We start from the raw sequence: 72,089 nt of genomic DNA on the forward strand, positions 1-72,089 counted from the left end.
TTTCACTTATACACTTCATTTTAAAGATGGAAAACTAATACGTGACTCCTAATTTAAATTCTTTCAGTCTAATAATCTTTTTTAAAAGTGGCCTCAGTTGAAGAAACTAAAGACCAGCGAGTCTTGCATAAGAATGTCCATTTGAAGGACTGGAGAAGGCTAGTCGTCTCCATGGACCAGGTGCGGAGGACTTTCCAGGTGTGGAGCACTTTCCTAAGTGCAGGGGTAACCTCAAGGCTTGGCTGGACTATAAGAGTGGGTTGTGTTATGTAATCTACACATAAGCAGTTTTGAGATCACATACCATGACAACCTATGAACCACATGTTAAAGTAGAAGCATTTTAAAATTTGTGATATAATCAAGACCAAGGGCATCCTGCTCACGCTTTGTGCACACAGGCTTATGGAGTACAGAGTCCTCGGGGAGTCCCGGGGACTGCCGGAGTTTGAGGTTGGTTTCACAGTGGTGAGTAAGTGTGGCAGTACAATGACCTCATGGTCTCCAGAGGAGGCCAGATAACAGAGAACTGCCTATAAATCAGCATCCCATGGCTAGAGACAAACGGCCCTGTCTCTCAGACACACTATCTCTCTCTCTTCAGTTACATAATGAGCCATTTCTTTCTCATTAATGACTTACATCTCTGGGTCAGACTTTGCAGCCCTGAAAAGTCAGACTTCATTTTCATGATTTCCGTCATCTTCCCAACTGGTAGGAAAATTGCAGGGTGCAGTAGGGTCAGCATAGTTTCTCAGAGCATAAGAGAAAGGGCCCTGTGTGGAGACTGACTTTTGACGAGAGCCCCGGAAGAGAGTGTGTCCTTCCGTGGATTTTTCTCCAGTCTCTTCCATAACTTGGGCTAATTTCCATTCTCAGTTTCAAAATTGCCTTCCTTTTCTCAGCTGTTCCCAAACTGGCTCAGAGCCGATCTTAATAGCTTTTGGACTTTCTCCCAACAATTAACATACAGCATCACTCTTCTGTCCTGGCCTCTGTTTCTCAAGTATTCTGATTTCTTCATCTTTACCTAAAATCTCTGCTCTTCTTCTCTGGATTTATGGGTGGTACATGTGTCTCTGGCTCTTGTTTGGAAGACCCTCCCTGATGTCATTACTGATCTTAATTGGTAAATATTTTTGAGGGCTTAGCATTTGTTTACTTCCATGGGAGTTTGGTTAAGTCTCAAACATGATGCTCAGAGTGGAAAGATTTCAGATTTCTATTACTGGAAACTGTAAAAGGGGGGCTTCAGAATGCCTTTCTGTCATATGAAAATTAGCTTTGCCTTGTGCTAATAAGTAAATGCCGGTTACTTGTTAGAATATCACAGTAACCTCATCAATAAATGATGGTACATAAACATTCTAACAGCCAGTTGATTGATATCAGATAGACCTTAAATGCATGAGATAGGGCTGCCTTTTCATTACGCAGTTACTGACAGCCCACCATTTGTACAAAGAGTAGCAAAAGCTATTTACAAAGCAAATAAGAAAAAAAACAGTTAAAGTTAGAATAGTTTCATTTAGATAAATATAAAAAAGAGATTAGAGTTTCTATCACGCAAGTACCCTGGAAGAAACATAGTTTACTTTCCATGATATCTCCAGAGATAGTTTTGTACATTTTTAATCCTTTAATACCAAAATTTCAGAAGTGACAGAGGCCTCTGACTCATCTTCAGACTGTGTTGTTTGACTGTGTACTTAATAAATTAGCTGTTAGTTGCAGGATTATTTTAACACTGAAAGGCAATTCCCACAGGAAGCTTACACATCTCTCCAGATAAGGAATTCTCTCTGGCCTAATGTGGCCTCCCCTTAAGCTTTTCCAACTGTAAAACATAGAGAATCCAGCCATGGTGTCTTTGCCTTGTCAGTGGGAAAACAATACTGATACTCATAACAGAGGGAGAACTTCACAACACAGCACAGGAAAACATCCCCCCTCTAGGGATGCTTTAAAATTTGTGCATTCACAGAGACTGATGGCTGTTTCCATTCCCTGCCTACTGAACCTTCTGATCTTCTCAGCTCCTTCATCAGAAGGACTCGCCACATCTGACCTGTCATGTGTGAAGAGCTAATAAAAAATTTGCCTTCCCTCAGCTACGGACGATGAAGTTGAACACCAAGAGAGTGCAGTTGTTCTTCTAAAAATCAGAAGGATCTTCTTGGCAGCAGCCCTGTTTCTTAATATGCATTTAATTGCCACATTATTTCTGGATTAGTAATACTTGTTTCTAGGGCTTATCAGAATATATATATATATATATATATATATATATATATATATATATATATGAATTCAACCAAAGTAGATCTTTGTTACTTAACCCTCTGTACTCATTATGAGTTGAAAAGACATGGCCCAAGTTTCATAGGACTTCAAGGGACATGTGCCTCTCCCACGTTAGCCGTGGAACTCGTACTTTATATGCATTGTAATTCTATCCAGGATTTAGTTTAAATCCCCTTTGTGATTTCTCTTCTGGTGAAAAATAACCATAGTGCTCTGTTGTGGAGTGATTTTTAAGTGTGATAAGATCAAACCAGGAAAGTAACTGAGCTCAGAGACAGAGAGTGCCCGAGGCAGATGGCAGAGAGGCCCCCTAAACTCAAATACAGTTGTTTTCACAAAGTAAACCTATAGAAGCGAAAAACAGGCTCATTATGATTGAAAACAAATAGGAGACAAAGTTCACACTGCTCAGAACCCAGGAGACTCCCATGGACAGCCCAGGGCGGCTGGTGCTTCTGCAAGGCAGCTGCAAGTTTCAGGTTGGCCCAGCGCCCCCTCCCACAGCCGTGCTCCCTCCCACAGCCCAGAGCTATATAAATTCAGCTCTCCAGAGCACAGGCCAGATCTCTTCCTGGACGGAGCTCAGGGCTGAAGATGGTTCCTCTCCTGCCCTTATCTGCTCTGCTGCTGCTGTTCCTGTGTGATGTTAATCCTGCCAACGCCAACAGTTACTATGACAAGGTCCTGGCTCACAGCCGCATCAGGGGTCGGGATCAGGGGTAAGTCCCTGGCTTGTTTTATCTTTCTTTTTTGTCCCACTTAGCTTGTTCTAGAAAAATGCATGAAGTTCCTTGTAAATGCACCCCAGGGTAGCTGTCATTGTTTTGCTTATTGCAAGGTAATAGGAAAAGAAACAATAATGAGTCTTCTGTAAATATACATATATATAGATGTAGATAGATATACAGTTACTATGACATATACATATATATACACATACACACATATATGTGTGTGTGCCTTAAACTCATAATACATAATACTTGCTATCAACATAGCAAGCATTATTAATTGATGTAGATTATCAATTTTAATGTAATTAACAAAATACAGTTGGGTAATCCTTAGTAATTCAGTTTACTTGGCTTTTTCTTTCCATTACTGCAGAATGTGGTTTTAAAAATCAGAATGTCTTCTCTTTGATGGTATCATGTCAAAGGCTTTGAGATGTCTCACAGGATATCAGTGCGAATTTCCTTTGTTTTGTGTATGAAAATTAAACTCTGGGCTGAATATCTGCTTCTCTGAATTTCTTGAATTATTTTTTTTTATCTTCTAGGATAAATGTAGGATTTAAAAAAGTTATTAGAAACATGTTAGTAACTCAAGCAAACATCTGCACTCTTTGCATGGGACTCTTGGCATTCCTCCCTACGCCTTCAGGGGAATTTCATTTTCTGAGTTCTCAGAACAGTCTTCTTAGCAATGGAGTTGAATTTCCATCCATTTAAGAGAGAGCACACTTAAAATCGCAATAGAAAAGGATACTTTTACTTGTTCTCTTTAAATAAACAAATTTCCTTTGTGTAAAGGCATTGTTCAAAAGTTTTTAACACTAATATACTTCTGTAAGCACTGAGTCACACAGCAGTGTGAGTAAGACCTGTGTCCTTTGCCATCAATCCCCCTGTTCAGAAAAATCCTAAAGCTGCCCATCCTCCAAATGAATAGATGCTTAGTTTTAAAACAATGTTTTTTTTTTCACTATTAACAGTAGTTTGTACGTAAAATTCAAACTCTGCTAAGTCTAATTCTGTTTAATATCTCTGCCAAGTTAACTTTTTGAAATACTGTTATTAGTCTCAAGTATACAGTGGTCTTCCTTGCCTTCCCTTTCCTTCTCTCTTTCTTTTTCCCCTCCTCCTCAACCCTCCCCTCCCTACAATCTCTCCTCCCTCCTGTACTCCCTCCCCTTTTTCTCTCTTCTCCCTCCTCTTTCTATCTCCTTTAGACTTCTGCTTTTTTCAGCAACTTAGTAGACCTGGGGCAGAAGTTAGCTTTGTACAAAGTTAAAATTCCATCTTAGAATATCAGGACTTCATCCAAGCATTTCTTTCAGCCACCTGACCTGTAAGTGGGAAGAGGAAGGCGCCATAGCGATTAACTCTTTTTCCCTCTCCTCTATCTCCAGCCCAAATGTCTGTGCCCTCCAGCAGATTCTGGGCACCAAAAAGAAATACTTCAGCTCCTGTAAGAACTGGTATCAAGGTGCTATCTGCGGGAAGAAAACGTGAGTCTTTCACCCTTCTCTTTATTGACAGTTTGAAGATCCTACAGGATGGTACTCGCCTCTTCTTGGGCACATGCCCCAGTCTAAAGACACCGTCCAAACTCATGTGGTTTTAAAGAGAGGCTCATGCACACAGAGAGAAGCTCCCTCTCAACACCACTGTTACAAGAGTAGATTTCTCTCTAAGTCCATAGGCTGGAGAGGGCCAAAGCAGGCCCTGTGACAATGTGGTATGTCCTGAATTCATGTGAAAATGTGGTCTCTACTCATTGTACATTCTCTGTTGTTTTGTCTTCTTCTATCTTAAGACAGCCTATTACACTCTGTGTTTCATTTACTCTTCTCATATCTACACACACACACACACACACACACACACACACACACACACACACAAAGGATCAAGAAGAACAAATTGTTCTAAAATGTCAAATTGTAAAGGCCCAAATCAATGTTTCTTCAGTCATTTAGACATCATGATAAAGATTCCACTTCACCCCTGTGTTTTCACTGAAGTATAAAGTTAGGAAGAAGTTGCACTTTCCACAGGCTGCCCAATCCCCCAGGGAACCATTACAGTGGCCCATCACTTGGTCGAATATCCCTGTAGCTAAAAAATGATTCTTCTAAGGCTCTACTATATATTTCAATGATCAACTTAAAGCTGAAAAACATTACTGCCCATGTAGTAGGCACGCTATTGATTTATTTCATGATAGCTATTGGTAGGAAAAAATAAAAACCCTGTAACTATAAAGGTTAAGAATCACTTATCCAATTTATCATTTTATAGTGAAGGAGCTGTCTCAAAGGTAGGGTAACTCAGTAAATCAGAAAGGGTTTCCATGTCATTCTAATGATGAAAATAATAGAAGGGCCCCCTTGCTGCCATCAACCTGAACTGTATCCTCTATGATGTAGTTTTGAGGATTGAAGGATCTGAATATCTACTTAATATACCATGGTGACCTTCAGGTACCCTCCAAAGAAGCTGAGGCAAGAAGACTGCCCCAACCTCTAGGATACATTGAACTCCAAAGTGAGACACCCTAAAAAATAAAAATAATAAATAAATAAATAAATGCATAGAGAGATAGAGAGATAGATAGATAGATAGATAGATAGATAGATAGATAGATAGATGATAGATAGATGATAGATAGATGAATAGATAGATTATTTCTATCCTTGTGCTATTGGGACAAATAGTCAACACAGAACTATTTAACCTTGGGAAGTCAGACTTTCCCATGTTGAATGTTTAAGGAAAGTGTTTTTCATGTTCTTTCTGAAAGTTAAGAACATCTTATTTTCATAACGTAATTGTCAAAGTTGTCACACAACCAAAGTCGAGTCTCTTGCTTTCCATTAAGCAAAAGTTGTGCTTGTAGCCAGGCTTTTTACCAAAACTTTAACAATGTACCCTTAGCTAAATTTCTTCCCGTATCTTTCATTTCAAGACCACATTTACATCTCTTCACTGCGGCAAGTGCAAGTGCTAATCTCAACTAAGCAAAGAAACCAATGGTATGGACAGGGAGGAAGCCTGGCTGGCCCTCCACTCTCTTCTGCCCAAGTCACCAATGTCTTCTGTGTCATGCAGATTTTCAAGTTGGCTTCTGGCTAAACATTGACATTGGGAATTTACTAGAAAGAAACAGGCCAGGTCTCAAGAAAATACTAGCATCCCTAGGCTTAAGGTTTAAGATACTGTCTACAAGAATGTAGAATCCCATCCAAAAATCATTTCAAAGGCTCCCTATTGGTGCAAGTGACATTTTTAGCTGGCTTTCTATGACATTTTGTTACTACTCAGATAGTGAGGACAAATTCCCCATCCTCCAAGCTGTGCCAAGCAATTATTATGCCATGTTCTTGCTTTATTTGACTTTCTGGCCATATAGGAAAAAATCTGTGTGTTGCATACATGCTTTCTGGGAACAAAACCAAAATGTTTTTGTTGTATTTGAAACATTCTCTCAGATAAATACGTTGTCCACTTATCAGTTGAGATTGCAGGCCACTGGTCTACAAGCTTAGCCCTTCTGCAGTGTGGCTTTTCTGCTTCAGAGCTGATTAAAAGATTGTATTAGTGTTTAGTAAAGACATTTGTCTCAGAATGACAATGTCCTGTTTTCACTCCATTGATCTTCAGGTCTCTTACTATAGACATGTCTCAATTTTATTGTTTATGATGTGCATAAATCAAAATCACAAGAATATTCAATTAATTTCTACCTAGTCTACTTATTTCCGTGAAGATCACAGAAGTATAATTGTCACAAGAGGGCAAATAAAGATTTGAATCAGGGTCACATGCAGTTCCCTTATTTCAGGTTCAGACAACTCTTGAAACTTCAAATAAAGTTAAAATAAAATAGGAAAATTTAAATTTGTATAGCACAGTTAAATTAATAATGATAATTGATAAATTAATAAATAATATATACCGATAATTTTTTAAAAAGTAACTCTGTGTCTTAATTATAAATGCAGCTTACATGGTTGACTGCTTTCCCCAAATGCACAAAGTCTTGGGTTCGATCTTCAATACCACATAAAACCCCTATGATGGTTTTCAGCCCAAAGAATCAGAAATTCAGGGTCATCCTCAACTTCATAGGGAGCTCAAGACCAGTCTTGTCTCATAATATACTATCTTATGGGGGAAAAATGGAATGGTAAGACTAAAGAGGGTAACAATGAATAAATTTGAACAAATTATATCATGTATATGTATGAAAACACCAAAGAAATCTCTTATTTTGTATAATTCATACTAACAATTTTACCTGAGATAGGGTTTCATATATTAGAGTGGGTTAATGTATTTCTATTGTTTCAAGGTAGCATATACTAATGAGCATTTCGCTGACACAGCTAACACAGTTATCCTAAAAGCATTCTTTCGGTATTCATAACTATTTGTATTTTGATATTATCACTGCTCTTCCCACATTATTTTGTTGGAAGACTGGATTCTGCTATATCAGGGATGTTGTTTAAGGACATCTGTCTAGTGCACAGAGAAAAAAACACAATAATTTCCATCCTTCAGTACCGAGATCCAGGACTTTTCCCCCTACTGCATCAGGGATGCAGAGAAAAATCAAACTTGCATAAATATCTGGCATCCGAAGGGCAGAAACAAAAGCTGGCATTCTACAATCTTAGCACATTGTAGGAATAATTAATATTCTGTTCATCTTATGTGAAAGTGCATCGTTTGCAGTTCTCTCTTTTAATATTGAGATTTCCCCCTCTGTGCAGCACTGTGCTATATGAATGCTGTCCTGGTTATATGAAAATGGAAGGGATGAAAGGCTGCCCGGCAGGTAAAAATCTACATTTCTGGATTATACATGGGAGCTTTTCCTCTGTGAGGAATGAGTACAACACACAGTGCAACATGCAGGTGTGTGCATGTGCATGAGTTCACAGGTGTGTGTATGTGCATGCTTGGAGCAATCATAAGTCCAAGCAAATTCTCCACGATTTTGTGTTAAACACGTGCTTACCATATGCTCTTCTCATGCACTGGAAGCTGACAGTACTAGACAGTGATGTGAAGCCTAATTGGAATTAGCTCAGATCCTCCTCTTGGAGCTCGTCTAGAAGGGTGGCATCCACGTACGAAGGCAATATCTCTAGCTGACCAGCTCTAAGTTTGTAATGGCCCTCGATTTGAAATGTGGCTGCCCATAATTGTGCCAATAAAAGAAGTTGCTTTTCATTTTCTCTGGATGTACAATGCCAACCATCACCCTTCCCCAGACTCCTGTTCCTCAACAGAAGGATCTCCTCCTGAGCACAGGTCCCCCAGGCCTCAAATTGCACATAAACTCCAAAGCACTTGCTGTCACAGACACCAACCCATAGACAGTTCCTGGCATAGTACCATGTTCAGAATGAGGGGCTAAGCTGGTGTCCTCAATGCACACAGGTCTGAGCAGCTGAGAGACTCTCAAGTACCTCACTTGCTGAGACCCAGCGCTTGGTTAATGCTGTCGGTGATGAGGTCATGTTATGTTACAGGCTTTTTCCCATGGAAACTGGTGTGCTCAGTTTACTCTAGGATGTGTTTTGTTCAATCTAGGCATGGACTTTACCATGAAACCTTGCTAAATTTAACCTTATTGGTGTTGTTTTGCAGACTTTATGATTTAGTTTAGTAATGGTCTCGGGGAAATCAATAGTCATTTACTTTATGACTATTTCCAAATGACACGAATTTTTAAATCAACAGTGTCAGAAAAACAGGCAGCCTGCAGTGTGCTTGATCTAGCTTTTCAGGTTGGCATCAGTTTGGTTCCAGGAGAACCTTCTAAAAGTAGTACATATGTTTTCCTTAAATCAAAATGAAGAGAACCATGTCCATATATTGCTTTAGGGACCTAGAACCGTAACAACTATAGGTATAAAAATAACCTGATGCTCGGAGATTCCACTCAGCATTGTGGCACACACGTTATCCTTGCCAGTCTCGATGAAGGCAAGAAACACCTTGTCTTTTGGTAAAACAATCAGTTATAGTTTCTAAAAATTCTAACTGAACTACTAGTGATGTAGCAGGATTTCCCAAATGTTACTTTATTTGATATTTTAAAAACTTGCTTCCTTAAAGCCAAGAATATAAGAAATACTGGGATGAGTGGTATTTTATGATCTAATGCTCAAAATGCAAATTTTGTGTAAAGTGGGTGATCCCGGGATTTTATTGCTTAAACTGAGCAGTCCAATACATTGGGAGATAGGTAAAGTTTGAATGATTGCGAAAGCGTATTCTGGAAATCAGCTTCTCAGCATCTGCTCGTTTCTGACTACTTCAGTGATGCCCATTGACCACGTTTATGGCACGCTGGGCATTGTGGGAGCCACTACCACTCAGCACTACTCCGATGTCTCGAAGCTGAGGGAAGAGATTGAAGGAAAGGGGTCGTACACTTACTTCGCTCCGAGTAACGAGGCTTGGGACAACCTGGATACGGTAATTCAGCCTTTTCATTCTCTGAGACACTTACTGTGCACCACTGCCATTTTCACTTTAATTGATCAACTTAAATATAAATCCAAGAACATTTAATATTTCTCTATTGTACACTTGAAAATATTTTAAAATGAATCATTGGGACAGGCATGTGTTCACCCTCTCATAGTGAAATTCCTCAGGAAATAATCTCTTTAATGGGAAGATGAATGAGCTGAAAGAATATTTATTATTATTACTACTATTGGTATTACTATATTTTATTCCTCTCCTCTTACTTTCTTTGTTGGAAGAAAATACATGTCATCTCAGATAATATACCTATTAGAAAAGTAAGTTAAAATTCCTAGCTATATTTAAAAATCCATTAGGAGCTATATTACACAGCTGCATTTTATTATCGTTTATAAACAACATAGCTACAGTTACATTGCCTGAGAAGCTATAATAAATAGTTTATGCTTATTTATACATGCACGATTGCATGCCACATAGATTGCTGTTCCAAGACTGTTGGAATAGTCAATGTCTATGGATATTTAAACCAAGTGTTATAAACACTATTTGATTTTATGAACAGACCAATTCATGACAGATTCACTCATAAACGCTTCCTTAATTTAAAATGTTATGTAACTAGTAGAGAAAAGCAGTTCTACATTCTGCTCATGTGGAGATGAACTCACAGTTTCTAGGGTGACTCAAAGCTGCCTCTCAGGCAGTGTCCTGTAGCTTTGCTGTGTTAACGCTTAGTCATGGACTCTTGTCTTCCCTGCACCTCAGCCCTTCAGGTTCCTTCAGATCATACCTGGGTATTCTTCCCTTAGCGGTAGAAGTTAGATATTTCCTCCTGGAACTGACGCCTGCTCTTTGCCTACACCTTGACAACTTTGGTTCTTACCTTAGTGTGTGAGGCTACGAAATCCCTAGGAAGCCCAGTGATTCTAATCTTCACGTTAATATTACTTCTTCATATGATATGGCTACATGAATGAAGGAAACTGGAAATGCAAGGCATTTCTTATACTTTAAATAATTGCTTTCTTTTAACACTTTCCCTCATAATAGGCAGAATCCACATCAATATTCAGACTTAAACACTGTAAGTGACCCTGGCTCCCCCAGTGTTTAAAACTTAGCTAGTCAGTCTACTACCGTATTCATCTCTGGATAGCCTCCTTGTGCTATCATTTCTGAATAATTTTACCCCTGACTGACTTTCTAAAAGCCACGCCCTATCACAGAGTTCCAGCCCCATACACTCATTAGTTTACTTGCTTGTTTAACTTTGTTTTCTCAGCATTGTACCATTTAGAACACATTTCAAACATTACCGAGAAACAGAAAAGTACACAATAAAGGAACAGATATGAGTCGCTTGCCCAACAGCCACTCTATGTTAGCATCCAGAGGGACGTCACACTGCCCCCACCCATTTTAGTCTTATCTGCTCCCTCACATGGACCTCTGAACCACTCTAGTAAAAATAGCTACATCCCTCACTGAACCTCTTTAAGCATGCTGTCCTTTCATCCTCTTCCTCTCTGAACTTTATCTACTGGGACGTAACAAGTACCATGAAGTTCTCCTTGTTTATCTTTGTATAGACTGTAGCACCGAGTAAAGCAAGATGTGAAGTACAGCCTTGGGAAGGTACAGGATGATCAACGCATGCGAGCACATGTGTGTGCGCACGCGCGCGTGTGCACAGACACACACACACACGAACATAGATCATTTTTAAAGGTTGGGAGACAGAACAAATAAACGGGACATGTGAGAGAACTTCAATAGCAAACCACAACAAATGAACTTTTATTTAATTCTTCCAGGACATTCGCAGAGGACTGGAGAACAATGTCAATGTTGAGTTACTGAATGCTTTACACAGCCACATGGTTAATAAGAGAATGTTAACCAAGGACCTGAAACACGGCATGGTTATTCCTTCAATGTACAACAATCTGGGGCTTTTTATTAACCATTATCCCAATGGGGTAAGTTTAATTTATTGAAGACTTTTTATTTATTTATTTATTTATTTATTCATAAAATTTATTTTTCCAAGTCATGTCTTTCTTAATTTTATCTGTTCCCTTGATAGAATATTTACAGAAAGAATAAAATGTTTGTCAGTGTGATGTCAATGCTTGTACTAAAGAATTAAAAAAAAAAACCTGGCCATGTAAAATTTCAATCCAACTTATTCCTCTTAAAGACTTCCTGATTGGCAGTTAGAGGTATTGTGTATTGAGCAGTGAAATGCACGGTCAAGAGGGTGACGGCTGCCCTCTAGTCACTCTCTGGATATTATGCTCGTTGACATTCGTGAGTCTTCGTATTAGCTAGACTATGGCAAGTTACCAGTAAGGCCTTAGGGTTTTTCTTTTTTTTTTTTTCAACATTAAAATTTCCAGAGATGGAAAAAAAATTTTTTAGAGAGGAGGCAGTACTATTTATTGTCCAGTAGACCTTATGACAGTGTTGCAGTAGTGATTCTTATTCCTCTCTCAGAATTCATTTCAGAGCTAATTTGAATTCTTTACACAATACTCTGCTCTATATCAGAAGTAGTCTGTAACCATCTATATTAAAGAATAAAAGTAAAAATAAATAACTCAAATGAAGGAAATTAGTTGCCTTGGATCTCCAGAAATGCTTTTGATTGACTGGGGTTCTAAATAGTTCTGCTTTCTCTTTGACAATATTCAAGTCTTAATCCATAGCATCAGCACTCAGCATGTAGGCTTCTTACATTATACACACTAGATCCCCAGCCTAGGCTCTCAGCATGTAGTGCCTTAAATCATATCTATAGTTCAAATGGGAAGGTGGTAATCGCCTTACTGTCTTAGCAGTCAATGACTAGATGTGATTTCTTTCAAATGATTGCAGGTCGTTACTGTGAATTGTGCTCGGGTCATCCACGGGAACCAGATTGCAACCAATGGTGTTGTCCACGTCATTGACCGTGTCCTGACACAAATTGGTACCTCCATCCAAGACTTCCTTGAAGCAGAAGATGACCTTTCATCGTTCAGAGTAAGAATCCTGAGTCACTGAAACCCTTCCTTCCCCTAGTGAGATCTGTCGACTGCTAAAAGAATGCTATTCAACAAATCTGGCAAACTGCATCAATATATTCAATGAAATGGTCATTTCCGTTTTACGAAGGAGAGACCACCCATATATAGTAATAATACATGTTTGAACACAATTGATAAAGAAAGGCCCTTTGTGTGACTGTACTATGATTGGAATCTTTAGAACATGTTGATTCAGTGACTATGCATGCTGTTGGATTCTGCTATAGTCAGATAAACACTGGCAGACGTTCCATTCTAGCCAATGGTTTGAGAAAAAAATTGGAAAAGCTTAATTAGTTGGGCCAAAAAAGTATTATTTTAACCATCTAACAAGAACAGTCTCTGCCGAAGCTGTGAACTCCCTCCCAACACACTAGGCCAAGTGTGTGACAAGTTTCCTTAGGATTTGCCACAACATCCTCTGAAAGTCCTTTGTGTTTCAGGCGGCTGCCATCACCTCTGACCTTTTGGAGTCCCTTGGAAGAGACGGTCACTTCACACTCTTTGCTCCCACCAACGAGGCTTTCGAGAAACTCCCACGGGGAGTGCTAGAAAGGATCATGGGAGACAAGGTGGCTTCTGAAGGTAAGGAAATGTTTTCTTCTCCCAGAATTCTCCCAGAGACCTAGGATACAGGCAATGGACAAAGGCCAGTCATTGCCAGTGATGGGAGCTGTGATAGGCAAGACCAGACGCATTCAATGTGAGGTGATCTAGAAATCATCACGTAAAGAATTGGAAGAATAGGCAAGCATCATTGTTAATAAAAACAGCTGTGAGGCTGAGGCCATTTGTGTTGTTTCTAAGCAAATAAGTTACAGATGTTATGATAGAAGCCAGAGGGATGGCTCAGCAGTGAAGAGTGATGGCTGCTCGTGCTGAGGACCTGAAATCTATTCCCAGCACCCCACAGGATTCCAGGGAATAGGATTTCCTCTTCTAGCTTCTGTAGGCACTAGGCATACATATGGTGCATGAACATATATTCAGGCAAATGCCCACACTTCTAAAACAAAATAAATAAATCTCTTTAAAAATCAAGAAGAAAAATTAACCAAGTGTAGGAGAGTAATTTTAGGAGTGATTTTAATATGGAATGCATATTATACAATACTTCCAACTCTAAATTTATGCTGAACTGAGAAAGTTACATGTTTTTTAGCCGCTACCTATAGATTCTCAAATGTACTTGGATCCTTTCCAGCCTCCCTTTCAATGGCCAAATTGTCTTTGCCTTGTACTAACTAATTTTATATACTCCAAATTTATCTCCAAATTAACCTGACAAATGTTGAAGAGGTAAGTCTTGATATAACATCAAGGGTCAGATAGATCCCCCAGATGCTTTTCATGAAACTGTCCCAATTTTCTAAGAGTTGTCTGGGGGATATGGCTTGCCTTGCCCTCAGGTTCTAGGACTACATTATCCAATCATGAATAGTCTTTTGGAAGTTATTAATGCAACATTCTGTTTGAGTATTTTAAAACAGTCATGGCTAACAGGTAATTTCATAAACTGTCTAAAGGCTTTTTTTTTTTCTCTTTTTGTTCTTTGTTTCTTCTGGTGTTGCAAAACATAATTTGGAGAGTTAATATTCTCTTTTCTTTCTTGCTTCCAAGCTAAGCTCTTTTTGCTGAAGCATTGATTTAAAACACCCACTTTCCTAGAACATGTATATTAAGGTTTTGATATCTCAATGTGTGTCATTGTTCCCTGGTGAATTTAGTTCTACCATGAAATGTGTAACGTAAGTGATTTCCCTTGACTTGAAGATTGATTTTTCTGCCCATTTCTCTCCCCAGCTCTCCTGAAGTACCACATCCTAAATACCCTCCAGTGCTCTGAGGCTATCACAGGAGGAGCCGTTTTTGAGACCATGGAAGGAAACACCATTGAGATAGGGTGTGAGGGGGACAGCATCTCCATTAATGGAATCAAAATGGTGAACAAGAAAGACATTGTGACTAAGAATGGCGTCATCCACCTGATTGATGAAGTCCTCATCCCTGACTCTGGTGAGCAGAGACCCACCACCATTTCCTTTACCAGTTAAGATACCTGGAGAGCAAGTCCATGAACAGCTAACACGTAACCCCCAAGAAGCACAAACATCGAACTGTCTGTGTGCTCACTGAGTGCTGACGCCAAAGCCTGTACAGTTATGCACAGCCCATGCAGGACCTTGGCCCAGCATCTAGTATTTATAAAGGATTTTCACATTGCTAGTGTGTTACTTGGCAACAGAAAGATACATACTGATAGTAAATGTTCAATAAAAAAAAAAGGGTTTGTCACTCACAGTATAGACTGGGCTGAAAGTTGAGTAATGTTCAAGAAAAGTACACTAGGACAACAGAGAGAGAAATTTCCTCTAAAATGATTTGTACTCGTCAAACACCTCACGTGGAAACTAGAACCTTCACACTCAGGAAGGGTGGGATGTTTTACTGGGTTGACACTTAAGTGAATAGCTTACAAAAGTAGAAAAAAGCCAGGTACTGATTTATGAACCCTGGAATAGGAATCATAACAATGAGGACATTGTTGAGATGGAAATTGTTTATTTTACAGCTAAACAAGTTATTGAGCTGGCTGGAAAACAGCAAACCACTTTCACAGATCTGGTAGCCCAATTAGGCTTGGCATCTTCTCTGAAGCCAGATGGAGAATACACCTTGTTAGCACCTGTGAACAATGCGTTCTCTGGTACGTGCTGGGTTCCGTTCCCAACTCCTCCTCCCTTTCTTCCCCATGATTATTCTCAATAAGAAATAATAGATGTTTTAGAAAATATTGACTAGATTTGGCAATCTAGAAGATACCGGTGTCAAGTTATAAATATAGAACATCAAGAGACAGTTCGTTTGAATCATAATGTGAAGTATGTTTGTGTCATCTAGTTATTGGTACTCACTGACAATATTTAGGATATATGCTGAGATTTGGTTCTAAAAACTTATTTCACAGGGAGATGATGAGGAAAAGTTTAGTGAGCAAAAATTAATTTTTTAAGGTTTTTAAATACTAAGTTGTAATATATAAAATTATTCATTAGAGAAATTAGACCTTCTAGAAATACAGTATTTCCCTTAGAATAATAGTGAGCATATGTTCTGGTACTACGCCACATTACAAATGACTTACCAGCAGTCACCTATGTGACTATTGAACACCTAATTGTTAGAAAAACAAAATTGGTCCACTATAAAGGTTTAGATTTTGCCAATGATCATCATGAAAATAAATGGTCCTTATGTAGATGAAGTCACTGTTTGCCCAATAAGAACTTGATGGACATAGGTTGGGGTGTTAGGTCAGTTTGTATTGGCAGATAGCCTTTCTAGCTTTGGTGTTTAGCTGACTCTTTTATGATGTGAGTGAGCAGGTGCATTTGAATAGCATTAGAGACATCCAGGCTTTTTCTCCTGCCATATTGTTCATAGGAGATAATGTTCCTCCCTAATAAATTTATTCACAGATGACACTCTGAGCATGGACCAGCGCCTTCTTAAACTAATTCTGCAAAATCACATATTGAAAGTAAAAGTTGGCCTTAGTGACCTCTACAATGGGCAGATACTGGAGACCATTGGAGGCAAACAACTCCGTGTCTTCGTGTATCGGACGGTAGGTGAATCAGACTCGAATCTAACACCCATCTACACTGGCCTGAATGTTACATAGTACATGCTGGTCAAACAATTGTCACTGCAAATGTTCTTCACACACATGCAAATGTGACTGTAAAATTAATTGTTCATATGATCAGAGATGAAGACAGTTTGGCAGAAGGAACTTAAGAGAAGATACCAATGGGCTGTGAATCACAGATAACTAGCATTTGTTCCAATTCACAAGTAACTATGTCTTGAAATACTCATGTAAATCCCAGAAGATTGCCCATAACATAAGCATTTGCCTTTAGAATAAATACATTGTACTTTACAGGACATATTTTATGTTGACTCAAACATGCAGGGTTTTTCCTGTGGTATCCACCCCCTCTCATTCAGCAATGGAATTTCTTTTGAGTGATTTTCAAGGTAAATTTGTAAAGGCCCATACAAATTTCTGGATCCTATGAAATGACTCTAAGGTATTATTTCCTACAGGAAATTTCCTAGAAACATTAACAGTCTTCATGGGGAGGGAAGCGTTACCTACAAATGGAAGTGACATGTACGGACTCTTTACTAAGGCTTCACAATGGCAAAGATCACGTTTCAAATAATTCAGAAAGTTAGCTTCACTTTCAATTATACATGTACAGATATTAAATTATACATGTACATATATTAAATTATACATGTACACATATTAAATTATACATATACATACATTAAATTATACATGTATATATTAAACAACACATGTACACACACTGAATTATACATATAAATACAGTAACATATACATGTACTTCATTATACATTATATTATATATCTGAATTCATTAAATTACACATGTGCACATATTAAATAAAGCATATGCATACATCAATTTTTTAAAGTAGAATTAAATTAAGGATTAGACATATAACTGATTAGTCTTACAGCCAAGAAAATTTAGTCAATGTGAATATTACATGACTCACTGAATTCTGGAATATTTATAGCTACTATTAACATAAAGAGTAGCTAAACATGGAACAGGATGGCGGGAGAGGGGGAGAAACAGAATTAGAATTCTATGCACAGTCTGCAGTCTGCTGACAGAATGCAGAAGCCTGAAGCATAATGTGTCTGGACTGGTGGCAGGAAAAGATGAGAAATGCACAGTCAAATGTACAAGACATTACAAACAAGAGAGAAACTGCCTTCTCCAGCCTTGTCACTCTAGTGACCTCCTGGAAGGGCTACCTCCCATCAAACACACAAAAGGGCATCATGGGTCTTTCCTCCCACTGCCAGGCTATCTGCATAGAAAACTCCTGCATGGTGAGAGGGAGCAAGCAGGGAAGGAATGGCGCCATTCACATATTCCGAGAGATCATCCAACCAGCAGAGAAATCCCTGCATGACAAGCTGCGGCAAGACAAGCGCTTTAGGTAAGTCTACCACTTGTACCTGCACAAAAGAAGTGCCACTGTTGCTATCCCAAGAAGCATCCAATGTATTGCATTGCTAACTCCAATAATACACCCACAACACAACCCTGACACCGAAGAACCCTGAAGGGTACATTATGGAAGGGTGAAGGAAAGACTGTAAGAGGTGGACCCAGATGTTGGCTGTGAAACAATGTCTTCTATATATGACAGGGAAACACACCCATAATAACAATGCGGTCCCTAAATAAGACCTTCACAGTGGCAACAACACTGGTTGACACATCAGGGTTAATGAGAAAAACAGTTCACAAGACAGCATTCCTATACTGGGAACTACAGGCAATTAATGGCTGGTGAGAGAGGAAGAATTAGTCTCCTCCAGTGAGGAGATCCCTATCAGGATATCTAACCCCATGCCAGCCCTAAACACATACAAATATCAGAGTAAATGAACTCATTAGGCTGTGTGTGTGTGTGTGTGTGTGTGTGTGTGTGTCACAGCAATTAAAGAACAGGAGGTCATGAATTTGAAGAGTGGGGATGGAAACAGGGGAGGAGTGAGAGGGGAAATGAGGGGTTGAAAATGATGTAAATACAGTACTCATTAATGTAATTCTAAATAAATATTTAAAATTAAATTGAAAAGAATCATACAAATATTTTTAAATTAACACACATTTTCAGTGCTATTCAGTTTGTACCCGATGTATCATAGTATGATTTGGCAGGTGAAAAAAAAAAATCTAATAGTCTGATTTACTCCTTGAGATTTTTTTCTTATAATTGCGTACATGGTAATATAAAAAAGACTTTTCAATAAAATATGAAATGAAACAAATGTTTTGTGTCACACAAAATGTAACTTTGATGCTTTTATAAGAAAAGTGGAGGTAGAGAAATTTATAAATTATATATTTCAATCCTTTCTCCATTATAAATCTTTCTTAACAGGGAAATTGCCCTTACACAAAAATGTGTCAGGTGGTTTCTCACTGTTTCAATAATACATGGATTCCACCCTGCTCTGTACATGAACCAAAATCTAACTCTTATGTCAAACTAAATGTACATTCTCTGTGTTTAGCATCTTCCTCAGCCTTCTTGAGGCTGCAGATTTGAAAGATCTCCTGACACAGCCTGGAGACTGGACGTTGTTTGCACCAACCAATGATGCCTTCAAGGGAATGACTAATGAAGAAAGGGAGATTCTGATTGGTGAGTGCCAGTGAATGGCAGATTCTGATTGGTGTGGGGCAGTGAATGACAACGGTTTCCTTAACTGACTTAGGTTTACTTTATCCTACTTGGGATGTGAGGAGAGCATTCATTAATATTTATTCAAAAACTGCTTACTGTCATATTAATTTATTGAAACACACAATTCTATAGTATAAAAGGGAACTGTCATAATTTTAAGACTAATTGGCATAGTTTGAACTGATAGACTAATGTTTTGATAAAGCATTGGCATCAGTAAAAAAATGTTGTGAAAAAACAAAAGAGAAAAAGAGAGGGTGTAATGTTTTATTCCTTAGATCTTGTATCAAAATGTCAGAGAAGCAACGTATTATTAAACCATTATCTGTCTTTTCTGCAGGTGATAAAAATGCTCTCCAAAACATCATTCTTTATCACCTGACCCCAGGGGTTTATATTGGAAAGGGATTTGAACCCGGAGTCACTAATATCCTGAAGACCACACAGGGAAGCAAAATCTATCTGAAAGGAGTAAGTTGCTAGAAAGAATTTATAAAGTACTTAAGATCGTTAAATAGTCTACATACAGTTTCTCCTTACCATCACCCCTTATTTTGAAAGGTAAATGAGACACTTCTGGTGAATGAGTTGAAGTCCAAAGAATCTGACATCATGACCACAAACGGTGTTATTCACGTCGTGGACAAACTCCTCTATCCAGCAGGTCTGTAAAGATTAAACACATGGGTGGACTCAGACTGCTCAAAATGAACTTGGGTTTTTTTTTTCAATCACACATTTTCTTATCATATTCACTGAATATTTATCTCCATAGACATCCCGGTTGGAAACGATCAGCTCTTGGAATTACTGAACAAACTGATAAAATACATCCAAATCAAGGTACAGAATGCTATCAGATTTTATTTCTAATTATCAAAAAGGTATTGTAGGGTTAATATAAAAGACTGAAAATTAGTATAGTGTATTCCTAGTATAGCATTGGTATGAAGTAGAAAATAGGAAAAATATAGGATATTACATATACTTAACAGCGGGTTAATTATTTTATAATCTTAAAACTCTTAGTAATAGACCTGGTGGTTTTTATGGCACCTAATCTGGTCACCTTAACTATTTTTATTTTACTTAGAATTACAGTTGTTCTTGGTATACAATACACTTTGCATTACTAAATGTAAACATTTATTTTCAGTTTGTCCGTGGCAGCACCTTCAAAGAAATTCCCATGACTGTCTATAGTAAGTATATGAACAGTTTTGGCTACAAATAGGGATGATATGCAAATAACTTCTCTTTGCTATAGGAAATCTGCTGATAATCTGGTATTTAGAATTCCAAATTCCCTGAAACTCATTGTCCTTCAAACAGGGACTGCGATCTGAAAGAAGCCTTAAAGGCTTAGCCACACCACCCTCCAAGTCCAACTGAACCACTTCTCGATTCTCTTCTCCTCATTGGAAACAAGAGTGACACATTATCAGAGAGTAAAAACATGCACTAGAGTGAGGGGAAGTCAATTAAAAGGGCATACACAAAAGGGCAGGATACTAGAAGACACCCCAGAGCAATCTGGAGATGTTAATGAGTGGGCACAAAGACAGAAGCACAGCAGAGGGCTGTCATTCATCCTGCCTTGGACCTGAACTGTACATAGGAAGATGTGCAGAAGAATCCTAATTCTCTTTTTCCATTAATTAATTTATATCCCCATTACATCCCATCACCTCCCAGTCCCCGTCTCACATGACCCCTCCCTCCCCCTCCTCCTTCACCTCTGAGAACCTGGGAGGTCCCTCCTGGGAAATCAACCCACCCTGGCACTTCAAGTCACTGAAGGACTAGGTACATCTCCTCCTAATTCTTATGAGATGCTGGTTCAAAAATTATCACATCCAAAACTGGGCAGAGAAACCCCAAATCTGCTAAGCAATTGTTTTAAGCCTCTATGCTACCAGATTATCAAGATCAAAATTCAACTACTTAACCATGGCAAAGAACATTTCTCTCATCATAAATGCTTCTGTCAATCATCAAATAGCTTCCTTCTAATGGTTTCTCGTTCCTACCTCCCACCCCACCCCACTTCTTTTACTGTAGCTTTTAAAGCTGAAGTTCTTTTCATTTTGTTTTGGTTCTACCACAAAACAGTCAAATATGCTAAAATGTTACATTACTCCCCTTTATTCTAACTAGAAAACTATTCTGCTCAATATCATGAAGATCCAGATATTTAATTATGAGCATTTTCCCTCAAATTAATGCTGGACATGAAAAGGAGAAAAGCCTATGTATGGAGCAAAACAAAATGTCTGCTTCTCTACTTGATATAACCTCTGCAATCCTGGTGCCAGGCCCCCAGAGCTGTCTTAGGGATTCCACGGGAATCATGATGATTTAGCATTTTTCTAAATTCCAGCCATGGAAAAGTATATCTTGTAATAAATTAAAAAGTCCTCATGACCTCCATTCATCAGATACATATGACACCATCCTTCTCCCTCTTCCCATAAATCTTTATGAAAATATTATTTATCATTCTCATCTTTTCCACATCAGTTCTACTATTGGCTGTACATGGCAACTTTGCTTGTAATAAACCAAAATACTATTGTAGTATTACATAAATTATGTTTGCAAAATTATGCAAATCTAGTAACTTGCCAGCCTACTCAGAGGCCTTAAGGAACTCTGGGGTTTATGCCTGTGCTGGCTGTTTCAAATAGAGGTACGGGCCAAATAAAGAAAAGATTCCATTTGCAGAATCACTTGTTAATTTGTCTCTAATATTTCTTCTGTTTTGTTGGTGCCTATTTTTCTTGTCCCCCACAAATTACCACACATTTTTAATTTTTATTGGGAGCACACTTTGTTATAAGTTGTCAAATACAAAATATTTTACATAGAGGACAAAGGTCAGGAAATCTTTAGAGCTGTTCAAATGACTTAAGCCTTCACAAAAGCAAAACTGCCAATCGAGACCCTGGAGTTCAAACTCTGCAGCATGTAAAACTTTAAAAGTGATTAATTATTCCACTTGAACAATATCAACAGGTCTCTGTGTTGCTCCAGGGGCAGAGTCCTCTGTGGCAGAACCACTGTGGGATCAAGAATTGAAAATGCAAATTTGACCCATTTTAGAGCTTTATAATCTGACTTTTCAAGAGATGCTCCCTGGTTGAGAGGTAGTTCCCATGAAGGCATAGCCTATACACATTCAAAAGGTTGACACAGCTCAGTGTTGTGTAAGAGCAGGGAAAGAGACTGGCAGAAAGCCACAGTGTGCTACTGACTCTTTGTCACATGTGGGACTAAAGTTGACACCTTTTCTACTGGAATCATTGTTTAAGGCTTCTACTTAGGTGTGAAGAGGCCTAAGTAGATCTGGTGACCTAGTTCTTAAACAGTTAAAAAAATAAAAACAAGCAACAACAAACTATCTGCCCAGCATAAACCCATGATAACGTTACTGGAGAGGTGATATACACTCATCATAAAAACCTTTACTTGGAAAAGTACCTTAAAATTATCATAACAAGGCTGAAAATTAAATGTTGACCACCTCACATCTATTGCAAAAAGCTCATGACTTCCTGGCTGAAATTTATCCTCATCTCAAATTGTGAATTCGTTTCCATATTCTCTTTTCTGTACCAAATGCATGGGAGTTTTCCATGGGTCTTTTCTTCCCATATCCTTCTTTTAATTGAGAAAGAAGCTGACAAAGCAATTTAAGATATTATGAACTGCATGAAATTAATCATGTTTATTTGTCTTCTGTTGCTATGCAGCCAGTGTTCTCAAGAAGCACAAAGGGAAGTCAGAGCATTAGTGATGCAGTTGAGAGTGGTAGATTTCTAGATGGGATGCGGCATTTAGTTAGTATTTCTTCCCCTCTGGAAATAGCCAAGTCACTGGCCTGCAGGATTGAGCATCCGGACACAAGAAGACATTAATTTCCTGTGACTGCCTGACCCTAGCACCATAGCTGATAAATTAACAGCCTATAGAGACCAAAAGGGACAACTTCATCCTTGTTGGTTCTAGTTAAGCTTCGTTCATGCTCCACTTTCTATGTTTTCAGCAACTAAAATTATAACCAAATTCGTGGAACCAAAAATTAAAGTCGTTCAAGGCAGTCTTCAGCCTTTTATCAAAACAGAAGGTAAAACCAACATTCTCCATGGTTCCTTACATTCTGGAAAAACATATCATGTAATCAACTCATCTCTCTGAATGTACCTACATTCTTTTTGAAACTAATGTGCTAAAAGTTTCTTTACAAAAGGCATGCTTGTGTAATTGCAGAGTGTGGAGTGCATTTTTTTTTTTTTTTTAGCAAAGTAGATGGTGCATCCCCAATATTTTCAGTACATTTGCTTGTATTTATTTTAATCTAATTGAGGTTGTTTCAACACTGGTACCCAGATAATCACCTAACAAATTAATGGTGAATGTTTTTACTGTAGATTCCTTCAGAAAACATACTCTTTCTGTAACTTTATTTCTACCCCCTTGTCACCATCACACATTCTCTTTATACCACCGAAAGAACATTGTTTAAAATTACACAGGCATCCTTTCCAGTGAGCATTCTAAAAGGGTATAGAAAGCATATATTAATGAAAGCTTTAAAAATTACAATTAATGAATACTTTAAAACTTAGATAAAAAGCAGAAAATAGTGTTGTTTATTAGGTCAAACTCTAGATCCTACATTTCATCTCTGAACATACTTTATATACCTCTCATATTTCAAATGTGAAATATTTTCTTTCTAGACTTACTGTGTTAACTGATGTCAACCTCTTGGATAGCACCATGATTTCATGCATTTTTATTATCTCTAAGATCAAATTTTAGCAACAATGTCCACGTTCATGCTTGTTGCAGTGATAATTTGCCCAGAAAACATATCTGTTGTCATCTTTCTTCCATGAAGAAGATGCAGTCTTTCTTTCTTTTTCCTGTATATATTTTTTTAATCCTCATTATGTCCCAATTGCAGCACAGTCTTTCAAAAGAGGAACCGATTATGGTTTATTGAATCTGAGGGACACTGTTATCCTAATTATCCTTGGATTTGGATTTCCTTGTGTTTGTTTTTCATTCTGTGGCATGAGATGCCAACTCAAAATACATGTGTCTCTTCTCTTTAGGCAACATTAACTTAAACTCATTGAAAACATAAGGTTGATTCTCTGCCTGGCTAGCTATGGGTATCATTCATTCTTGAGTCTCCAGTTGAGTTATCCTTTAAAATTTATGCTTAGCTTTTTTTTTAAAAAAAAAAAGAATTTTAATCATTCCATTGCTTTTTATTTATTGATGAATAAAAAACTTGGGGTTTTAAGTAGAAATTAAATTTAAAGTGGATTTTTTTTTGCTGACAATATATATATTTGATTATGTTAGTGAAAAACAATCAACAAATTTTAGACATAAATATTGGATGTTTTCAAAATCATACTCAATAAAATTTGCTATAACTGATACACACCTTCCAAAACTAAAGCCATCCACAAGTGCCATGTTCCCATTTTCAAAGACTTTTCTCCTTCCATGCTTCTTCATTTAACTCATGTCTTCCCAGTCTGTCAACAGAAGTCTGTGAGTCACTCTTCAGTTGGGCACATTCTTGAGTATCAGCCTTCCTGGGGTTCTTCCTCATCATGATCTAGAGGGAGCTGGGGTCATCTCATCTGTAACCGTTCTTCAGTGTAGGAGAAGAAAGCACCACCTCTGTGTTGTACCATGTCAAGAGAGAGAAATACACATCCACAGATTATACTCACGATTCTCATTCCCCTTTTAGAGTTCGAACTTTGTGAATTCACTGATGATTTTGGGGTTCTTACTAAATGTGTCAGAGCCCATGATGTAATTTTATAATTTTTGGTCAAAAAGATACAATTATTTTTTTGTCAAAAAATATACTAAATTGAAATTCAGAATTAAAACGAAGTCAGCTAGAACTTAACAAATTAAATGTATATTTCATATATACATATATGAAATGTTTACTAAAATTTCTTTTTTTGTAATATTTGATGATAATAGGTGGTTCCAGAATTTTAACATGGCTTTTCTAAAGGAAAAAAAAAACACCTTAGTCATAGTGCTAACTCATTTCCTTGTCTTGAGTCATTGGGCATGCATTCTTCCCTTTGAGGGTTATCACATGTTAAGAACTATCCATACCTTTAGGTTAACCATCCCTATTGGGATCACATAGAAAATATCATGTACTCAAATACTTAAGGGTTTAAAGAACAGTTCTTTGTCTTACATTATTTATCATTTATTACCTAATTCTGGGTAATAGTGTACTTCGATGATTTCTCAACAAACAAATTAATCCTCTCAAGATGATCAATTATAACTCCATTCAGCTATTGAAAAGTACAAGTTAAATGTACTGAACTGAATAATTCCCACTCCTCCATAAAACATTCCTGATCAACTAATGTAGCAAGAAGCTTTCTAACATTCAAACTCATTTTCTCTGGGAACAAAATCACTTCTCAAGTCAAATGCAACCTACTGTGCATTTGAAAGGTTGTGTGACTGTTAGTGAGCTGATGCTGAAACTTACATCCTGCTAGTCCAGGTAAGTAGGCAAGTCAGTTTTCCTCTAAGGCTTAAAATGTAGCACCTTCAAGGTAAGTATATTAGATTTCTTTATGTCCAGTGCTATGCTCATCGATAAGAATATAAGATCATGAACAATAAAAAGCATTAAATAAGAATATGTTTGCAAAGATTGCCAGGTGATGTCCTCTGGCAAAGTGTGAATTGAACCAGTGCCACTTGAGCATCTCCAATTTGTAAATGTTGATTCCCAGAGAAAGCCGCATAAAATGCTTTCTGTAATCATACCTTACAGCCACTAACGAGGGATGACGGTGTACACGGCTTGCTCGTGATTCACTGTAAATGCTAAAGCAGGGGATGGGGAAGCTGCAGCATATCTGAATCCTTTGTCTTCCCAAATATTGTCTAATCTGACAACAGCAGGAAATGTTTAAAACTGGTTTCATAAAACCAGAAACACTGAAGTCTGATAACAAGAAATGTGGAATAAATTTCTTGTTTGGGAAATTTTAAGGGGCTGCTTCAATGCACTAATCTGTCTCCTAAAATAATGTCTCAGGACCTGCAATGACGAAGATCCAAATTGAAGGTGAACCTGACTTCAGACTGATTAAAGAAGGTGAAACAGTGACAGAAGTGATTCATGGAGGTACTTTATGCTTTGTGCCCTTTCTCATGCTGGAGTAGCATCCCTGGAATATTTTTAAAATACTGTTGATTTAGAATTATTAAAGAACAAATTTTATCTTGATTTTAATTTTACACAAGTTGAGAGATTTTGTTTACCATGTGTGAGTTTTTTCTAGCTATATCAAGGATATAGTGTAGCTTGTTTTTAAGTGTGTTCAATAATAAAGGATTAAGCTCCTGGACCATTTCTTATGAATGTGCAAAAATGGCAGTCATGAAGTATAATGATCACAATGATGTCAACACACAAAGACATACTGTTCTCAGAAGAGTTGATGGTTTTTGTGTAAGACTCTGGTAATACAGCCAGTGATATGGGTCAGTAGAAAAAGACACCTTCTTCCACGCCTGTGTTAGATCCCTGGTCCCAAATGGCAAAAGGATTAAGTTGTCTTTTGACCTCCACAGGTACACCATAGCTTATACACAAACACACACACACACACACACACACACACACAATACACACACATACATACCCATGCACACATATTCACATATGTATACATGCACACATGTACATATACACATACATATACATACACACACATATGAACACACATACACACATACTCATATATACACATACACTCACAAACATGCATACACTCACACATGCATATACACTTACATATGCACACATAAGCATACATACACCTACACACACACACACACAAACACCTCTAAGTAAAATAACATTGCAATAGACCTTTTAGAGAGTGTACTAACAAACCAGCACTGGGTTTTATAGGAAGGTTTCCTGTCCATTGACAACTCAGCTTGCCAGTTAATACTCCTGTTCACCTGACACACAAGAGTTACTCAGACTGCTGGAATTTATTCATAGTCTGTTCCAGCTCTGGAGGTATAGACACTGTGAGAGGGTAAATCACATGTGGTAATCTTTCTCTTCTTATAGAGCCAGTCATTAAAAAGTACACCAAAATCATAGATGGGGTTCCTGTTGAAATAACTGAAAAACAGACCCGGGAAGAACGAATCATTACAGGTAATTTTTAATTCCATATATGAGCTGTACTCAGACTGTAAACACGTTATAGTAACCCTAAGATGTGTGCATTAGTCTTTGTCATGGTGACTATTAAAGCTTCTCCATTTCTCACTTTGCTTTTGCAAAAAACCAAAAAGATAATATACAAAATATGTTACCCCTGTCTTACTCTAAGACTTTTTTCGTAGACCTGTCTGTAAACACGTATTTTTACTCTGTATACATATACATGCTTTATGATATTCTGCCTTTCATTTACATCTTGCTGAGTTACTGAATACTAAGAGAAACTTCCTTTGGGGTTCTATTAATGTTAAAATCTATACATCTATATAGCAAAGTGTATATGAGTCTATATAAAACAGCTGAGTGAACTTTGTATTGTAGACTTACATCTATGAATTAATCTAAAATTCTAAATTCAATATTCTATATATCTAATTTAAAGAAGGCTGCAAATACAGCCTGTGCCTCATATTTTGCAGTAAGTTTTTCTGGGGCACAGAAGTGCCCATCACTGGTACAGAGCCTGCAGCTACATTTACTCTGAGGAACTGAATGGTGGCAGCACAGACGTGTGGCCCACACAGTCTAAAACCCTCTTTCCTTTAGGTCCTGAGATAAAATATACCAGGATCTCCACCGGAGGGGGAGAAACAGAAGAGACCTTGCAGAAATTCTTGCAAGAAGGTCAGTATGCCTGGAGAAGGAACAGTGTGGCATGGAGCCACCTGACCCATATCTGACATCAGCTTGGAGGCCTAGAACATGTCTTATGCCACCTTGCTCCAGTATTCATATTCCACACCAGCATAAGGGGTCGTCCAAAAATAGGGACAAGGCCAGATGTGGTACCCACACACAGATTGTTTGCTGGTATAGCAATGGCAGCTGCCTTATATTGCCTGTATACTGATTAACAGCTGATGAAACCAGTGTACCAAACACCAGCACTAAACACTTAGGAGGAGCTGAGAAGTGGCTGGAATTCTTTACTGAGCAGGTGGCAGTATGCATTGTGTTCAATTCCTTTTTATTGTGTGACCCAATGTGAACATGTGTCCTCTCAGAGGTCTCCAAGGTCACAAAGTTCATTGAAGGTGGCGATGGTCACTTATTTGAAGATGAGGAGATTAAAAGACTGCTTCAGGGAGGTTAGTAAACATTGAAAACTAACCCCCTTAACAGGTGTTGGAAGAGTGCTTCAGCTTTTTAAAGACTGGACATGTAGGCTGTCCCTTTAATTAGATTAAAAAGACAGCACTGTCTGCTGTCTTCGGCAAATTGACTGGTGTGTGTAAGTGGTCAATCCAGAAAGCAATTACTGTTTAAACAGTCTTTAAAAAGTTTTATGATATAAAACCGGGAAGCAGTGAATATTTTTTTGCCTTGACTCAGAAAATGGAGCAGATATTTTGAATATATAAAAGAGAAAATGACTTTGCTATCTGGGAGATAAGTTTAAATTTAAAAAAGTTTTTCATATTTCCAAAATAAAAAAAAAGTATTCACTGTCCCCATTACAAAGGCAGGCATGTTTGGGAGTTTGTAGGTGCATACAAAAGTGCTTTTAGCAACTTGCATTTAAAAACTACATTCTTACAAGTGAGTATGTGTTCCTTCTTACTGTTTGAGTGACAATCTATACTCAGGATTACAAAATCTTTAGCATATAAAATTAATCTTTGAAATATGAAATGTTCTCTGTCTGTGGCATTAAATTGACTTACTTTCAAAAGAAAAAAAAGGATTCAAAATACATAAGCTCTCAGTGATAGTTATTCAAAAACAGGAAATGTTTTAAAATTATTTGGATCATTGACAGCTAATAAATGTATTTTTAGTTCAATTTACTAACAACAAAATGCCAGACTAAAAGGTATTCAGAGTACAAGCAAGTAGATATCTACAACAAATATGTTCTTTACAGTATATTATGAATCAAGAAAGACGGCTGAAATCTGATGTTTATATAAAATCCAGTTCAGATGGCTTTTGGTTTATAATTTTAAAAATTGTATAACTATGTCTAAGAAAATATAACTTCTTTTACATCTTAAATCTTTTATATTTCTGGAAGCATGCTTCTGGATTTGTGAAGTAATTTTTCATTCAGCCATCACTGTATTTTTTTTTAGTAAGTAATCTCATATATGAAGAAAACATTAGACTTCCTTTCAGACTGCAGGGAGTTTATGGCACATCCTCAGCTGTAATGAAACCAGTGGCTTCTTGACAATGCAGCAAGGAACCTACCAAGTTCCTCCCTGCCATAAAAACATAGCAGACCTTAAAGGAAGAGTGAACACATTGTGGAATTTAATTTGAATCCTTGGTTTTTCTTTTTAACCCTTGCCATAGTCAGCAGCTTTGTGGAATGGCTGTGCTTCTTAGAGAATTAGAGCTTGTCCCTATTTATATTGTTTCGTCCCTGTAGGCTTAAACGATGGGTAAGTATGTTTTCCCTCTTTAATTAAGAAGACTCTGAAAGTCTTCTTTGGAATGGCACTTAAATATTAAAGAACTGATTCCCCATCCCAGAATATATATACATTTAAAAAATTGTGTTTTCTCTTTAATTAATGGGATTATTTTAATTTTTGTTGTTCTCAGTTCCCTTTACTTCTGTGGATGTGATTTGTCCATAGATCTAGGAGAAATGGGTTTCAAGAGTGCCACTTTAGAAAGTTTAGCAAACTATTTCTAAGAATTTTTCTTTTCTTAAAAAGGAGGGTGTAGGCTGTAGAGATGGCTCTGAGGTCAAAAAACGCTAACTGCTCTTTCAGAGTTAGGGGCTTTGTTTTTCACAGAGCAGCCTTGACTGCCTATAACTCCAGTTCCAGGGCTTCTGACACCCTTTTCTAGTCTCCACAGGTACTGCACACACATGATGCATATAAACTCACACATATGCACCCACACATACACACACATAATAAATAAAGGAAGTCTTTTAAAAGATGCACTATATTTACTAGTGTGTACAATATAGTTACTAGCATCTGGGCCTGAGCTAGACACTTAGCTTTCTCTTTCTAGCTCTCAAAACATTTCTTCTCCCACATCTACTAAAGAGTCACTTCCTAATGCTCTTTCATTTTGAGATATCTGAGAGTCAGGAGAGTAAACTCAGACTCTGAGTTTTATTAGAATTTTATTCTGAGATGTTTCTGAGCTTCATTGAACATTTCTAACTTGGATGCTTTCATAGCAGAATAATAATAGTTGGTAAATCCTCATTTTCAGACTCTACCAAATTTATGTAAGGGAATCTGAAAGCAGTTGTTCATTTGAAAGGAAGAATTTAGAAGATTCTTTTTGAACATGATATCAATTTTGCAATTAAATAGAATTTAATAAGCTCACTATAAAACCATAGCCTTATTCAATATTTAAGGTTACATCATCTATCTCATTGTGATGATACTTTATAAACCATTATTTTATTATCAAATAAACTTGTAGATGAAGAAAATGTTTATTTGATATGTTTTAACTTAGACTTTCTAATTCAAGGGCATTTTCCTCTTATTAGCCAATCTCAAAGGGGTTTCTATGGTTCTGTGTCTAACTACAGTGATTACATGAATGGCAAATAGTTACACACCTTATGGAGAATTGACAGGTTGAAAATGTGTTAAGACTGGAACAAAGCTTATAAATCCTTTAAAATGTAGTGGTTTTTTTTTCATTTGCTTTCTTTTGTACATCTTACACTATGCTTAGGTTTCAAATGTACAAAATTGAAAAAAAAATACCAATGAAGAAAAGTGGTTTTCTTGTTGAGTACTGGTGATATACACCAATCAAGTAAAGTTTAAAGGAAAATAAAATGGAGGCAATCTGAAAATGAAACCAGCATAAGAACCAATCAATCTTTAATCCCAAATATCCTCAAAGTAAAGATAAAGCGTGATCTTAGGCTTACTAGGCGGTCATGTCAGGAGTCAGAGTAGAAATTTTAGAAAAGTGAAGAGTTCCATTATTTATATTGCTAGTTAAATTGTCAATGATTTTATGGGATAGGCAGTGGAATTAGGGGAATGGACACAGACATACTTCTAAATTACTCATGGTCTATAATGTGAATTTTACAGAGACACACATAATGCATACAATAACTGAAATATGGGTAGCTCTCTTGGAATGTAGTATTACATTTTACCAAAACATCAAAAATAGGAAAGCCATTTATCCCATTGAAAAACAGCACAAATTAAGGGACTCCAAAAGACACAATGAAACATGGTATTTTGGTGAACATTCACTATGATGTGTGGGAAGTAGATGGCTTGTCAGTAAGTGAAAATCTAAGGACCAGTAAGTTTACTACTCACACAACTACACATTGAAGCAATTCTTACATAGACTTTATACTTTTTGCTTGGCAATGGCCTCCTGATTTTACCTGGAATCCCAAAGCACTTCTAACTACACATTTTTAATTTTAGACACACCTGCAAGGAAGATACAAGCCAACAGAAGAGTTCAAGGTAGGTGAACCAACTATATCAATGTGTGTTTGACATATTTTCTATGATATAAGTTACAGAGAGGGGTGTTTAATGCAGTTTGTTGAGTTTTGGTTTTGGACAGACAGAAGATTTAGTAAGATTTGATGCAAAGTTTGCTCTGAGAAGTGTCAAGAAGTAAACTGCATATGTTCTCCTTCATTACTTGACTTAAGTTGAACAACTTTTAAAAGGATGGCAGATAGACTTTTACATCTGGTTAAATGTATTGAACTACTGAGTTAAATCAGAAAGAAATGCTGGGGCTGCATTTGAGACAGAAGCCAATTAATATTCAAATAAATACTTATACAACTTAATTCTCTATTGCATATATGATGTTTACAATATAATTTCCTTCATTTATGCCAATTTTCTAATATCTTCTCTTAAGTAAGTAAACATATTAATGTACTGAAAAAGCAAAGATTTTCTTTGTAGGGCTTACAAACTTTGAATTTAAAGTTTCTAATTCTTGAGATAATTGCACACTAATAATAAAAAGAACTCAGAAGATTCATAAATACAGTATATGAAGATTTAACCTTGAGCCAACCCAGTATATAGAATGCTGACGTTAAGTAGCCAGTTATATATGTTTTTAATTAAAAGATTTATCAAGCTGGGCGGTAGTGGCGCATGCCTTTAATCCCAGCATTTGGGAGGCAGAGGCAGGAGAATTTCTGAGTTCGAGGCCAGCCTGGTCTACAGAGTGAGTTCCAGGACAGCCGGGGCTACACAGAGAAACCCTGTCTCGAAAAAAAAAAAAAAAAAAAAAAAAAAAAAAGATTTCTTATGGGTCCAAAAAACTACTTCAAATTTCTAGAGACTCAAAAACATCTAAATTATATTTTAATATACCTTTAATTAAGGCATTCAGTCTTTCTCACCCTAAAGATAGTACTCAGACAACATGATCTAAATAAATCTAATCACAAGGAACCATGACCCCTTTGGACAGATATGTTGTGCACAGGCCTCCCTGTTCTTACCCGTGAGGTTTTGTCTCATTCACATCTAACTGCTCTCATCTCCTTTTCCTCAGGATCTAGAAGACGATCAAGAGAAGGCCGTTCTCAGTGAAAATCCAAAGGCCAGACAACAGAGTTTATATAATCCTAAATCAACCATCTGATTTGAAGAGAAATTGTAAGAGCCACATTGACTTCAGAATCTGAAATGACAACAAACAGAAGCCAATCTTCAAGCAAGTCTGAACACAGAGTTAATGTCTTTGTTTCTGAATGAAAACCATAGGAAAATGATAGTTAGTCTCCTGTGGGGTAGGAACTGAAGGAAATATAGGAACACACAGGGATTTTATCTCAATGAGAAAAGTTCTGATTAAATTAGGAATCCACCAAAGATCATCGTTGTGACTGGATCCATACAGCTAAGTCTTTGCTCAGTGGACACTTTCCTCCTCAAGAAGAGGCTGGAAGAAACCCAAAGTACACCATTCCATGGTACCTTTCCACGGGAGGCTAAGTTATCAAAAGTGGTGTTCAGTTATACCACAAAAAAAAAAAAAAAACCAACCTACCAAATTACAAACAGTGATGTTATATATTTCTCATGCAATGTGGGTTTCCTGCTAAATTTTGTTATTTTTTACTCTTGGTTTATATCCTCGAGATGATTGTCATATGCTTCTTGCAATAGAAAATGTTTTCTCTCAAATATTTCAATAAAACCATCCTTCAGGTATAAAAAGAATTACTACAGACTTGGTAACTCAGAAAACTCAAAGTTTAAGTTAAAAGTGAGTTTAGACTTTGGAATAGGACTTCATACCTTTTTTATTGTTAACAAGTACTCAATAAAGGAAACTGAATAAAATAAGTGTTGCTCAAATTTTTCAAACTATATGTGATATAAAAAAACCATTACATAATGGGGTAATCAGAATTATCAATAATGTGTCTAATATAACCATGGAACTGTGTTAAGGTGTTCATATTTAGAAAGTTACTCTCCTCAAAAGGTAAAAGGCCAGCCAGTTATTCATAGTGTACCATAGACTTTCATGAAATAAACAGGTCGTAGTACACAAGACATCAACTAATTATTCTTGGGCTCAGGGTAATGGGAATCATAGATGCCCTTCAATAAGACTTAAAGTAGCCAGAGTGCTTACTGTGTGTCAAAGAAACAGAATTGATTGGTTTATCCAAAATTAGATTGGCCTTTACTCTCAGACACTAGTGAGAATCATCTGTAGGTTGGACTGGCTGGTAAACCAGGTCCAATCAGCAACATAATGGGAACCAAGTGGGCAATAGTGTGTTGGAATCAAACACCGTCCTATACATCAGTCACTGAAGACACCAAAACTGAAAGAGTGTAGAGTGAAAACCCCACACTTCATCCTAACTGGTCAACCTGGCTCAGGAAACTGAGCTCAGCCCCAAGGTACCACTGTGGGAGCTGGAAAGTGTCCCCTGCAATGGCTCTTCAAGTGGGAAATGACAGGTGTGAGGGAGTCTGGCTAGATGAAAACAAGGTTTTAGTTTACTGATCAGAGTTTAACTCTTTCCAGTAGCAGATCCTAGCAGTCTTTGTGAGTACTCTCTCCTCAGTAGTGCTCTGATCTATGAACTTGAGCCTTGGTCACCTTTGACCCTTATCTCCAAATCATTTCCTCTAGAGCTCACCGGGATTCTTATAGAATGTCAACGTGAGAGTCACACAGGAAAGAAAGGGTGGTCTCACTTTCATGTCACCTTTTTGTCCTCAGATTTTGGGCACCATTGCCATCCATTATGTTGCCAGTATTGGAAAAAAAGGTTTTTGTGAAAATTTTAATCCTGTTTGTGTGTGTGTGTGTGTGTGTGTACATGTGTATGTGTATGTGTGTATGTGTGGTGTATACAAGCACACACACACTACCTAGCGCCCTTCCTACAGTCAGTGATGCACAATGTGCACACCCAGAACCCCTCCTCCATATGAAAAAGTGATGAAGAAGAAAGACGTACTTAGTCCTATTCTTTAGCCACTCTAGACCCTTGTATGACCATTGGAAGAAGTATCACCTCTCCTTCGTAAATACTGGAAAATAGTTTCTGAAACCTTAACCAGTTATTCCTTTTAGAAATAGAGCCATTGCTGTCTGGTGTCTGTAAAGTTTGAGACAATGCACAATGATCTTCATTGATGGGGGTGGCCTCCAAATGGTAAGAAAAGTCTGGTGATTTTTTTTCCCAACCTAGATTCCAAAAACAACACTTGGAAAACTAGGCCATATGTGAGGCAGGCTGCTAGGTGGCTTTTACATTTAACAATGAAACAATTAACTACCTCAGAGCCTACGCTTTTATGAAGTTTCGCAAAGAGTTATAAAAACAGAAATTTCTGAAAGAGCCAAGAAACTTCACGAAAAGAGGACAATTCCACATCACAACCTTCAGGTGTTGAGAGGCCGGGGCTAAGCAACAGGGAAGACTTCAAAGTATTAAGAAGAGCCCATAAGGAAAAACCAAAACAAACCAGTACTGGAGAGGACGGAGAATCCATCATCAGTATGTATTTTAATGATCAGCTCACAGGAAAGTGCTTTCTGATTTAATTATTCCTGAAAATAGTGTGACTTTAAATTGTTTAAACTTTTAAAAATGTTCATTAGGGTTTTTGGTTTGGTTTGGTTTTCCTTACCAAAAAAACCCAAAAACAAACAAACAAAAAACTGGAGAGATCATTCAATGGTTAAGAGCCCTTGAAGAAGGTCTGGGTTCAGTCCCTAGCACCCACATGGTGGCCCACAACCAGTGACTTTAGTTCACAATTGAAGCCCTCTTCTGACCTCCATTGTCAGGGCATGCACATTGTGCATACACATACATGCAGGCAAACATTCATAGATGTAAAGTATAAATCTTTAAAAAAATAAAATTAAAAATTAATCTAGCATTTTTCTTAATGTATCATAACAATACATCAAAATCATCAAAATGTTTTCCTTTATTTTTAATAAATCATAGTACAACAAAACAGGAATAAAAAAACCCCACAAAATTCCACAGAAACTATTCTGAGGTCTAGAGAATAAATATGACAGGATGTGGGTCATTGAGGAAATTAGAGAGGGAATTTTTAATTAAAGCTTTAATTAATCAATTAAATAATTTTAATTGATTAATTAAACAATTTAATTAATAATTAAAACTCCTAAATAAAAAGAATGAAAAGAAAAACTTCTGGGATATTGCCAACGTGGTTCTGAGGGGAACATTCAAAAGCTACAAGTGTTTATAATAATCAGAGATTCCCCAAATGAAAAACAATGCACCCCAAAGTCATAGGTAAAGAAAACAAGTCAAGACCCAATGCAAGAGGCAGGAAGGGTTGTCAAATATCAGCAAGAGACTAAGGGGAATGGAGGGCCAACTGGGTAATGCAGATATGTTTTCTTTTTCTTCTAGCTCTTTTTTAATGAACAAGATTGACAAATCTGTAGTCAAGTTATCAAAGTAAAGAGATAAAATAGGTACTTAATACAAATTCTAATAAAATGCAGAGAATCATTAGGTAGCACTTTGGAAACATATACTCTAAACCAGTGCTTCTCAACCTTTCTAATGCTGAGCCCCTTTAATACAGTTACCCATGTAGTAGTGACCCCCCACCCATAAAATTATTTTTGTTGTTACTTCATTAACTTTAATTTTGCTACTGTTATGAATTATAATGTAAATATCTGTGTTTTCCCATGGTCTTGGCAACCCCTGTAAAACTGTTGTTTATGGGGTTAAGAACTGCTGCTATAAAAAATGTTGAAAAATGCAGATGAGATTGATAAATTCCAAGACATATATGTCTTATCAAAATTAAATCAAGAATGTATAAGCAATTTACATATATGCATAATAATCAATAAAATTGACACTATAGTAAAAGTTTCCCAATAAAGAAAGCCCAGGATTGAAATCTATTCTTTATCCAGACCCTGGCACTGTCTGGAACAAACACTAATGGATGTTGTAAATGATAATCAAGTAAATGATAATCAAGTATATGTAAATGATAATCAAGCTATAATCCAGAGACCTAGAGAGGTCAGGTAGAGAGCTGGGGGTGGGGGTCAGCAGAGCATGGATCTCCCTGGTAAAGGAAACTAGAATAGATTTGGCAAGTGGATAGAGTTGGGTAAGGAGCAGGAGGGAGCAGGTGGGAGGGGTGGAGGGAAAGATTTCAGGAAGAGATAGGTGGAATTAGGGATGGCCTCTGGGGGGCAGTGTGCAAACCATGCACAGTGGAAATGTCATGGAATCTATGAGGGTGCCTGTATGGAGGACCTCTAGTAATAGAGGGTACAGAGTCTGAACTGGCCATCATTCCTAACCATGCAAGGCTTCTAGGGTTGAGACTAGGCTATTTTCCATTGAGTGTTGGCCAAGGAGGTCCCATGGAGATTTCCTAAACAACCCGGACTAATGCTAAGACAAAAGGTTGCTCTCTGAAAACTGGCAGTGGGGCCCCATTGCCAAGGAAAACATCACCACACCTCACTGGATGTAGAAAGATCGAGCTGCTGAGAGTATGGAGCCTTCACCCCTAAGTTCTAATCTCTTCAGTGTGAGAAGGAACTCTGCAGGCTACGGAAAGAGAAGTCTGGACACTAACCCAGCTCACAAAACCCTCTACCTTCAATCTGTCCCTCCTGCAAGATGTTCCACAATGGTGGCCCAGAGCTTGTGGGAACACCCGACCAATGTTTGGTTTAACTTAAGGCTCATGCCATGAGGGAGCACATGACCTGCAATGCCTGGATGGCCGGAAACCAGAGACTGGATAGCGCAGGGATATAGGGTAGAAGCAATCACAACAGGCAATAGATCGATAGATGATAGATAGATAGATAGATAGATAGATAGATAGATAGATAGATAGAGAGATAGATAGATAGATAGATAAAATAATTCCTAATTATATCCTGCTATACTCATAGATTGGTGCCTTGTCCAGTCAGCAACAGAGAGGCTTCCTCCAGCAGCAGACGGGAACAGGTGCAGAGACCCACAGTCAGACATTACACAGAGATTGAGTCTGAATCGGAGCTCTCCATTGGATCACTCCCCTCAGAGAATAGGGTGCCCCACTGAAGAGGGGTAGGAAAGATTGTAGGAGACAGAGGGGATGGAAAACACCAGGAAAACATGGCCCACTGAATCAGCTAAGCAGGGCTCACGTGGGCTCACAGAGAATGAAGTGACAAACATGGGCCTGCATGGGCCTGCATGGGGCTGTGTCAGATCCTCTGTGTATACTTTATGGCTGTTAGCTTGGTGTTTTGGTGAGATTCCTAACAGTGGGAGCAGGTGTGCCTCTGACTTTTTTGGTTGCTCTTGAGACTCCTTTCCTCCTACTGGGTTGCCTTATCCAGCCTTGATATGAAAGCTTTGCCTCCGATTAGTGTATCTTGTTTTGTCCCGTTCGGCTTTTCTTTTGGCTTTTTCTTGGAGGCCTTCCCTTTCCTGAAGAGGAAATGTAGGGGGAGTGGTTTTGAGGGAGAGGGGAGGTGGGGGTGGAGCTAGGAGGAACGGGTGGGTGCAGGAGAAAGTGGTCAGAATGTGTTGTATGGAAAAAAAAAGCTACCATGCCTTTGTTCCCTGGGAGTTTAGAAAGGGAACTATTTCAATTCTGCCTATAATTCTTGGATTTCTTGTTCCAAAGACCCTACATACTATTTGCTATAGGAAAAAAAAAATCAGTTTCATTTTTCTGATTTCTCCGGCTATTCACACACAGTGGTCTTCCTATTTTGTCACCCAGGATTTGCAGCCTCCTGGCACATTGCTTGAAGGTTTGACTGTTGCTCTAGTGAAGCTAGAGTTTGTGTGACTCCCTGTCCCACACCATCATCTTCACTCTGGGCCCATCTCACATTTGTGCAAGCCAGACATCCCAACACAGAAGAGATGGCAACTATTGGACAGATATTACATTGTTTGGCTTGGTTCGGTATGGTTTTTTGAGACAGGTTTATCTGTGCAGCACTGACTGTCCAGAAATGTGCTCGGTAGACCAGGCTGGTCTGGAACTCACAGAGATTCCCCTGCCCCTGCCTCCTGAGTGCTGAGTTTAAAGGCATGTGTGCAATTTCAATCTGCATTTGTGAGGAGAGGAAATTGTCGGAGATATTTTTTGCGATTTGAAAAGGACTGAATCAGAATTTGAATACCCATGGTAGGGCTTTGGAGTTTGAGCTCTTAATTGACATGCTAACACCGAAAAGTGATGCTTTGAGCAATGGAGAAGATTATGACAACCGAAGTTACCCAGTGGTTTGGAAGAGGTATCCTCACTGCTGTGGCAAAAGGGAAGAATCTGAACAGGAAAGACACTCTACTGGATTATATATTTCCTCATGTGCTAATTTGAAAATGAAAGCACACTACAAAGATTTCCATATTTATGTGACTTCGTCTCAGAAGCACAGGAGATTTTTCTCCAGCGTTGATTTGCCCCGTGGAGCATCATGGACTTGTATCAAATGCAACGGTTGTCATATGAACTAGTGCAGACTGGCTAATGAGCAGTCTTGGTAGTATCTGGAAGCAGGAAGCAGCTCTGTAAAATGCAAGCTCATCTCTGTGTTGTGCAAATAAGATCAGCTGCTGAAGATGTGGAAATAAAGCAACTCCTGTGGATAAGAAAAAGCAAAACCAAGAGCTTCACTCAGTTACACTCCTCAAGAATTTCATCACGTGGAGTGGAGCACAGCTGTTTGCACAAATGACATTTTAAAGTGAATGGCCTTACTGGTGATTTTTATGACACCCTATGCATCTATTTTCATGGGTCTTTACAGTTTGTGTGACATCGATGAGACAATTAACAATATGAAAGAAAGAAATATATATTTAATTTGTCTTATTCTAGTAGATGAATGTTGGTTTACCTACATATTCACTATTAATATGTTTTACCTAATGTTCTTTCTAGGAGAAACATAGCTGACAAGTCTGGCATAGTGATGAACATATGGGTACCATTAACGTCAAAGGCTTTTTTCATCCCTTGACTTGAAGAAGCAGGCCATTCTTCAGAGACAGGTCTTGAGAGAGAAGACCAGGTCAGAAGGTAAAGAGGTAGAAAAGTTTTGGATCAGGAGGTCCTGCATAAGCTGTCTTATGCCAAGCAAGCTTTTTTTTTTTTTTTTTTTTTTTTAAAGAAGGACAGCATCATATGCATTGTTTCCAAGGAAGAAATAAGACAGAGTTCACAGTAGGCCAGTTAAGCAATCTTGCACTAAGGGAACACAGGATATCTCAAGAGCATTACTGACCAAGCACATGGCAGCAATGGGACTGATAAGCTCAGCCTCTTCACAAGAAAAAGCTAAGTTCCCAGGAACTTACTTCCTCTGATGTCCTGGCTCTAGCCCCAGACAGGCCTTGCTAAGTTTGCTCCTAGGCAAAGACACAGAACTAACTAGGCTCCTTTGTACTTTCAGTGGGGCCTCTGAAAAAGGCTTGGATCTGTCTTCTCAACATCTACAGCCTGCTTAATCTTCTTCCTTAGTGCTCTTAGTGCTTTGGATATTTGTGGTTTTTAAACTAACCTTACTTTAAGTTTCCAGAGATCCCTTGGACACAAACCTTTTTAAAAATGTTTTATTGGATATTTTATTTATTTACAATTCACATATCATCCCCTTTCCCCATTTCTCCTCCCTAGAAAACCCCTATTCTATTCCCCCTCCCCCTTTTTGCTTTTATGCCATTTTAATGACATATAAGTATTTGTTGGGACCCAAGCAAAATGTTGAGAACCGCACTAGTCCCTGTTCAGGCACCAAAAATGTTGAGGCCCTCTCCACTCCGAGCTTGGCGGCCACTGTATCCCGGCCCAAGCTGCCGCTCCGGTCCGCAGGTTGGGGTTCAGCAAGAGAGAGAGTAAGGACGGACTCGAAGAATGGAGACCAGACAGGGTGTGATTCAATCCCGTTTATTCTTCAGTCTCTCTTCTTAGTCTAAGTCCCAAGTCCTAAGTTCCTAGTCCCTAGTTCCTAGTTGTACTCCTTGAAGTGTCTGATTCTCTGTTCCTCCAAATTGTTCTCCTTCTCTGTTCCTCCAAATTATTCTCCTTCTCTGTTCCTCCAAATTGTTCTCCTGTACTGTCCTAATTGTTCTGACTAGAGCCAAGTGTCTTCTACCTAATGTCAAGTAATCTGTTCTCTCTCTGTCTGCCTCTAGCCTTTTATATGTCTCACTTCTAAGCCACGACTTCAGGTCACGCCTTTAATCAATGCAACTTATACTAAATACTGTAGAAGAAACAAAAACAATTTTACCTTGACAATTAAAAGAGCTTTAACACATGTACTAACACTTGTTTGAAATCCAGATCCTGTCCCAATTTTATCTCTTGCTAACATAACATCATAGAGAACTGCAGCTAACTTCCAAATATGTCTCTGAAATTGTCCAGAACCAGCTTTTCAAATAAAGACTGTTATTTCCAATATTAGATTGATTTCTAGACCAGTCCAAGATTGAGTCCAAATAACTAGTCACACTTGAGAAAAATACAAGAGTCATAACTTCTCTTTTTGATTCTCTGTTCCACAAGGTCTAAAAACTTGAGGCAAGACAGCTTGTCCCATCAGGGCTACAGGTAAGCAAAGGTGGGTCGGGAACATATGTCCAATACAGCTTCCCAGTCACCATTGTCAGGGCACTCAGCAAGCTCACAGGTCAGCATCATTCTTTGTCCTGGTGTCAGCATGTCTTACCTGTCGCTCTGGCAGCCACCATGTTCCTTCAGCATTCTGCAGAAAAAACACAAACATGCCCTCTTTCCCATATTAAATACCTGATCAGGATCATGCCATATGCCAGTAAGTGGATCCTTTCCTTTTGCCTATGCATAAGTATGCCTAGTTGTAGAGTGCCATAGACACTCAGCAGAAAGTTCCTTGACATCCAATTTTTTAAAAAAAATTTAAAATAAAAAGAACATGATTTACATAAATTTGTGGTATATGGGGATATACCTCCCCTTTTTTTATTTTATGAAGATATTGCTTTAAATTCCATGGGCCCCTTCCACAGTCCCTTGTCCTTGACAATTATGAGAAATCCCAGAAATATGGGTAATATTAAATTGCTGACAAAATGTCTCAAATGTTCAACTGCAATAGCCAGTTCCATTATCTGTTTTTTTTGTTTGATTTTTTTTGTTTTGTTTTGTTTTATTATTGGATGTTGGGACCTTCACTAGCCCCACGTTCAGGTGGCCAAAAATGTCGCGGCCCAAGCAAAATGTTGAGGCCTGGGCTGCCCTGCATTTGGGCGGCTACTGTATCCCAGCCCAAGCTGCCGCTCCAGTCCTCGGATCAGGGTTCAGCAAGAGAGAAAGTGAGGACGGTCTCAAAGAATGGAGACCAGACAGAGTGTGTTTCAATCCCGTTTATTCTTCAGTCTCTCTTCTTCTTTCCAAGTCCCAAGTCCTAAGTCCTAAGTTACTAGTCCCTAGTTCCTAGTCCCTAGTGCCTCCAAGTTCCAAGTTACTTCTTCCAAGTTCTCTTCCAAGTGCCTGCTGCCTAATGCCTAATTCCTACTCCAAGTTGTATTCCAAGTTGTACTCCAAGTTGTACTCTCTGAAATGTCTCTTCTCTCTCCGTCTGCCTCTGCCTTTTATAAGTCTCACTTCTAAGCCATGCCTTTTGGTCACACCTTTAATCATGCCCTTAGGTCTTGTCTCTAAATCTGATCTCTACACTTCTAAGTCAAACTCTTAAGTTACACAGCTTTAATCTCACACACCTTTAATCTCACACACCCAAGGTATCTAAACCAAGATTATCGGAGCGTGCTCAGCTGTTGTAAGCTATTGTAATCCAAGTCTCATGTCAGGGTATATGGCTCAAGATGGCTGCAAAGCTGATAGCCGCTTTCTATTAAAAGTTGGCCCCCAACAATTGGATACTTCATTTATCTACATTTTAGATGTAAATCCCCTTTCCCCATTCCCCACCCACAGAAACCCCTTATCCCATCCCCCCTCCTCCTTCTATGAGGGTGTGCCCCCACCCATCCACCCATTCCTACACCCCCCCCCCCGCCTCAAATTCCCCCACACTGGGGCATCCGGGCTTCATGGAACCAAGGATCTCCTCTCCCACTGAAGAACTTAAATCACCCCCAATGTCCTGTGTGTGCCCCAAGGTGATGGTTACCATGTTTCTTTCCTACTCTCAATCTTCCCACTGTTATCTTTCTTGAAACTTCTATCTCACACCCATCTTACTCAACAAAGTGTTTTGGAGGGAGCCATCTTACAACACGCTGAAGCCAGACAAAATATAGTTCAGCTAAATTGTATTTAACTAAAGGTGGTTAAAATAAGTTCATTTGTTTCTCCAAAAAGCTTGTTAAACACTAAATTATTTTCCCCCAAATCAAAATAGCCACTTCCAGTTGTTTGGCAATAAGGTTTCTAGCCATCTTCAGTACTCATTCCTGAACAATAAGGCTGTAAACAACACAGTGTTGAGAAAAAGATGGCTTGAGAAACCTCCCAGGCTGCTGTTCATCTGTACACATCTGTTGGTGGTTATTAGTCACAGGAAAATGCCTGAGAGTTAACAAGTTTTGCTTAAGTTCTCCTTCAGAGTTTCTCCATGTCTGCCAAACATTTTTAGACCCTGGCTACACTAGCCCGGCCATTGTCTGAAAGGCAAATGTCTTCCATAGACTCAAGTTTAAAAAAGTTCTTTCCCCATGTTTGATGCTATTTTAAAGGCTGTGACACCTTTAGGAGGTGACCCAGATGGTGGTAGATTACTTATGTTGGGGACTTTTGAGGCTATGCCCACCTCTGAATCTACCAAGATGTAATAAGGATAGCCATGTGTGCCAACTTTATGGATCTAGCTACTTTATTCCATCTTCCCACTAGAACCAACCACAGCCCTCAGAAAGAACTAGCCAGCCTAAATCCTTCCTCCCTGAAGGAAGCTGCATTTGACAGTTATTTTGTAAAAAAAAAAAAAAAAAAAAAAAAAAAAAAAAAAAAAAAAAAGATAAGGTTAATTAATGCAGACTCTGCTTCCTGCCATAATGACAATGACATCCATCAGGTTAAATGTGGTTCTAAGTATTCCACATGACCTTCGCTCCCACAAGAATGTAGAGTAGGAATCACTGCAGGTTCCCCCCCCCCCCCCGCTTTTTCATTCCAATGGAGTATGTGGCTCTTTGTGGAATGCTCCTAATGAACAAGTGTGCTTGGCAAAAGGATTGCCCCGTTGTGTAGTTGACTTCACTAGACCAGCTCCACTTACAAAGACAGGCCACTGATAACTCATAAATCTGCTGGGTTTTATTATCTAAATATAGCAACTGTCATTTCTCCTTAATCAGAGGAATAAATGTTTGTCAGATCCATGCAGAATACAGACACAGAGCGCAGAATGCTACAACGTAACTCAGGATGCCATTTCTCCCAATTTAATGAGTAACTGGGAATAGGATAGAGAAAACACTCATTTAAAATATTATGCGCTCACACCAAATGACTGACTCTGACTCATTATTTTTAGCCACATTTTCCTGTTTCTCTATCCATGTGGTGTTTATTAGCCAGACTCCATTAGCCTACAAACAACACAAAACTAAACTTTATTAAACTGAGGTAGAGAGTAATTTAATTATTTTGTTTAAATAGTAGCATATACATCAAGTAACTTGTACATTTCAAGAATTAACACAAACCAGAAATTTGGGGGTGTGGCTCAGGACTAAATGAAAAGCTCTTTTCTGCTGTATTGGTTGTGCAATTGTTGTTTTGTGATTTCAGTGGAAGACTGTTATTCATCTTTTGGATGTTTACATAGTATGAACAATGACTATTGATAATCTATAAACACAAGCAGAAGGGAACCAGAAACAGAATTCTAGGAAAGAAAGTAATTGGTTGTCTGTGAGTCATGTGTATGTTCTTTGAACCAATCACTGTCGACAGAACAGTGTGGAGGTGAGATTATTCACAGTCAGACCTTCTGAAGCAGCGTCCATACCGTAGCTTCAGAACATATTGAGTACTCTTACAGAGGAAGCAAGGCAATATGGAAGCTTAACCAGGACAGCCCATGCTTCATGGAGACAGGAAGTCGGGAGGTTTGGAGGAGCCACAAGCAGGCTTACCACTAGTGTGATACTATGTCAGTATAGATATTAATGTAAAGTCACTAGCTCTCCACTGGGTTAAAAGTTCAGACATTTTCTGAAATCAGGAGATGAAATCAGCTGGGACCCGCAGATCTACAGAGCTGCTCCTGACGTGCACAAAGATCATCCCCTCTCTTCCTCCGTTTCCTTTAATTTGTAAGCAGATATCCCTGATCCAGGTAGGGTCTCATCTTTACCTGAGTCATGATATTGTTTATTATAACAACTTAATCCCCGAGAACTCAAGTCTCATAAATATTGAACTATATAAAAATACATACAATGTATGAAAAAATAACCAAAACCTTATAGATGGATTTTCACTTCTAGATGTCTGTACCTATTCCTAGGAGATGTAAAGCCACTCTTATCATCTTAATTTATTTTTTCAAATATAAAGCACTAATTGAATATATATATATATATATATATATATATATGTATATATATTATTCCTATATATATATTATTTCAATATATATTATTCCAATATATATTATTCCTATATATATATATTATTTCAATATATATTATTCCAATATATATTATTCCAATATATATATATATTATTTCAATATATTATTCCAATATATATTATTCCAATATATATTATTCCAATATATATATTATTCTAATATATATATATATCACCCAAAGAAGGAAACATTGCCAACAACAGGAAATTTTAATTCTCAACCAAATGTACCTTTCCAAACTGAAAAACCTATATTGTCATAGGTTGCATAAGTTGAGATGTACACAATCATGTACCTATCTAGGACACTATTGTTTCTTTGAATGTTTTTGTCCCAAATTCATATATAATCCCAATTTCCAGTGGGATGACATTAAGGACCCTGAGAAGGCAGTTAGCTTGTGAGAATTGTGTCATCATCAGGAGGACTCATGCCATTTCAAACTCTTGAATATTTATAATTGTGTAGATAGATACATCAGATGAACCTTTGAACACAGGAGGATATAAGAAAGTATTTCAATTAGAGTATAAGATGTCTTTTATGTGCACATTGCCACAAGAATTCTTTATAAAATGACACGGAGAATCGACTTAGCAGGTGAATTAGACAAACGAAGGGAGAATGTGCGCCCTGGTGAACTTAGGAGGCTGGGGAGTGGCTAAGAGGGGATGAAATGGGACAGAGGTAGAGGTACCATGGCTAGAGATGACAGCTGAGAGGTGTGCACGTGCTCAAGGGGAGCACAGAGGTTGGGTGTGCTGAGAGAGGAACAGCAATGGTGGCAGAAGAGCACTCACTGAGGACTCCAGCACGGAAGGAGGTCGGGAGGTCGTGATGACGTCTAGTGAGGACACTAAGAACAGACACCAAGAATGGATGCCTGGGTTAAATGAAGAGTTCAAGGACTAAGTTTGTTTGCCAGGATGCTCGGGTGACCATGTTACATGAAACAATGTATCACATGTCACCAACTGTCAGTGAAAGTGTTCTGGAAGGCACTTAAAGGAGCATAAACATACATGCAAAATGTCATACTGAAATCCTCCAGCTAACCAGTTGGGATAAACACGTATTTAATATTTTGTTCGATCAGTTGTTTATTACCTCATATTTCTTTCACCGTAATTTCTTACATGAATTATTATATGTGTCCCACATCTCTGTCTTCTGTTCCATGCCATCAGTATCTTTTTAAAAATTATCCATATGTTATTAAAGTCACCCCACAACTTCCAAGCCAAACTTACTTTAGCTCTTCCGCATCAGCCCTACCTCTTTAAAATTTTTCAATTCCACTCACTGGGTTGGCTCTTCCCAATGCTCAGCATATCGTTTGCCTCGCGCTTTTCTGTATTTTGCTTAGATTGAACACTCACTTGGGCAATGCTGTGCAATAGTTTCCAACCTCACACCCACCCTATCAACACGCCTCACAGAGAGCCTCCCCCTGTAAGCCCGGCTAGCTTCTCTTCTCTGTGTCAGCCTCTTTCTCCAGTATGCCTTCATCAGCCATGAATGTACTTCGCTTTCTTAATCCAATTGTACATGTTACCCATCTTCTCTCCTATTTTCATATCACAGCTGGAAGGCACAAGATTTATTTAGGGAAAGGATAATGCTTCATGACCCTTATCTATATGAATAGAGAGTCATGCCTTCCTACAGTGCTTAGCATAAGAGAGGTAAAACTATCTGGAGGGAAGTGAGGCAGAATAAAAGAGATTTAGAAATTCTGGAGGGTACCCAGGAAATCCCAGTTCTCACATACTAACTCGTGAACTACTGGCTTGAGTGAGCATCCATTCCTGGGAAGCATGGGAAAACTGACTTCACGGCTGTGTTTATAGGTCTGAAGTCACCCTTAATTAAAAGAACACTTTGTTTTTCTTAGCTTAGCATATACTTAGAACTGCAGATGTCAGGTTTTGGCACAGCTGAAATAAACTTACCAAACAAAAAAATTTATATTCACTACTTGAACCAGATAGAACATGGGAGGGAAACAAAAACTAGCATTAATGCTGACCATATTTTCTTCAAAACGAGCTGCAGATTTTTTGAAGAAAACTGTTACCTCCATATGGCTTCCTAGTCCAAGTGATTGATTTTCTTACTAAAACTAAAAGGAACATGGGACAAAAGGCTTTATCCATTAAATAGTACATAAGAATAGAAATTAGAACTTCTTTGGCATGGTCATGCATGTATATCTTTGGATTGATTAAGCACTGGTAGAACTTATAATCTGCTGACCTCAGTTTAACAAAGCGCTTTCCTGTTTTCATCTACAGACCTGTGCTTTTCTTCAGCAAATGTAGGGTCACATCTGCCTGCTGCAGATTCACCCAAGTGCCATGTAAGCAAGGGGAAGCAGAGGTAGTACCTACCTCTTGTTCTATTGTTTCTGGTTGTTCATGAGTTTGTAAATCTAATTATTGTTAGAACCAGGCACCGAGGCCATATAGTCATTAAATGGCTAGTTCCTGAAAGGACATCCAGGACACTTAGCCTTTATTCTCAGAATTCTAGAGGCAGAAATGAGCAGATTTCTGAGAGTTTGAACCCAGCCTGGTCCATACATCCAGTTCCCATCCCCATGGCTACGTAGTAAGATCCTGTCTTTAAAAAACAAACAATATAACTCTGTAACTACTATTTGTGAAGTCAGTGGATTTTGATTTTTCCAGACTTCTCATTTTGAAAATGTCTTCATGAATTTGAAACTAGTCCTCTTCTCCCCTTGAGATCATTTGTTCAGATCTCTCCTCTTTGCTCTCGCTCTCAACGATAGAGAAGCTTTCTTCACCTTACCCCAATCTCTGGTCCCAGACTCAGCCCTGCCACCAATGGTTAAGCCAGACTCAGCTTACTGAGAATGACATCACAACAGATGGTACTGAAAGCATTGGGTGCCATTTGTCACATCCAAGATATAGGCTCAGCTGGCACCACTGTGAGGTACATGTGTAAAAACATCAATGAAGAATGTAATTTATATTTACAGAAATAAGCTAGATATATGGAAAGTGTTTTCTTATTATTGGAATAGAATTAAAAATAAGAAGTTAAGTTATTAAGTTGGTTTTCTAAAAGTATTTCCTCTGCTCATATAAGAAATTATTTTGTTATTCTTGTTTTAGCAATATTGTTTATAAAATTAAAATCATATTTATTTATGTACAGAATCATCTAAGACAAACAAGACCCTCATTTGACACTCCAAACACTTTTTTTCCTTTATTTGCTTGAGACAGAATCTTACTCTATATCCCAAACAGACTCAGAACTCTAAATCCTCTGGGATTACAGGCATGCATCGCCATGCCTGGATCAAACATTCAGTTTTTAAACTGTGCTATCCAAACATCCTGATTCCTTATAAATACCATTATTCTCAGCAAAACTAAAACACATCACTAAGTAATGAAGTGAAGCAAACTTGACTCCTGGAATGATTATATTACAAAATCAAACAAAATTTGTACCTGTTCCAGTGCTATAGAATGTACAAAAACTTCCCTGCCTTACATTGAAGATGCAATTTTGTCCTGGTCCTCTGAAACAGTATGTCCTGCTAAACATGACCTGAGCCATAACAACACCAGTCCACATGCCAAAGATGGGAAATCTCATGAGGGTCCACTCATACATGAAGGCTTACAGGCAACCAATGGCTGCTGAAAGAAAGAGAATCAGTCTTTTTCAGAGATGAGTCCTCTGACATATACATCATATATATATATATATATATATATATATATATATATATATATATACAAGTATATACATACACACACACATATATATATACATATACATATATATATACACACAAGTATATACATACACACACACACATATATATACATACATATATATATATATATATATATATATATATATAGTCAGTAATTTGAGAGGGAGTAGAGGGACATGGGATGAGTTGGAAGGTGAGAGGAAGGAATTTAAATAATATAAATATAGTAGTCATGTATGAAATTCTCAAAAAAGTTTACATTTTTAATAACTAAAATTAAAAGTACAAAAGAAGGGCCTGAGGCTCACTGGGTTGCCACCAAGCCAGATGACCAGAGTTAGAAATTACACAGTAGAAAGAGAAATGTGACTCCTGCCCATTGTGTCCTGATCATCCCCTGTGCCCATGGCATATGTATGCAACCCACACACACTTACACACAAACACACACATACAAGCATACCTCTACACAATAAAATAATAATAACCATAAAAGAAAAGTCCAAGAGGGACAATAGAAGTAAAATTAAGAGAGAACTCACAAGGTAATTGTGAGTGGTCTTGTATGACAGATTACTGGGTGGGACAGGCTCTGTAAATTGTCTGCACACTGAGATTTGTCTTTCAGTATTCAAGAGCAGTATCTAGACCCTTGTTTTTCTGTTAACTGGCAAAGGCAAAACATCCTTTTGAACTCCCACTAAGTTACACGAACCATCACCAGAAAATTTGGCATGTTCCCTTTGGGTTGAAAATAACCTAAACATTTGAGGCCATGTGTACAGGGTCACATATTAATGACTCCCAGGTTGAAGGATCCCACCCGAGCCAGACCCTGAGAACATATGACAGTTGATATCAACAAGCACCGCTTGTTGTGGTAACATGCAGATAAGAAAAACAAACAAGAAATAGAGTCTGAAGGCTGCACTGGGGATGCCAGCATCAATCATGGACAGGTCTGACTGGAACGTTGGGAGTTTCTCTGAGGAGACACCTCATAAATGTCTTTAGCATAGAGAGTAAATCCCTTTCTTCTTCTGCATCTGAGGAATAACAGACACCCTGTCTGTTGTTTCGCAGAGTAACTGCAAGATGAAAAACCTACAGCACTTTTTAATATCAACCAAGTTCATCTCTTACAATGAGTTAAGTGATGGAAATTAACTGTACAGACTTGGAAGGACCATAGAAATAATTACAAAAAAGTCACCCATGTCTCAAAGCAAATGAATCTTTTAATCCCTTTTTATTTAACCATTTATTTATTTATTACACTCCAGATTTTATTCTTCTCCCAGTCCACCCTTCGACTATTCCACATCCCATACTTTCTCCTCACCCCATCTCCACGAGGATGTCCCCATCACCCACCCCATCAGATCTCTAAACTCCCTGGGACCTCCAGTCTCTTGATGGTTAGGTGCATCTTCTCTGACTGAACCCAGACCCACAGTCCTCTGCTGTATATGTGTTGAGAGCATCGTATCAATTGGTGTATGCTGCCTGGTTGGTGATCTGGTGTCTGAGAGATCTCAGGGGTCCAGGTTAATTGAGACTGCTGGTCCTCCTATAGGGTCGCCCTCCTCCTCAGCTTCTTCCAGCTTTTACAAAAAAAAAAAAAAAAAAAAAAAAAAAAAAAAAAAAAGTCACCCATGCCTCAATGCAAATAAATCTTTTAACTTTTTTTTTTATTATTATTTAATCCTTTTTATTTTTTTTTTTACACTCCAGATTTTATTTCCCTTCTGGCCCACCTTCTGGGGTCAACAGCTTCTGTCCTTTGCAGATATTTGGTGCAAATATCTGCATCTGACTCTTTCAGTTGCTTGTTGAGTCTTTCAGAGGGCAGCCATGATAGGTTCCTTTTTGTGAGTGCTCCATAGCCTCAGTAATAGCATCAAGCCTTGGGACCTCCCCTTGAGCTGGATCCCACTTTGGGCCTGTCGATGGACCTTCTTTTCCTCAGGCTCCTCTCTCTTTCCATCCCTGAAGTTCTTTCAGGCAGGAACAATCATGGGTCAGAGTTTTGACTGTGGATGGCAACAGCATCCCTCACTTGATGCCCTGTCTTCATGCTGGAGGTGGGCTCTATAAGTTCCCTCTCCCTACTGACCAGGCATTTCATCTAAGGTCCTTCCCTTTGGGTCCTGAGAGTCTCTCACCTCCCAGGTCTCTGGTACATTCTGGAGGGTGTACCAACCTCCTACCTTCCTAGGTTGCCCGTTTCCATTCTTTCTGCTGGCCCTCAGGGCTTCAGTCATTTTCCCTCACCTAATACCAGATTGTATTCCCCTCTTCCCTCACACCCCCCATCTAATTTCTCTCCCAGGTCCCTCCCTCTCTCCCCCATTGTGATTGCTTTCTTCTCCCTCCCAAGTGGGACTGGGGCATCTCACTTGGGCCCTTGAACTTGTTGACCTTTTTGAGTTCTGTGGACTGTATTTTGTGTATTCTGTACTTTTTTTTTTTTTTTTTTTTTTTTTTTGCTCATATGTACTTATTAGTGAGAACATACCATGCATGTCCTTTTGGGTCTGAGTTACCTCATTCAGGATGATATTTTCTAATTCCATCTATTTGCCTGTAAACCTCAAGATGTCCTCATTCTTAATAGCTGAGTAGTATTCCATTGTGTAGACGAACCACATTTTCTGTATCCATTCTTCTGTCATGGGACATCTGGGTTGTTTCCGGCTTCTGGCTATCACAAACAAGGCCACTATGAACATACTGGAACATGTGCCCCTGTGGCATGGTGGGGTATCTTTTGGGTATATTCCCAAGAGTGGTATTACTGGGTCTTCAGGTAGATCTATTTCCAATTTTCTGAGGAGCCTCCAGATTGATTTCCAGAGTGCTTGTACCAGTTTGCGATCTTACCAGTAATGGAGGAGTGTTCCTCTTTCTCCACATCCTTGCCAACATGTGTTGTCATCTGAGGTTTTGATCTTAGCCATTCTGATTTGTGTGAGGTAGAATCGCAGGGTCTTTTGGATTTGCATTTCTCTGATCACCAAGGACTTTGAACATTTCTTTAGGTACTTTTCAGCTCTTCAAGATTCTTTGTTGTAAATTCTTGGTTTAGTTCTGTACCCCAATCTTGGTTTGATTGAGTTGTTTGGAATCTTTTAACCTTTAAACTCTATTCTCCATATTTCATTTCCACATTGTAGTTGTTCTGGGTTTTAATTCTATATATAATTTAGATTTAATACTTTAATTCTAAGTAAGAGTGACTTTATATAAATATTTATAATTCACAGCATATTTATTCTCACTTTATTCTTTATTCTCTCATGCTTTTTCTTCTTTTAAACCTTTTTCTCTAGAGCCCACATGAGATAAACAAAAGCCTTTAGTTATTTTCTTTACTTCAGCCTTGATCCTGAAATGTTCTCATTTGCTGGATTGCTTCAATTTGTCTTTATCCAAAAAAAAAAAAATGATTTATTTTGCTTTAAGCTTTGGAAGATATCTTGACATCATATGAAGTAATTGGAATGTCTCTCTGCAACTAAAAGATTTGTTATATTCTCTTCTAACTCCCAGCAGTCCTGTTGAGAAGGTAACTCCCAGCAGTCCTGTTGAGAAGGCAGCCATTTTTGCTCCTTTGATTTTACTGTGTGTTTAGCTTTGCTTTGATAGCTTGAAGGTTTTCTCAGTTCAGTCAGTGTTCAGTAATTAAGCTCCCTGATGTGTAACTATCATTGCATTCTGTTTACTTGAATGTTTCTAGAGTTTGGGCATTTAATTCATCAGCATTATTTGCCTCCTATCCTTTCTTGTCTTTGTATGGAACTTTTATTAAATGTGTCATTCTTTTTTTTTTTTCAGTTCTAATCCTATCAGATGAGTCTCAGGATAAGCTGATTCTGGACTCCTTTAGATGTAGTTTGGTTTGACCATTCTAGCTGTTCTTGACACACTATTTTGCTTTAGATAGAAAATGCAATAGGTTATAGCTCATGAATATTCAAAACTACATTGGAAAGAGCTTGGAACATCAATAGTTCTCAGCTCAGCTCCCCAACCAAATTCCAACTCTAAATTCTGTCAAATGATGTGATGTGGATATTATCAGTAAAAATTCAGATAGCGTCCTACCACTAGTAAGGTTGGCCTCTCAAACTACATAAAATTGTCAGTTTTCACTCTGCCTTTCTAGAGGGGAAATTCCAACTCTCTGGTCTTCTAGAGAAGCCCAGAGTCAGCAAATACTCCTGAATAACAGATTCAAGTTTCCAATCTGTTGCTCTAGGCCAACACAACCACTAAAATTGCTACTTTAGCTTCCTCTGCCCCCAGAAATTTTGTCAGTCCTTAGACCAATCATTAGTGTGCCTGCACAGTCAGCAAAAGTCTCTGAGAGTTGGGGCAGCGAGTGCCAGGAGAGAAGGCATTGGAACGTGTACAGCTCTTACTCTGTACTATTAATTTATGCTAACTTACACCTTCTAAAAACCATTTGTACACGATGATGGCTGCAATGGAATACAACATTTTTGGTGCCCTCCCTCCCTCCTTGAGGGTCCCCAAAAGCCCCATGATTTTGTGACACTTGCAAATGAGATCATCTATTGATGCTGGCAACAAGCTGAAAGGGTGCTTGTACTTCACCTCAGCTCACTGACTGCCAAGAGGAAGAAAAAGATGTAATGTTTCCATGTAAGTGACTGAGACAGCAGGAAGAAGAGATAATGTGGGAACGTGAAAATTAGTTGTAATAGAAAAGTAAAGTGAACTCTGTAGAGCAGTAAGAAGCCAGATAAAAGAGGTCTTGAGGAGAGCAAACCGAGACCCAGGGCTAACAAGTGGGAGGATGGGGCTGTAAGCTATAGTGTTATCATTTTTGATTAGTGAATTATCTTTTGTAAGATTTATTTACTTTTATATGTATGAGTGCCTTGCTGTCATGTATGTCTGTGTGCCACTTGCATCCCTAGTGCCCAAGAAGACCAGGCAAGCAGATAAGATCCCCTGGAACTGTGAGCAGCAACATGGGTACTAGGAACTGAACCGGGTCCTCTGGAAGAGCAGCCAGTGATCTTAGCCACTGAGGCAACTCCACAGGTAACATAGCCTTCACAGAACTACTTCACCAGATATAAATAAGTCAGACCTCTTAAACAAACAGTCCTTGTTAGAAGGAGTAACAAAATACACATTGGAGCAAATATGGAAACAAAGTGTGGGACAGAAACTGAAGGAGGGGTCCTCTGGAGACTGTTCCACCTGGGTATCCATCCCATGTGCAATCACCAAAGGCAGACACTGATGTGGATGCCAGGAAGTGCATGCTGACAGGAGACTAATATAGTTGTCTTTTTAGAGGTCTGCCAGAACCTGACATATACAGAGGCAGATGCTCACAGCTAACCATTGAACTGATCATGGAGTTCCCAATGGAGGAGTGAGAGAGAAGACTGAAGGAGCTCAAGGGGTTTAGAGCCCCATGGGGAGAGCAACAATACCAACCAACCAGAGCTTACAGGGTTTAAACCACCAGCCTGGGAGCACAAAGGGAGGGACCTGTGGCTCCAGCTGTAAATGTAGGGGAGCGTGGCCTTGTTGGGCATAGGTGGGAGAGGAGATCCTTGGTCTGGTGAAACCTGGATGCCCAGTGTGGGGGAATTTGTGGGTGGGGAGGTGGGGGGGTAGGTAGGTGGGGGCACATCATCATAGAAGCAGGAGGAGGGGGAATGGAATGGGGGGGTTGGGTGGGGGGATATGGGGAAAGGGGATGACATCTGAAATGTAAATAAAATATCCAATTTTTTAAAAGTAGCTATTTTGGAAAAGAAAAAAGTAAATTTGTTTCTTATAAAAAAAAAGAATTTCAACCATCTAAAATAATGCTGAAGATTCACTCTAGGAAAATCCAGAACAAAGCGCATGGGACATAAAAATACTAACCATTTCATTGTGCAATAGAATATCTATAGAGAAATATACACTGTAGCTGTCCAACATCCATGGATGAACTGGGTTCACCTGAAAGAGGGGCTGGAAATGTAAAGGATAGGGGGCAAGAGAAGCATGAAGCCAAGACAAGTTCTGATCAAGGCTCAAAGTTTAATACTCAGCACTGCATTTATATTAGGGAAGCCCACCAAACCCACCTTTCATTTCAGCTGGATTATGTGGCAAAGCAAGCTCAGCGGGCAGTCTATTCTTCTATGCTCCTGTAGGAAGTTGCATGTGCAGCCAGGGCAGATGACTCCACCTGGGTCTTTAAGGTCCTGTGATATACAAAGTCTATTTGGCCTGCTCAAGGCTGGGAAGGGCACAGTAAACCATGTGATTGATACACTGACCATCGTGTGTGGATTCTGACACCATTTGTGACAAGACAAAGACCTGCTAAGAGTTCAAATACTGGCTTCTCCACTGCATTTCTAACATCTTGGTTTTATCAGCCCTAGAACAGGAAGGGCAACATCAGGAGACATTAATTTACATCCAGGAAGGTTGGGGAGCAATGATTAACAATGAGTGATAAAGGGGTGCCAACTGATGAAGAGGAAAGAAGGCAATTTCAAAAGGAAGGTCAAAACATTTCGCTGGAGGGGACTTGGGTTTGTTCTCAGAGTTCCAAGTTACACAGCACAGGGTGTTTTGTCTTCTTCATCCAAAACACGCTTAACAGTGTCAATGAATACACCTGCCATAAAATAAAGAGAACAATTGGCCATATGGGTAAAAAGGGCAGCTGCTTCCTAACCATAGCAATTCCTACATTATTTTAAAGAGTACAGCACAGTTGAGGTTACCACAGTCTAAAATAGTTTATGACACATTTCAAAGCGACTAAAATAGCAGAGTGTGAAGGGTCCCAACATGGAGCAATAAAGCATATTTAAGGTTATGAAGATGCTAACAGTTCTGCTTTGATTGTCCCATGCAGTCCCCATGTATCAATTAGTATGCTATACATAGTAAATATAAACAATGTATATCATTGAAAGGGGAGTATGTATGTATGTATGTATGTATGTATTGTGTATGAGTAAACCTATCAATCCATCTTTTACATCAAGAATTACATATGCAAGGGGCTAGAGTAATGGCACATTGGTTAAAAGTACTTGTTGCTCTTGCAGAAGACTAAGATTTAGTTCCCAGCACACAGTTGCAGAGAACATTAATCCTTCTTCTGGACTTTGTGGGCACTGTACACATATAGTACATGTATACACACATGCAGGAAAACACTCATACACATAAAATAATTAAAATTTAAAATAACATATTAAATGTATTTCCAGTGTTGGTCTTCTAAAAACTGCTATTTTAAGGTCTTTCCTTTCAGTATGTACAAGGTGACTATGTTCTTCTTAAATTTCCTTATTTATGTATATGTAGGCTGTCTTCCTCCACACAGCTTCACAGACCAGGAGCTGCCAAATAAAACAAGATTCTATTTAAAAAGGAAAATTTATCTGTTTGTAATCAGTATCATATCTGTCTTTCTTTCAACTCACCAAATATAATAATTAAATACATTTTCAAAATTAGAATAATTACACCAATTGTCCTTTATGAATTTGAAGTTTGGGAATTGTGATTTCAAATAGTGTATGGCTGTTTTCCAGTTCTGAAAATGCTGGGCTTTCAGAAGGATGGAGAGAAATGCAGAGAAGCAATCACTGGATTGAAACTGACATCCCCGGAGGAGGGCAGCTCCCAAGCTGAGAGTCTGTTGTGGTTTTCACATCCATTAGCTGTGAGAGCCTCTGCAAATAGCATCCACATGTGCACAGTCTCGGGAGGATTTGCTCTCTGACTTGACCGGCTTGGGAAGCAGACAAGCATAGATTCTGTAATGAAAGAGCATCCAAACCAAACCATAAACCTCCCAGGCCGGTCATCCACTTGGGACCAGAAAACTGATGAAACCCAGTCACTGTGCTGGACATAGATGGCATTCATACAAGGGACTCTGAGTTACAGTCTGTTAAGAGTCCATGAGCTGCAAGAACATGGTTACTTGAGAGCGAGAGCGTGCACAGAGTATGCTGCTTAGTAAGAGCATGCAGAGTGTGCTGCTTAAGTTTGCATTAAGAAAGTGGACTAAAGAGGGAGGAGGTGGAGACCAGACTTCTTACTCACCAAGTCAGAGATTTCAACGTAATTGTTAACACTGGCATTCGCAATGTATGTTTTTATTGCAAAGGACATTTATAAACACTTACTCAGTTAAACTGGGACTTCAGGTGCTTCACCTACAGGAGAACACTCTCAAAGATAACTCAATGACTAGTAACTTAGTATAACACCATATTGTTCAAATACGGTCTCTACATGTGACTGCCATTAAAAACTTGAAGAAATTACCATCAAATAGTGAGCAGCAGGGAGCTGGCATTGCTTTTGGGGTGTTGGAAACACCTGTGTTTTAATTTGCGTATAGTGTTCATTGCTGTATTCAGTTTAGAAATGGCCACTCACTTATGGCCAAGTGGTTTTTTATATGGTCACTGTACTTCAATTAAAAGGTTTAGTACAAAACAATAATAATGGTAACACATGTCCTGAAAATTAGAAGAAAAAAAATACCCTCTATGTCTCTCCATTCTTTGTTAAATTCATGAGTCACACACACTGTAGTAGGTCCATTTAATGTTGCTTCTGTGTGTGGACATGTGTTGAGCCATTGGAACTGGATAACCTATAAGGGTGCTCACCCCTGGATAAGTCTCTCTCTCTCTCTCTCTCTCTCTCTCTCTCTCTCTCTCTCTCTCTCTCTCTCTCTGCCATTAATTACACATAGTTCTTCATCTAGGAATGTCTGTTATGAAATATATTGGAGGTAAGAGGAGTGACAGACCTGGTCTAAGAGAGGTTTTTATGAGTCAGTGGGAAAGAGCAAGGCCCTGGAGAAGGAGTAGAGGCAGACAGACAGGTGCAGAGCTATGGGGTAGAGAAGGGAGAACAGAGAAAGACAGAAAGAAGGACAGAAAGGAGAAAAGAGAGACAGTCTGGGAACTCATGGGAACACAGAGAGAAAAAAAAGAGAACTGAAGTGGTGAACTGTCATTTAATATGCCACCCACACCTGGTAGTGGCAGATGATGACATAAGCCCTTGCTAGGTCCCTGGAGAAGCCCAACAGAATGGCCTGTGAGCTAACACTGTCCTCTGAGATCTTTGCATCCATATTGGCATTTCAACTGAACTACATTTTAAAAAAAGTGACTGATTTCATCTTTCTTGGAAGCCAGTTTCAGTCTGACTTACCCTCAACCTTAGGATTGGATGTAAAGCTTTGAGATTGGATGAGAGGCCTTGGGACTGGACAACAGGCCTTAAAATTGGATGAGAGGCCTTGGGATTTGGTGAGGGCTTTGGGATTGGATAATTGGTTCTTTTCAAAACATTGACAAATCATTGGAGCTTGTCACATAGATCTGAAAGTATGAATTCTCCAAACATCATTGCTATTTTAAGACAACTGCAAAGAACAAAACCCTTAAGGTCCATAAAGATGAAAATTATAGAGATGAAAGAAATAGGCATTATTGTGACCATCTCAAGGTACAGAGATTAGCCTAGACCATTGCTGCTTGGCATGTCCAGCTCCAGTGGGGGTATTTATAATACAACTCACACATTCAGGGAACATCAAGGAAGAGGAAGGAAAAAAATCAAACCAGGATGTCAGCTGGTAAACACTATCTTCTTGACACAAGAAGAAAACTGCATCCATGGAAGCTCACACTATGGCCACTTAAACAAGACCTAAGTAGTAACCATACCAGTAGACATACCAAAGTGTATGGATGAGATTTTCCCAAAGCTATACCTCTAGATGAAGAATGATGAGCAAGCCATGGCTTCCAAGAGAGGGAAAGTCAGGCTTTAGGAAAGAGCCTCATTGGTTATCTAACCCAAGTGATCAGTAATGCATGCACATACAAGCAACATTAAATAGTCTCAGTAGGACATGTATCTATCTATATACTCACATACATATGCATATATGTGTATGTAGTAATAATTAAAGGCACGTTAATGAATTCAAGAATGAGTGGTAAAACTTCTTAAGCAAGCTTTTTCCTGTCTCCATAAGGCTTTTGCTCTTCTACAAGAGAAGATATAAGACTGGAGACATGGATGCTATCTGTGCCCATGTGTAAGCTTTGTCCTCCAAGGAACTCCTTGAGTGCCCAGTTGGATGTTCAGTTGAGCTCAGATTAGCCTTCAGTGGCATCAGGAACTCTATAATTGTCCTGCTTGGGCACAATGAGCCACAGTACACAGCCTTCATCACTGACCCGAGTGGCAACTTTCAGGCAGGCTTAGCCAGTGTTGAACCTGAACTTCCAGTCTAACCTGACTTGATGGTGGTACATTTCAACTTGCTGGGCCCCTGAGAAGAGGGTCACTGCTTGCAAGTGTTCTCCAGCCCTAACTCTTGCACCATAGGATTCGAAACAATGGATGCAGAAATGTTCCATCACAGAGCAACCCTTCCAAATGATGTGGAAACACAGGACAGAAACAGAAATGATTTAGAGACTTACAAAAACAACTTTAAAAACTAAAAAAAAAGTAACTTAGAAATGCCATGTCTGAAAAAAAAACATATGTCAGATGAGATTTCGAAAGACTAGTTATTTCAGAAGAAATGGTTTGTAAATATGAAGACAGAATAATTGAAATGGCAGAGAGAAAAATGATTGAAGAAAAACAACAAAGCTTTAACAAGCTTGGGGTTTTGAGAAGAAATGAAAAATTGGGAAAATATTGGAAGAAATGTTAATCCTAATTTAATCAAAGATCTTGGAGTTTCAGTTAAACTTGGCAAGATACTAAAAAGAAAATCACACTTAAAGATGGGATACAACGTAAAAAACTCAAACATAAAATAGTCTTAAAAGAAGATTTGAAAATCAGCACATATTTCATACAGGGAATAAATACCACGCATTTCTCAGTAGGAAACAGGACAGCAGGAGGCAATTAAGTAATTTTTTCTTTAAGGTCAAACAAAATAAAAGCCTTGGCATTGACTCTTATGCAGCCATCCTTTGGAAGCAGAAGACTGGCTCCAGAATCCACATGGGGGCAAGCCTTAAATACAGATGTTGGAGGGTTTATATACAACCTACACAGACTCTCCAAACGTTGAGTCATCTCTGCATGACTTAAGGTAACTAGCACAGTGTGAAAGTCATGTAAACAACACTGATGGGCATAGCTTAGAGTGTGGTGGGAAGCTGGAAGTGTATCTAATACATCTTTCCCAAAATTTCTTTTATTTAAAGGTTGTCTGAATCTGTATATGAGGAGAATCGACTCTCTAAGCTAAAATACCTCTCAGAAAGGAAGCAAGGGAGACAGATCCGGATAAACAAACACGGAAAAACATCACTAATATACATATTAGTCTATAAATAATATTAAGATAAATTCTTTATGCTAAAAATACATAATGTTATTTTTATAAGCAAAAGTAAGGTGAGTTGCCTATACTAAATTCATGGATAAATGCAAAAGAATAATTTATTTCCTTAAGATTTCAAAACGATTTTGAAAACATAGATAGTAATGTACTGATGAATCTTTATAAATTTAAAAGAAAAAATACATGATAAAATAGAATGAAAATATGTCAATCACCTCAATTTTTCTATTGCCTAACACATATATGTTTCAAAATACTGCATTGTGCACAATAAAAGTACATAATTTTAAATTCAAAATAAAAGTAAATGAAATTCCATAACAGTTGTAAAGTCACTTTACAAATGGAACTGGCAGGGTTATGAAGGGAGACAGAATTCCAGAAATTAAAAATGCAGAAGTTAACCTTGAAGGGTAGCAGATTCTCCCTGAGCCCTCATGAATGGCAGCTAGGACAGGCAGCATAAACTCCGTAAGAGACAGAAAAAGACTACAATGCAGAACTTTCCCAAGGAAGCAGAGGCCAAAGGTTTTTTGAACCAACCAATGGGCTGGGCATTCTCACTGATCTCCTGGGACACTCTGAAACCAAAGCTGTACACTGTCATCATGACGAGGTGACAGATCAGCCTTTCAGAGCTTAAGAGCAGAACTCAGAACAACACAATTTTTATAACCATCTCATCTCTGCACTGGATCTAAGTCCAGGATAATACTTGCATAAATAACAAGGCTCTCAAAGGAATCCATTTGCCATACAAAGCACAGCACCATGTCAAACATCTGCCAGATGAAACAAAAGGCAGGCAGTGCATCACAGGGGAAACAAGCATAGAATCAGAAACAAAATAGAATCAGAAACAAAGGTGTGGGTTCTAAAGGGTAACAAGGGTCACGAGGAAATGTAAGTTAGCTTAGAATGGAAGAATGCAAAATAAATATCAGCAAAATCCTGCGTGGAATAAACAAAGAAAAGCAGAAAAGAGTGCTGAATTTGAAGTTGCGGCAAATTAAAAATACACAAGTGAGAAGCGATGGGAAAATGAGCAGATTCAGAGGATCAGAGGACAGAGAGCGTGAGACTGCATGGGTGTAATTACAGTCTCAGAAAAACCTGAGCCCATAGCTCAGTTGCTGGGTGGACAGAACATCTGTACAAGGAACACAACTCAGCAATAAAAAGGAATGATTGAGGGATTCATGCAACTCCCTAAATACATCTCAAGATGGTGTGCTGTGAGAAAGAAACCAGATGTTTTTAAAGACTATATAGCTTTAGTCTATTTATAGAAAATACAAACAATGGTGAAAAAAGGCAGATCGCTCCTTGCCTGAGAGTGCCCTCGGGGTGAACACAGCAAACAGGAGTGCAAAGACCTTGTTCCTTGATTTCTGTATATGCCTTTGCTAAAAATAGTAAAATTCTGTTATGGAATTATGCTGTCTATATAAATATTTATGTGTTCATATGTTTAGTTATAGTTATGCATTAAATTAAAAATTGATATATTTCAATTTGGGCAAAAGACACCTGTGTAATGTCTGACAAAATAAGTGAAAATTGATGATGGTGATAATAATAATAACTATTATTACTGTGATCATTATAGGAGACAGATCTCACTGTGTAGCCCTGGCTGGCCTGGAACATGCTATGTGAGAATAAATAAGAAAAATTCCTAAATACTCACTAGTAACACAGTGAGAATATGCAAAAATGAGTATTGGTGCCATCCTTGGGATAGGGCACATCAAAGATCTAGTCTCTCTGTATGCCCTGGGCTAGCCTCTGACCTATAGTCCTGCCTCAGCTCCCTGAGTGCTGGGATTGCATGAGCATGACCACCTCTTCTTAGTGAAATAGACTGAACATTAATACCTCATCACCTTTTATTCACTATGTGTGTGGGGGGGGGGGGGGAATGATGTATAAGCATATATGTTGTATGTGTATTGTGTGTGTGTTATATGGGAGTGGTGGGAGTGTGTTGTGTGTGTTTTGTGTGTGATATGTTTGTGTGTGTGTGTGTGCATGTGTGTGTGTTTGTGTGCACCTATGTGTGTTGGTGCCCGCAGGATCCAGAAGAAAATTGGACACCCTGGAACTGTAGTTACAGAGAGCTGTCACCTACCCTGAAGGTGCTGGGAATGGAACCCGGGTCCTCTTCAAGAGCAGCAGGTGCCTTTAACCACTTAGCCATCTCTCCAGCCTGCCTATGCTCAATCTGTCAGTCTCTATAACAGTGATTGCCTTCTTTTTAATCTTAAATGAATATAGACACTTGTTAAAACACAGTCTAAGGACGGAGTCATGTTAGGTTTATGAATACCTGTGAGAAAAATTCCAAGAATCCAAGACAAGATTCTTGGGACCTCAGTTTTTTTTTTCAAAATATTGAATTGTTCTTGGAATTCCTTTTTTATGCCTCTCCCAGGTATACCAGATAGGAGTGAGTTTATTTCAGATTATTCATCCCAACTGGCTATTGTTATCCATTTATATGGCTCTATGGAAAAACATGTTTTTGCCACATGTGTTTACACAATTTATTCATGTGACTCTTCTTAACTATCAGAGTATAAACTGTCTGATGCTCTGAATAAAATTGGTTATTGTATGAGACTTTAGTCTGATCAGCTCCATTCCCCCAAGTACTACCAACCAGAGCAGCAATCAGATATTTACATAGCAGTCAAGATAAATAAAATCAGAGATGCAAAGACTTGCAGACCAAGCAGGCTATAGTCTTCCTCTGCTGAGGAGACTCACTCCTTTCTCTTAACATTCAGGCACATTTCATTTCATCAGTTCTTCTGTTGGCACACCTTCTGTCCCCATGTCCTTTCCACACAACACATCCTGAATCCCACTGGTTCATCCATACATTTCTTTAAAACCCAAAATTATACCTACCAGTTCCTACAGTAAAGGCTCCACCCTATCTTTGTTCTTCAACACTCCAAACCCAAAACCCCATTGGCAAAAACTAAACATCGAAAATAATCAGACATGAGTCTCCAAACACTTGAGCAGCACAGCAGAACTAAAACACTCCAGAGGCAAAGACAAGCCTGCAGCAGCACAAAGATCATATGTCATATGGTAAGTTTCTTGACTGGTTATGCGGTATTTTAATGTCTTGCTGTGAGAGTCCAGACACAGATGATCTATACTTGGAGGCAGGTGTGCACACAGCCAGAAGAACACAGGGACTAATGACACTGGGCTGAGCAGAGAACATCCTTAAAATGAAAGATAAGATGTTAAGATAAGATAAATATCGCCAGGACCAGAAGTGTTGGGAAGCCAAGGGAGTAAAGCCACAGAGTTTGACGCTATATCTGAAAGGAAGAGAGGCTGCCAAAGAGTCTGACACCGACTCACTGGATTAAAACTTCACTAGAACTTAGGCCAGGAGCTGAAACTAGGATCTTCATAATAAAATGAATCAAATGATCAGCTTAGGGCTGAAGCTTAAGGAAATCTCCATATCCAAAATAAGGAAAGGGAAGGTGGCCTTGTAGCAACATGCAGGCCACCTACAATGCCCAGGGCAGCCTGGTTGACAATGTTTATTACTGCCAGATGGGGCTGGAACCTGGCCACAGTGGTAATGACTAACAGAGAGGCAGAGGAAAACCAGACAGAACATACTTTGACACAAGATAGTCCTCCATACACCCAAACCCCAAGATGGTGCTGAGATGTGGTGCTAAGAGAGCCAGCCAGCAACTCCAGCAGTGAGAAAATCCATTCTTCCTAAACAAGATCAAATGCCAGCCAGAGTTTATAATCTTTAAGTAGATGGCTTTAGTTAAGACTTGTGTCATAAAACAAAGAGTAGGTTGACTAAAAGCAATCATGTGAACATGTAAATAAAACAAGCATCATTTCATTGATGAGAACAAGCAGTGGAAACCATGAGGATGGTTTGGTGGGTCACAAAATGTTTTAAATTAAACTGTGCTGAGGATTCCCTAAGTATTTAAATGTGTTAGGCCAAACATTCATATTAGTAAACACTAGCATATGCAACTGTTATCTCATAAAGCTTTACATAAAAAAATTAGTAAAACTGTAAACTAAACATAACAAGAATTACAAAAAAATAAAATAAAATAAAAAATAAAAAATCCGAGGGCTGGAGAGATGGCTCAGCAGTTGAGAGCACTGGCCGCTTTTGCAGAGGGCTCAGATTGGATTCTCAGCACCGACATGGTGGCTCACAATAGGGGATTTGATGCCCTTCGATGCCCTCTTCTGGATTCTAATGGTACTGCACACATGGCACATACACATATCTGCAGCCAAATACACCTTTATTATAAAGAAACTAAATTTTTTTTTTTTTTTAAAAAAAGAAAGAAACAATTACTGTTTTCCATCAACTCTGAGATATGCAAATTCTTGTTTTAACTCTCTGGAATCAGGATGTAGCTTACAGCCAATGGTGACATAACTATCTTCACCCAGAGAACCCAAGAAAGGATTTGCTGACACCCACTTAGTTGAAAGGCAGGCTTCCTTGATGCTATATTGAAGCCATCGTCAACATATTAAGCTTATACCATTTTGTTCTTAAGGGAGTAAATTTGATGAATTTACTTAATGAAGAAAATGCTTGTAGAAATAACAGCAACAGCTCAGTAGTTTCTCATGAAGTCAAATTGAACCCTGTAAGGACACCAACTAAGGAAAATGTGGATGATTAGACCCTTCTTCAATTTTTATTGTTAACAATAGAAGGGGAAAGTGTCAAGGCCCAGAAAAAAAAAGCATACTTTCTGCACGTTTAGTGGGGTTTAAGCCCCAGGGCTTCTTATTTCTGCAGATTTTCTTCCAAGAGCCTGTTCCTATTAATTTTTCATAAGAAGGATCTCAGCATTGCATAGCTATGGATCTTACAAACACTGTCTCCAGCCCTGTTCTCAGAATAGTGTGAAATGTTTCCAAAGGACACTTGGCTGTTGTGCCAGGTTCACATTAACAGAGGCCATGCCTCAATGCCCCAGACACTCACGCTAAATTCCCATGTTTCACAATTCAGTTAAAGGAGTGATACAATTGTGGATCTTATTAAGAAAGTCTGTTCAAGGGCTGAAAAGATGGCTCTGCAATCTTGCACTTACAGCCCTTGCTGAGGTTGGAGGTTCAATTCCCAGCAATCACAAGACACCTCACAACCATCTCTAACTCCAGCTCCAGGGGATCTGGTGCCCTCTTCTGGTCTGTGCACACTGCACACACACACACATGGTACACATACACACACACACATGGTACACACACACACACACACACACACACACACACACACACACCAGCAAAACAATCCTAAATATAACATAAAGAAATAATTGACAAATAAATAAATGGTTAACATTTCATAATCAGTCCTAACAATAGATTTGAAAGTACAAGCAGGGGCCAGTCCTCTAAATTGGTCTAACACCAATTCCCATTGGGACATCAGAAAAGAGGACAGAGGCCACCTAAACTTCTATTAAGGCCAGTCAGTTACCCAAGGGAAAATATTAAATGGCTGCTTGCTATTGGAACTGGAATGTAGGACATCACATTTTTGTTAGAATTTAAATCATGATTTTATTATTACATATTTAAAGCAGTGCTACTTAATATACAATCTGTTTTCTCCTGATTGGCTATGTTTTAGAAGCTATGCTTTGTGCTGCCCATAATCTCAGTTAACTCAGTCATTCTGGATTTCTGATGGGGTTGAAAACTTATAGTCTCATAGCCAATCCTTGCTATTTACTTTCAGAGAAAAGATTTGAGAGGATGGTTTTCAGCTGGCATTCATTCTAAAGCCAAGAAAAAAAAGCCAGGTTCAGAACTAAGTCTTTTATTTAGGAGAGATGACAGAGGTTCTGCTTAATCAACAAAATGATGGACTGGGTATTAGGTCTATCTTGCACCTTACTGACATAAATTGGTATAGTTATGCTCTAACTGTATTTTGAGAGAAAAATTTTATTTTAACAGGAAGGGTGATATGTAGGAGGAGCTAAGGTGGGAGGAGTACAGAGAGGAGGAGTAAGGAGAGGAGGAGGAGGAGAAGGAGAAGGAGAGGAGGAGCTAGGTGATGAGGGAGAAGGAGAGGAGGAGCTAGGTGATGAGAGAGAAAGAGAGAAGGGGGCCAGACATGGAGGCACATGTTCACATGTCTCTGCCAGTCAAAGATAGTTGATATATCTAGATTGGGTATTAGGTTACTCATTTGATTGATATTGAGCATTACCAAACTTACAAAGCCTTTGGTTGACATTAAAAAAATTATATAAAAACAAAAACGAGAAGGGGGTATGGGATAGGGGTTCTCTAGGGAGGGGAAATGGGGAAAGGGGATGGCATCTGAAATGCAAATAAATAATATCCAATAAAAAATAAATTAAAAAAGAATTTAAATCATGATTTTATTATTACATATTTAAAGCAGTGCTATTTAATATACAGTCTGTTTTCTCCTGATTCTCTGACTCAATCATTTTGGAATATTGTGATCAACACAGCTATGGTCTTTACTTGAAGTTTTGTTGGTTGGTTTTTGTTGTTGTTTGTTTTAGGTTTTTTCATTCAGTACTTTTATTTCCTGTAAAAATTAATCATGTTTTACATGCTTTAAAAACAAACAAAGTATTTGCAGTAAATATCTTCTGGAACATGTTGTAGAAATAATTTTCTTTATTTGGGGCTATATTGTTGTTATATAAATACACACACACATACACATGTAACAGATGCAGACACATGAAGGGCTACCACATCATGAAGAAGCAAAAAGTAGAGTCTTATAAATTAAATCATAACACATATATCATATGTTTAGGTCCAGTGGGAACAATATTGTGTTTCTCATACATGTAGTAGAGAATCAAAAATGAAGGGAAGAAAAGCAAAAGCGAAAAAATCAGAGCTAGGAGTGGTAGCATGCTCTTGTAATCACAACCGTCAAGAGATTGAGGCAGGATGATCTTCACAAATTCAAAGCTAGACAAGGCTGTGTTGAGATCACCACCCTAGCAGGGCTACATGCTGAAACTCTGTTTCAAAAAAAGAAGTAAAAGTGAGAAAAAAATGAAGAATTTAATAAAATGAATGTTCAGAAGTCTTTTTCCTAAAATGTCAGATAAGAAAATAAAATAACACAACATTAACACATTTTAAATATTTACTAAAATTTTTTTTGTTTTAGATTTTATTTATTTCATATGTGTTAGTGTTTGCACTAATACACTAATACACACATACACTAATGTATATGTACCACATGTGTGCTTTGTGCCAGAAGAGGCCAGAGGAAGTGTCAGATCCCCTGAAGCTGTAGTTACAGATAGTGTGATTCACCAGTGAATTCTGAGAATGGAACCAAATCTTCAGTAAGAGCAACAAGTGCTCTTAACCGCTGAGTAGCCTCTCTAGCCCGTGGAAGTTCCTTTAATCCTTTGTCTATGAATTTTACCACTTCTCAGGTCACTAGAAAACTGGAGAATGAACAAAGAGAGGGAGAGTCATAGTCAAACACCATCCTGAGTATCTCACATAGCCAGAAAGCACATGTGCAAGTGTTTATCAGAGAGCCATGTGCCTCTGAAGACAGACTACAGATGGGGCATCTGTGGCTCATGGGCTTCTCTTCTCAGCAGTTAGTCTACACAGGCTGCACACCATCTTTCCAGCTTCTCCACCCAAATAAAGAAGTTTTGTCATGTTACACATCCAACATCGCCCTTGCTCTGAGGGAGGACGTAGGTTGTGCTATCCTTCCGATGATCTGTGATTTTTCTTTCCGACTTCATAAAAGTCTCCTCCAAATGCTTCATTTCACGGTTGATATCTGTTAATGGGACTTTGGGTTCATAGCCAGTGTTTGGAGAGAACAGGAGAAAGTAATAAACGTGCTATCCAGTGGACACATTCCCCAAGTCACCAAGCTAAGGCCACCTAAAATCCTCACCATCGTACGGTCAAAGTACACATTTATAGACTAGATATGTTTCAACCTGTAGGCTCCTTCCATCTGCATGAAACAACCTCTAGCAAATTCCTTAATGAATGCTTGCTTTGTCTTCAGCTTCATAGACTAGATATATCTCAACCTGTAGGCTCCCTCCATCTGCATGAAGCAACCTCTGACAAATTCCTTAGTGGAACTGAGGGCAAAAATATACGTGCCACGTTACTAACCTGCAGCCAAGCATCAACCTCATCTGTTGGTCATGACACTTGTAAGCACTGGATACACAGAATGGGGAATCTCATGTTGGAGAAATTATGTCTCTCTTCATATGAAGAATCTTATAGACTGGCAAGTCTTGTAAAATGTGAAGCTGGATCCAATTTCTGGTACTTTTTTTGTTAAAGTAAATTGTCAAGCCTCTCTAAATACAGGTTATCTTTTTAAAAAAAAAAAAAAAAAAAAAAAACCATTGGCAAGCCTAAGTAACACCACATATATAAAAAGCCCCAAGCTCAAATAACAGTAAGTATGCAAAAAGCCTCATTTGTGGAAGTTCAATATCAGATTTTCCCTCTATGGGTAATCTTGAAAACTCACAGCAAAAAAACACTCCAGGCTCAGAGCAGAGTCTTTCTGTGTTAAAACAATAACTTTTTTTTCTGTCTTATGGTTTCTGAGATGTCTCAAATCCATATCGTCCTTACCACTTATGCCTCTGTGGAGACATGACGGCAACAGGTGCATGATGGGATGCCACCAGCAGAGCAGTGGCTTGCTTGGCCTATCAGAGAGTGTCCAAATTCCAAATGCTCAAAAGCCTAATAAAGACTTTCAAAAATCCAAGGAGACTTGGGAAAAAAATTCAGAGGGAAAAGACAGAAATTTCAGAACAGAATGGTAAGGATATAGCGGAGGGACCAGTGTTTCCATGATGGGCAGCCAGTGTCTTCCAACTTTGGAGGCTCCAATCTGCTTTGTCTGTAATTGCTCCCTCTTGGGGACTCATACCCAGAAGTATCAGAAGTGACTCAATGCCAAAATGTACTGTACAGAAAGACATTAGCCAAGGAGGAGGATGGCCAGTAGCAGAGGGATTAGGATCAGAAGAAAAACCGAGGAGAAGGCACTCAAAGATCAGGATTTCACTGAATGCCTCGTGTACCATGAGAGAACAGGCAGACTCACAGTGCACAGAAAATCCTAAACTAAGAGAAAAAAATGAAAATTCTATGGAATATGCTTGTTTACAAAAAGTGTCCATAGCCAACAATGTAAATCTGAACTATAGCTAAATATTCATTGAAATTATGAATGTCAATCCAACAAAAACTTACTATGAAATGTCTTCAGGGGATGGGGACTGTATTAACTTTATATGCATAAACATGGAAAGAAAGAACACTACATCATATGAGTATCAATTTTCATTTCTACTGGTGAAATTATTAACTACCTCAAACCAAAAGGGGAGACCAGCAATGGCGGTTATAAGATGCTGCTCACCGATGTGGATTCAAAGGACAGAAGAGTCAGCACTGGCTCCAGAGTAGGGACCGGAAGTGAACTGGAGCCTGACACTTTTCATAGAGAATCAATGTGCCTTTTGAAAGCTTTGTATAAAACTTTGGAAACAAAATTATATTTGGTTAAATTATTTTATTTAAAAGAGAACTATCCTATGATCACTCTAAATCCAACTAGATTTGAGCAGTGGGATTCTCTCTCCTGCCTAGCTTTTCCTCAGATCTCTCCCAGTGAGCTTGGGCAGTGTTGTGTGCCTCCCAGGACAGAGAATGTGGACCCTGCACCAGAAGCAGCAGCACTCTGTGGGAACTTAAGGTAGGCAGAACATCAGGGCTCATCTCACAGGAGTGCAGTTCTGCACGTTAACAAACTTCCCAGTGTTGGAGGAGATGAATTTGATCAAAATATAAAGTGCTCATGTGTAAAATTCTCAAAATAAATATAAAAATTTAAAAGGAAAATTTTGAATGGCTTCTATGCATATTGGACTTTAAGACATGCTGACCTACATCTTTTGAGTTAACATCCTCATTTCCAGGGAAAGTGTTTGGTCCTTTCTAATAGACAGGTTGTTCTCTCTGCCTTTGTGTGAATTTGCAGACACTCCCTTAAAGGAAGGCATCTTAGATGTTTTCTGTTCATGACCCCTTTCCCTCTGGAACATTTTTATGACCTAGGATATGTATATAAAATTAGAATACAGCTCAAATATTTACTAAAAATATTTAAAAATTATTTTAATGCAATGGTTTGGCATACACATATTTCAACATTTATTAAAAATACAAGCAAGTTTCATATGATATGCTTGTTTATTTTTTCCATGAATAATTAAATCTTAGATGAATATTTAATACTGTAACAAGTAAAGAATCATCAAAATATTTCAGAGTTGATTGATGTGTTTTTAAATGAATCTCTGATAATTTCATTTGTTATATTTTGATCATATTCACCCCTCCTCCCCCAACTCCTCCCAGATCCACTCCTCTTCCCTAACCACTCAACTTTGTGTCCTCATTTTAAAAATATCCATCCAGTTCAGGCTTATGCTGCCCATATATTCTTGGGCATGTGGCCATCCACTGGAGTATGGTGGATGTATCAGGGGCTACCAATGCTCTAGGTTACTATACACAATTTGTGGGCCAGCCCTATTACTGAAGACACCATGTACTTGAGTCACATTACATAGAGAGATCAAACTGGTACTGACCTTGAAGCCTCACCCCGGTAACTTTTGTAGTGCTGGAAGGTGCTGTGTATGTTACCAGAGGAGAAAAATAATCATAAATCTTACCCAGACGTGAATCCTATCAGCTACAATAGTGACTAGACTGACAAGACATGCCCATGGGTGCAATAGTGACACAAATACCATGCTTGTAATTTTTCATGATCCCCACTTTCAGTCCATGACCCCATATGGGGGTCATAAACCAGAGTTGAAGAAGCTGGGCACTAGAGTGGGGTTTCTTGACTTTGCCACTTTGACATCTGGACACACGAACTCCTCATTGTTTGAGGCTCTAACTATTCAGACAGATGATATTCTAGAGAGACACCTATGTCCTCTCCCTTCAACTAAACAGACGATGGAATTTCCCCCAAGAAAGACGGTGCCGAAGCCCTTGATGCCAGCCGAAGGTAAAGCTTGTCAACTGAGCAAAAGATTTCACACACTACTGACAACTTTAGGACAAACAGGAAGGCAAGACAATGATGGGCCAGTGATGGGTGGGACTTGACTGGGACTGCCTAACTCATACCCTATATCTAAACCTAGACATGATGCTTGGGCCCTGGAGATTAACTAGGGCCATTGCTGGACCTCTTTGGTCTTTTATTTTCACAAAGCAGCCACATGAAAAAACTTTCTTTCTCTGCTTTACACTAACACTTGTCTCTTTACTTGGTAGATTGGTAAATTCAGGACTGGCAAGTGACCCAGGCTTGTTAGGACCACAAGGACTTGACTTTAAAACTCCCTGCTAAGCTTAAAATGGTCATTGTCTCAATTAGAATTTTTTTTTGGTAACAATTTGTCCAAATGAAACTACCATAAATGATAGGAAACACATA

General features: G+C 38.6%; 1 protein-coding gene across 4 annotated transcripts; it reads left to right on the forward strand.

Moving 5' to 3' along the window:
• The first annotated feature begins 2,858 nt into the window (after positions 1–2,858).
• Postn (periostin) lies at positions 2,859–33,526 on the forward strand. Of its 4 annotated transcripts, XM_034499967.2 has the most exons (23): positions 2,859–3,023; positions 4,436–4,534; positions 7,805–7,869; positions 9,364–9,521; positions 11,354–11,518; positions 12,417–12,563; positions 13,051–13,192; positions 14,411–14,623; positions 15,180–15,314; positions 16,087–16,235; positions 17,520–17,656; positions 18,744–18,874; positions 19,257–19,387; positions 19,478–19,580; positions 19,692–19,759; positions 20,073–20,118; positions 22,962–23,042; positions 26,031–26,120; positions 27,081–27,170; positions 27,786–27,863; positions 28,244–28,327; positions 31,625–31,666; positions 32,730–33,526. In XM_034499967.2, exons 1-23 carry the CDS (start codon positions 2,899–2,901, stop codon positions 32,765–32,767), a joined length of 2,517 nt encoding a protein of 838 aa, XP_034355858.1. In that variant the 5' UTR covers positions 2,859–2,898; the 3' UTR covers positions 32,768–33,526. The 4 variants fall into 4 exon arrangements, with proteins under 4 accessions (XP_034355858.1, XP_034355861.1, XP_034355860.1 ...); XM_034499970.2 differs by lacking the exon at positions 28,244–28,327; XM_034499969.2 differs by lacking the exon at positions 22,962–23,042.
• Positions 33,527–72,089: the final 38,563 nt, after the last annotated feature.

The sequence above is a fragment of the Arvicanthis niloticus genome, chromosome 4 (genome assembly GCF_011762505.2).
Source record: "Arvicanthis niloticus isolate mArvNil1 chromosome 4, mArvNil1.pat.X, whole genome shotgun sequence".
Classification (NCBI taxonomy): domain Eukaryota; kingdom Metazoa; phylum Chordata; class Mammalia; order Rodentia; family Muridae; genus Arvicanthis; species Arvicanthis niloticus.

Excerpts from the sequence above, each read along its gene's own strand:
- Postn (XM_034499967.2), top strand. The coding sequence starts at position 2,899 with ATGGTTCCTCTCCTGCCCTTATCTGCTCTGCTGCTGCTGTTCCTGTGT. Across the intron at positions 12,564-13,050 it reads ATGACCTTTCATCGTTCAGA|GCGGCTGCCATCACCTCTGA; the intron begins GTAAGAATCCTG and ends TTTGTGTTTCAG. Across the intron at positions 28,328-31,624 it reads TAAAAGACTGCTTCAGGGAG|ACACACCTGCAAGGAAGATA; the intron begins GTTAGTAAACAT and ends TTTTAATTTTAG.